General features: G+C 42.4%; 1 protein-coding gene across 2 annotated transcripts; it reads right to left on the bottom strand.

The window, feature by feature from the left end:
• Positions 1–18,082: 18,082 nt before the first annotated feature.
• Positions 18,083–53,784, bottom strand: LOC134966731 (nicotinamide N-methyltransferase-like). Of its 2 annotated transcripts, XM_063943714.1 has the most exons (3): positions 53,634–53,784; positions 50,235–50,442; positions 18,083–19,546 (listed from the first exon to the last, which is right to left on the bottom strand). In XM_063943714.1, the coding sequence occupies exons 1-3, from the start codon at positions 53,782–53,784 to the stop codon at positions 19,126–19,128; spliced, it is 780 nt and encodes a 259-aa protein (XP_063799784.1). In that variant the 3' UTR covers positions 18,083–19,125. The 2 variants fall into 2 exon arrangements, 1 of the variants encoding a protein (XP_063799784.1); XR_010188700.1 differs by lacking the exons at positions 50,235–50,442; positions 53,634–53,784 and adding an exon at positions 47,238–47,362 and having other exon boundaries at positions 19,463–19,546.
• Positions 53,785–72,089: the final 18,305 nt, after the last annotated feature.

Raw genomic sequence — 72,089 nt, forward strand, 5'->3', positions numbered from 1 at the left:
AGGGCACTGATAGCAGCATGTATTTATGCTGAAGGTCAAACAGTTAACGTTTATACAGACTCAAGGTACTGCTTTGGTATTGCCCATGACTATGCAGTTATCTGGAAGAGCAGAGATTTTATAGGCTCTTCAGGAAAACCAATAAAACATGCAGACTGTATTAGGGCATTATTTGCTGCCTTTCAATTGCCAAATAAATTAGCAGTTATAAAGGTCAAAGCGCACACTAAAGAGGATACTGCAGAGGTCAGAGGAAACGCTCTAGCTGATCAGGCTGCAAAAGCTGCAGCAGTCCAGCCTCTGCCAGACACTCAGGTGATGTTAACTGTCACACCAGAGTCATTAGACTTACAGTTATTGTGCAAAGTACAAGCACAAGCCTTAGGCAAGGAGAAAAAGATTGTAAAAAATTAGGTGGGCGAATACACGGTGACAGATGGATGGTGGAAAACCGTATCTGTATACCACGCTCACTTTACCCAGTCTTAGCACAAATATTGCATGGAAAAACGCACCAATCCAGAGATGCAATGGTGAGGATTCTGAACCAGCATTGGGTAGCACCAGGTTTCACACAAGCAGCACAGGCTTATGTTGCAGGGTGTGTAACTTGTGCTTTACATAACCCAGGAAAGGTTGTAAAGGTACCAGCAAAAAGTACCCCACAAACTTGCTACCCCTTTCAGAGATTACAAATAGACTTTATCCAGTTACCTAAATGTTCTGGGTATGAAAATGTACTTGTGTGCAAAGACCTATTCTCAAATTGGGTTGAAGCTTGGCCTTGTAGAGCAGCAAATGCCAAGACAGTTGCAAAGAAGCTAATGCAAGAAGTAATATGTAGATATGGAGTACCTTAAGTTATTGAAAGCAACAGAGGTACCCATATCACAGGAAAAGTATTAGGCAAAATTCTGTCAAATTTAGGTGTTACTCAGGCCTTTAACAGTCCCTATAGGCAGAGCAGTAAACATGTAGAAAAACTTAACTATTACCTTAAAACTAAAGCTATAAAAATAAGTTACAGAAACAGGCAAAACATGGCTAGAAGGTTTACCCATTGCTTTGTTCTCACAAATACTTCAAGTGAAAAGCATGGGTTAATACCATATGAAATCTTATTTTGGTATTGTTGCTAGGACAGTATGCTATTTTCCACAGCAACTGCAACATGAACATGGTGACTTAACTTATTATGTAATGCATATACAACAGCAACTAACCAAATTGCACGGCAAAGTTTTTGATTCTATTCCCAGATTCCAACTGTTCCCAAGACTCACATGAACTAAAGCAAGGTGATTGGGTGGCCACTAAGAAAGAGAAAGTCTCTTGAACCCAAATTCAAAGGACCGTTTTAAGTTCTGTTGACTACCGCCACTTCAGTCACGTTGAGTGAAAGAAACTCGTAAATAAACGCATCTCATTGCAAGAAAGTGACAAAGGAAGTATTATCCAATCACGATACACAATCAAAATATATAGATACAATTTAATAGGCCCCAGGCCATATAAGGGTCTGGGGGATGTATAATGTGTAACTTAGTTCTTCGTGTTAGCATGGTTATTCTTATAAAAACTGTAATGATTGAATCTTACTTATATGAGGAGTCAAGTGATAGTGCAATAATTAGTAACTATGCCAAAAATAAAAGAACAAAAGGGAATACACATAGGATGTCAACAATTACCCAGGTAAAGACAAATAGGCATAGAAGATGCTAGTCATTGAATGTAAAACAGGACCAATATAAACAGTTGTCACCAATTGTTTACTGTATCTGCAGGCTATTGTGTCACGTTACAAACTGTATATGTAGTTAAATGTTGCACTTATTTAACTAATGATACTAACCCAGAGGATATTATTGATGAAAAGATGAATGAAGTAATACAGTTGAAAAATCAGTTTGCTACTAATCATAATTATACCAGTGTATTTCCAGATTCTTTCTTTTCTTGGTTTTATAAACACTATACAACCAATTGCTTTTCAAGAATATTATCTATTGTTGCTAAGGGACTTGTTTTGCTGTTAATTGCATATTTTATGGTAAGGCTTATTATGTGGATACTGACACTAAAATGTTTTTCTACCTAAGGCATTGCTGAAACTGCTAAACCGCAACCAATTTATATGAAACTTATTGGAGGAGCTATAATATACAATTCCACATTCTTCTACCGTGATACCTGCCACACCAGATACACAGAAGCTTCCAGCTGTCCCTATTGCTATGATGATGTGATCTAAAGGAACATTGCTGTCACAATATGAAGTTATTAACATTTTCAAGGACTATGAACAATTATAATAATCTCATCTTGAGAAACCGCTTCTCTTTTGTGAACTTTATCTTGTGGTTAGGAATAAGAGGATAGGAAACATTGGTTCTACCCGAGTATAGGGATGTTGAATGGACTAGCCCATGCCTGGAGTGCCCTTATGGTACACTAGTCATGAAAGTAGGTGTCTCTATAGAATCAATGACCAGGTAAAGGAAGGGTAAAATAAAATTAGAAACAAAGAGGGGAAGTTGATAAAGATGGAAGCCATATTTGTTCATAGGACTCCATTTTATAATTGACATCTTACAAGCTGTTTCAAATTGTTTTTCAGCTTAGAACTGACACAGGAAAGAGTATAGACCTGTACTTTGTTTGAACCCATATTGTGAAGCTATGATCTTTATCTAAGATATACTTTCCTTGCATAATTATATTGTCAGCAGCTAAATGTGAAGGCTTCAAAGGCATTTGTCAGTTTGCGGTATAACAGGAACGGAAGCAGAACCAGACATATGTAGATTATGAGTTTAACAAAAGTCCCCTGTTGCCCCACATAAAACCGCAAACTGGAATTATAGCGTTGCTAAGAAGATAGCAGTTTATTAACCAATAGGATAAGAAAAGTATGTTAACCAATAGAATTAAAGAGATCATTAACCAATAGGATTATGTTTTGTGTAAGGAAGCTACACCACTGTATGCAAATATGTACCTCTTTATAATGTAATGTTTTCAGGAAATAAAGCAGCTCCGCACTATTATTCCTCACTGAACACACGTGGCTAGTTATTACAAATGTTAATTTGTTGACTGGTCACTGGCTGCAGCCGTGTATGAACCTTATGCTGACTGACTGAATGCGTGCTTGAACTTGGTTAAGCAAAGGGTGCCCTTTCCTGGGTTCACCTTTATCAGAATTTTCATTGTATCATATATATGCTTTTTATTATTAGTGTTTTATTATAAAATAAACACACCTTTTTAAAAAAAAGTATATTATTGGTGTCAGCTCTCCCCTTGCAGGGTCCACCTGTAATACCCTAAGCGCAGCCATTTCTTCTTTGTTCTTTAGCCATTGTCTTAGCCCTGTGATCACCTCTGCCTGATTGACAGGCAGAGGCGGTTGCTGGGCAGGAGGGGCAGGCTGCTGGCATTTGGTGGCCATTTAGGAGGCACAGTTTGGGCAACGTAGGCGTGCCCAGATCATGCGGGGGTGGGCCACAGCAGGTGTGTGATGTCACATACAGCCGCTGTGACCCTCACAGCAACCAATAGCTCCCTGCCAGTGAGCTTTTGTACTTGTATGACGGGGCTGAGCCTGACGTGCGGGGCGGACTAGCCCTGTGCTAGGTGCCCCCCCCACATGTCAGTGTGCCTGATCTTAGCCATGCAAAATTTTGCACGGCTATGATCACATCTGAATAAAGCCTTCAGTTCGCTCTAAATAGGTTGCAGAAGAAATTTTATTTGTCTGGTAACAGGTCGTGTAGGATGCTAGCCCGTAAACTTTGTTTTATGCAGGATAAGAACAGGATTAAACATTTAATCTCGCCCCAATATACTAAGGTGCCCAATCTGTTTGACATAGCTACTCAATTTGCTAATACAATACTAATTTATATAATTTATCCTCTGATCCCCACACTTTCCAGCCCACTTTGAAAACTGTTAATGCCTTTTGAATGGACATTAAACTCCCTGCTCTTAATGAGGAACAATTGGCATCTTTGAATGCTTCTTGGTCTCCTTCAAAGGTAGCACAGGTGATTAAGGTGCTTCCTTGTGGCAAAGCTCCAGGTCCGGATGGCTTCATTAGCGAGTTTTATATCTCCCTTAATGACCACCTTTCCTTTACCCTATCTTTAGTATTTAATGAGGTGTCTACTCTTGGGGCTTTCCCGAAAGAAATGCTGTTAGCCCAGGTTATCATGTTGCCCAAACCTGGCAAAAACCTATCGCACTGTCAGAACTATAGGCCTGTTGCACTCCTGAATGGAGATGTTAAAATATTCACCAAACTTATAGCTACCCATTTGAATGTTTTCTTGCCGTACTAGATTCATACTAATCATTTCAGTTTTGTGCCCGGCAGAGAGGCCTCAGAATACACCCGTACCTTGTACGTACTTAGCGTACAAACGCCGCGCTTGGGGTACAAAGTACACACAGCACGCACACACTCTTGATATACTTTAAACCTTATTAGTAATGCAATGCAATGATATTATTACACTCTAAACCTTATGCAGCAAAGCACTGCAATGATGTTACACCTTAAACCTTATGCAGCGCTGACGGTACAAAGTACCCGCAGCGCGTACAGAATTTATCAATACACTCTTAAACCTTATACAGTTAGGTAATGTAATACGCTTTAAACCCTAGCAGGGAAAAGAGGACACAACACAGATTTGTAGTTAAAACACTGGGCTCCGACACCTCAGCGTATATATCTGGAAGGGGATAACAATACAATTTATACACTACAATACAACAGAGTAAATGGCTACAGTCAATGTACATACGTGAGAATATTCGCTTGCGCAACCTGGTCCAGTCCTCCGCTAATCAGGTAGATAGCGTTAAGAGTCTTCTGACCGGCCAGGCAGCGACAGGCTTTTTATACACTACTTCCAAAAGCAATACAATGGATACTGTAATCCCTTTGTCCATTGGACACAGGAATGCACTCTTACAGTACAAGAGAGGTCATAGGTCAATTTGAATAGGTGGGCGATGTCTTTCTTAACTGCTCTTGTGGGTGGTCTCCTCTGGATTCCCGCGCATACATAATATACAGTAAATATAGTTTAAACCTATATTCTGCTTCTGCACCTAACTATCCTCAGGAACATGCAATCTTCCTCAAACCAACACCAGAATGTTTCCCTTAAAATACCCTACAGCTGGATACCAAACACCACCTTGTAACCTTGTTCTGTCCCCTCCTATCCTGTAAAGGTGAATCCCTTTGTACTGTAACCATTTTAAACAGCTATTTCTTTCTGATGTGGTGCAGGGGGGCTATGTGTACAATGTGCACTATTTGGATTAAATATGTAATGTTCTGATAACCCTCCATGCGTTCACAAACTCCGCCGTAAATACACATACCACGCGCAGGACCGCGGGAGCGACCATACGCAAATTGCGGATATGTGCACGCACGGCGGAACAAGTGCACTCGCAGCGGGCATGTGTGTGGTTAGTACGTGATGTGTGAACTGGAATATTTTTCGACTTTGACAGTCCACCCTTTGGCAGTCAACAATAACTGCCACTATCTTAAACACTAAACAGAAAAATATATAATACAATATCTACAAATGATTGGATGGTAGGAGGAGAGGTGTAGGTGGGAAATGTATGACCTAGTGGGATAGTAAAAGCATGATGTATGAATCCATGTCTGAGGGGCATGTATCATTGTGCCGTATATGTTCTAGATAAGCTTCGAGGTATTGCGAAGTATACATTAAATCCTTCTTATCCCATATTAAGGGTCTGTAAGTGGGCCAACAAACACTACCGAGCTCTTTTCGGCTTCTTGTTCCAACAAATGGGGTGCAAATTTAGTTGATGATACATGGAGGGGGAACATATGTGAGTGCTAACATATGTGGATATCACCTGTCGACTATGTGTGTCACTAACTGAAGGTTGTAGAGATGAAGATAAGACACATATCTAAAATACATTCACATAACATTTTCATAATCGTTCTTGGGTAGGGTCGATGTCTTTTCCGGATCGGTGCATCTGGGCAAAGGGGGAGACAAAAGAAAAACGGGTGAAAGAAACATGCCATGGAATTAATTTGCAATCCTTATCACAACACTGTCTCTATGGATGGGTCATTAATTAAATCTGCTGCGGTAACAATGCCCCCGCTCCTTAGACTCATCAATTTTGTGCCGTGCTTGCGCCGCGTTAGAATTCGAACACACCTGAATATCAAGCCAATAATTATGACGACTCCCAGGATACAAAGGAGAAACTTCCCTACACTCATAATAACATTTTGAGCCCACTCTCCTAATCCTGAGAACCAATTTTGTGGGTTCAACCATGAGACCCAGCCGGTCAGTTCATTACTCACAGCAGTCAGGGTAAGGTTGTGTTTTCTTCGGAACTCCCACTTCAACTGCAAGATATCGTCCATCTTTTGATCGATGATCTCGGTTGGGTCATCAGTGCTGTTTGTAATATACGTGCAGCACTTCACACCATATTGAGTTGCCAAAGTGACACAGTACCCACCCGTCACGGCTGTGACATAATTAAGGACCATCCTGTGCTGGATCAATTCCTTCTTGTAAGCTTGTAACTTCCTTCCTGTATACCTGAAGGTGTCGTCATACATCTCAGTGATATTATCTATCAAGTTCGCCAGCGCATGGATATACCTATAATTTATAGTTCCTCTGGCCGTACGGGTGACATCTAATGCGATAAGGAACTGAATCCCGGTGGATTTGTGGATCAAATCAGAGGCTACGTGCTCTGTCCTTTCTATGAGGTGTCTCTTGACGATGTGTTCATAGTGAGTATGAGTATAAGGAGCCTGAGCACTGCGGTGAACATCTTTCATCTTATCATGGGTTATGGTCATGACTTCTGGCAACACTCTTCCAACATAACACAATCCTTCTGAGCTCGGGGCAAGCCACTTGTACGCTTTCCTCCCACATATGAAATAGGCATCATTGGGGAGAACATATGGGACAGAATATGACATTACCATATTGCAAACTTTCCAAGTGAAAAACCCAATCGCTAGTACTCCCATCTGCTCTGTACAAGTATCTGGCTGGATGATATGAGCACAGTACCCTGGTGATACTTTTCCAACCCACATGGTCTTACTTCCTCGAGTATACCTATACCGGAAATACCTTCCACTGTTGGCTATTTGGCGTACAAGTTGCAAGTCTATGGGCATCTTATCAGCTCTGTGTGAAAAGGTCACGGTCTGGTTATTCCAGGTCACTTCCCAATTTCCTGGTTTTCGGGAATTGGAAATGTTGAAACACACTAAGGATCTATCTACATGATACTGGTTGAGCTTTAAACTAGGGGGCCTAGAAATATTGAATTTCTTGTCCATCTTACTCCCACCCCGTAATTTGAGTACCTCATCTATAGCTAAATGGTATGGTACTAATCCTGACTTGCTCTGACCTTGAGGTACTTGTGAGCACACCCAGCATTATGTCTGGTTTAAGACCTTACCCACTAGTAAGTGGTAATCACTCAATGGATGATGGTCCATGTTGATATTAAGGCTGGACTGACATCTCTGGATGCACCCATCCTCAACTATGTTCTCACAATTCCTACAAATGCAATTTTCTTCAGCCAATAACCCTTCACAGTGCCTTCGAGCTCCCTGACTACCAGATCGTTTTCTGATACTCGCCTTTGCTCGAGTGATGTGTTGGTCTTGGAATTCTACAAATCCGTCCTCGCCATCAGAACCCATTCCAGATCCTTTCTCGACCTCTCTGGGACCCTCACCGAAACAGACTGTTCTGGTCAACATCAGGGTTAACAGGAAAACCCGGAATGCAGTCTCTTGGGGTAAGTCCATCTTGTTAAGGGGAGAGAAAGGAAACAAGAAGGGGGAGGAAAAGGGAAGGAGAGAAGGAGGGTAGTGGGAGATGGAGAAACTAATAAAAAAGAAAAACTGGTACGACAACCACCTCTTGGTCTTGTTGTTCTCCGCGCTCAGGTGCCGTGACAAAAGTCCTGCCTCTCAACCTTTCCGGAACAGACACTCCAGTGATACGATGTTTTCTCCGAGTCAGCGACCTTTCTGTAGAGAACATAAATCTTGTATTTCAGTGTGTTTAACTGTTGTATGAAGTAAACCATCTTTGGAAAGTGAAAAGAGAGGGTAAATAATAAAAAGAAAATTTGTCAGATTTGCGTTCACCATCAGGCTGTCACACCATCATGTATATCAGTATCTATGCACAGTCTATCTTCACCAGTATTCCCATTCTCCACCCTTTGTGCATGACCAGGTACACTGATACTGGTGTCCTTATGCTAGTGAGATATACTGGATTTAGGCAGAGCTCTGGCAGACCGAGTAGGCATGTGGCGTTTGAACTATAATCCTGTCAGTGAACGTAAGAGGATAAAGAGGAAACTTTGAAGACAAATCACAGAGTTTAGTAACAGGTAAGTTTGTAAAGGCAAAGAAGATTTTACAAAGTTTGACATCTGGATTGGGCACTACGGGGAATGATTCCCTAATTGGTCTGTTCCCCTTAAAAAAATTTTTTATGTGTGTTATATCTCTACTGGGACTATCCCAGCCATCAATCCAGTGTCTTGTCCATTCTAAGTTCATAGGGAACCCGGCATCCTTGAGATAATTTCCTCTACCTGTGATGGACATGCATCTAAAACAGTGGAATGCAATATTAGTCTCCGTGGGTAGTTAACATATTTTGTGCTTCCTGGGTGGGAGCATTCTATATGTATACCATCTCTAACAAAACTCCTGTTAAGTTATGTCAAAGTCGAAAAATATCACGATGCATATCCCTTGTACTAACCCCTCATGCACATGCACGCTGCTCGTGCACCTGGTCCCCCGTGCGTACACATACCCGCGAGTTGCGTAGGAGACGCTCCAGCGTCTCGTGCGCATGAGATGTGTATTTACGGCGAAGTTTGTGAGCGTGTAGCGTGCGACTCGATCATATCATATTTAACCCAAATAGTGCATTTTGTAGTTAATATTCCCCTAGACCATAGAAACAAATGTGTTGAACAAATGCGCTACCTAAACAATGCTGCCTGTTTACTAAATGATGGAATCCTCATCAAATTCCAAAAAAGGCACAGTAGAATATAAATTTAGTAAGTGGGCGCAATGAACCTACATGAATAGTGTCCACAAAGTGACAAGTAATTCCAAGGATGACACAAAACCAGTTCTTAAATCCTCAGGGCCACCAAATGGTCAGTCAGGTGGTATTCCAGGAGTGTCACAGTCAATGTTCTCCAATTCCCAATGCACCCCGAAATTCTTTCTCTCAATATACAAAAGAAGAATAGATCATGGTGCAGATAGAATTTTAGGGACAAACACATTTATTAGACACAGGACACTCACAATTTACATAGAAATAAAAGCATGTAACCAATCAAATGGTACAGTGGGAAATGTAGACCGCTGTTATCATCACGTTACCCTCCCAGAATGGTAATAGGGATACCACTGGCAGTTTCCGGATCACAACCAGATGGAGCAGGCTTTAGGTCAGAAGTCAGGGCCACATCCACAGCAAAAAACGCCACCAGCTTAACGCGTTTCGGACAATATTTGTCCTTCCTCAGAAGCATGCTTCTGAGGAAGGACAAATATTGTCCGAAACGCGTTAAGCTGGTGGCGTTTTTTGCTGTGGATGTGGCCCTGACTTCTGACCTAAAGCCTGCTCCATCTGGTTGTGATCCGGAAACTGCCAGTGGTATCCCTATTACCATTCTGGGAGGGTAATGTGATGATAACAGCGGTCTACATTTCCCACTGTACCATTTGATTGGTTACATGCTTTTATTTCTATGTAAATTGTGAGTGTCCTGTGTCTAATAAATGTGTTTGTCCCTAAAATTCTATCTGCACCATGATCTATTCTTCTTTTGTATATTGAGAGAAAGAATTTCGGGGTGCATTGGGAATTGGAGAACATTGACTGTGACACTCCTGGAATACCACCTGACTGACCATTTGGTGGCCCTGAGGATTTAAGAACTGGTTTTGTGTCATCCTTGGAATTACTTGTCACTTTGTGGACACTATTCATGTAGGTTCATTGCGCCCACTTACTAAATTTATATTCTACTATTCCCCTAGACCATGTCAGCGAGTATGATTAGTTTAAACAGTTCCAGGACAGAGAGATTCCTCTTTGCATGATAGGAAGGGTCAGATAAAGGTTGAACGGTGGTGTCTAGTATCCAGCCGTAGGGTATTTTAAGGGTAACATTCCGGTGTTAGTTAGAAGAAGATTGCATGTTCCTGTGAATAGTTATGTACAGAAGTAGATTATGAAAATTAACTGTATTTGCTGTAAATTACACATGCGGCGGGAATCCTGAGGATACCTCCCACCAGAGCAGTTGGGGAAAGACACAGCCCACCTGTTCAAATCCACCTATGACCTTTGCTGTAATGTAGAGACATATCCCTGTGTCCAATGAACAAAGGGATTACAGTGACCATTGTATTGTTTTGGATGAAGTGAATAAATAGAGCTTGCAGCAGGCTTGGTCACACAAGACTCTGAAGGCTTTCTACCTGAACAGCTGAGGACTGGATTCCAGGTCACGCATGCAAAAGATTCCCCACGTATGTATATTCTCTGTAGCCATTATTCTCCATTATTCTGTTTAGATTTACTTGTTAGTTTGTAGTGTATGACTTGTATTGTTTTACCTTTTATTAGAATCAATCCACGGCGGTGTTAGAGCTGCTGTGGTTGTAACCAAAACAAACGGTGTTGTGTTTCCTCTTTCCTGCCTGGGCTTTTAAAGTAGTTTAACCTGTTTAAAGTGTATAAGCATTGTTAAGGTGTATGCACTGCGGATACTTTGTATCACCAGCGCTAATTAAGGTTTTTAAGCGTTACATCATTACAGTGTTTGACTACTAAGGTTTAGAGTATAAGTATATTCTTACTGTATTTTATTAACAAGGTTTAAACGTTATCAACTGTGTGTGCGCCCACTGTGTGTATTCCGTACACTCAGCGCAGCGTGTGTACGCCAAGTGCGTACCACGTGCGGGACTCTGTACGCAAATAGCGTACAAAGTGCGTAGCACGTGCACGTGGTCTAGCGGCCATAGCGGCTCCACGGTAATAGTATATAGCTTTATGTTTTAAGGTAATAATTGACATTATCAGTTACTTAGAGGTCACTTCTGCTAGAGAGATAAGCAGAAGTTTAGAGGCCTCCTCCTAACCCCAGTAAGTTCTGTCAAAAGGGTAAAGTTGCATTTATTCTGTTCTTCCCATTAACCGAATCTGTGTTTTATATATGTGGCTCGTGATTCCTTAATATATGTCCCTTGATCCCATCTATGTGTTTAATAACATGGCTTGTTTACTCTGTCTAGGGGTCTATATTGGCTATGTGCTGTACTACTCGTACAATTTCTAGCAAAATGTCCTTTATTTTTACAAATGTAACATATTCTCTGTCTTTTGTTACTACTAGGGTTTTGGGGATTGGGCTAAATGAGACTTTGGTGTAAGAGCCTGCATACTTTCAATACTCAGCCTCTCCTCTTGTAGTTTCCTACGCCTAGCAATATTCCTATGGTGTTCAATTGCGCACTCTCTAAGGCAAGCTACTGTGACCCCTCTCCAACCAGGCAAAGAGGTTTGTACTCTGTCCCTCACTGTTTTATCGAGTCCGTCCATCAGCACAGAGACAGCCACCTCTCTGTAATTTTCATCGTTCCCTGCATCCGATACCCCTATGTATCTATCCATTATGTGCAGGGCCCGATGGAAATATTCAGATGCCATTTCATTTTCCCTCTGCTTTATGGAGAAAATTTTTCTCCACTTAGCAGTTGTGGGGAAATACAACTCTAGTTGTCTGTTAATTTGCTCTAAGTTCTCCTGATTGAGTTTGTCAGTCATACGACTATCCGACTCTAATCTACAATCAGTGATTAATTTTTTTTTTGGGGTGTCAATATTAGGGGGTAGTCACGCTTTTAAAAATATCCGCCAGTGTTTGTTTGTTTGTTGGTTCATACGCATTACCCAGATCTGTGATAAATTTCTGACATCTGGCTAAATGCTTCCGAGGGTCGGGGAATTCTGAAATGATTGATCGCAGCTCATCTCTGGGCCACAGGCAATACATTGCATTATTCCTGGTGAGGATTACTCCCTCACTCTCGGTTCCCCCATTGGGAGTTACTATTTCCAAGACAGGGTGTAATTCTACCATTCCGTTCCTAATCTGTTTACAGTGAGGTGTTGTTGTCTCTGTGCAATGAACTGTCTCACACTTACCGGTAGCTGTGACCTCACCCGTTCTTTCATTGGGGAATATTGTTACTGCACTACCTGGTTGGACAGGCCCCACCTGAGTTTCCTGCAAGGTGACTGCTTGGAGGAGAGCTGCGATTTGGCTGAATCCTTCATCTTCCTGTGACCTAAAAACTTGGAGAGACTTCAAAACAGGATACATTTTGCAAAAGTTAGGGTTAATACATTGCTCTTTCATATTACTATCATTTACGAATGTATCATTGACTGTAGCCTTCTGTTTCCCTTCGACCTGTGTCGACAATGGTGTGTTTATGTTCTCATTCCCGCTAGGTTTGGAACCGGCTGCATATGTTAATTTCCCTTGCATATCGCCCTCTTGCTGCCGTAAATTTAAACAATCTGTATGTCTAATCCTTTGTTTTCTGGAATTTATTAGACATATCCTACTCCTTACATTGTGTAGTACCTCTGGATCAAAACTACCTATCCCAGGAAATGATGCTTTATCCCCCACAGTCATTCGTGTCCATTCATCATAAAAGGTCTCAGTGTGGGGACCATACTTCCCCCACATTACCAACCGAGCTGACCCCCTGGGTCTCAATTCTGCTGTCTGAACCTTCACTGAGGAATGTCCCTGTGTTGTGCTCTTGGCTCCCATTGTGGACCCTTTTAACACGGGAAAACTTCCTAAAATGCTCCAAACACAGTAGTCTAACGGTGGAAGTCCTTAAAGTTCTTCCACTAACTTCTTCTGCACCGAGTACCACGGATCCGCCCTTTTTAGCAGACACGTGTAGCCAATGCAGGCCCTACTTCGGCCTATATCCCCTGGGCCTTTAGGAATGACTTACCGTACCCAGTGAATATCTGCCTTAAAGACAATTTTTACACAAATCACGCTTGCATGTGCTCTACACAACGCGTATGATTATGAGATTTACGCACAAATATGCAAAACTTCGTATCACGTTGCACCACGTATTGCTCACACAACCGTGCGGTCCAATCGTGCCGCTTATAGATACTTGCTATCTATAAGTTGTAGGATCACTGGAGTCTTCACACTGTGCTCCAAAACAGCCGGAGTGTAATACCAAGAAAACAACACCTTTAAAAAGCTTTATCACACTCCGTTGCACGTATTCACCTAGACCGTGCTCACCAAGTTCACTGAGTTTCACCGAGTTCACAGAGTTCACCAAGCGGGGTTCAATACATTCACACCTTTTTCAGCCCACACTAACACTCTATAGTTTTCTGATCAGAAAAATATCCTTTCCTGTTAACTGATAGCTTTCCCCAGAGGTAATACAGTAGAAAAGGTTTTATTTAAACTAAATTTTGGAAAACGAGCAATTTGTGCTATTGTAGCGTGCTACTGTTCCACCCCTAAACTAAACAATGCTATTGTGTAATTTGTACTTAGCGGTCGTACCCTTACGCACGTTGCGTAAACACGCGACCATGCGTATGTCTTTATGTTGCGTACGCAGTCCCGTACTTTGTCCGAGACACGTGTACAAAAACCGTACGTCCGCAATAGTACAAATCCCACACTTCTATAAATGTAAGCGATATTACCTATAATCGCTCACTTAACACAACACAGTGTCTTTCTGTCTAAACCTTTTTAACTAGGCCAGACTATGTTTGTGTTTTACGTTTACTTCCTTAATATTTATTCTATATTTTTAACTAAATAGCAACAAATTTCTCCGTCTTTTACACAGGTCTAAATGAATCTAGTAATAATCAATAATTCAAATGGTATGATTCAGATTGGATAACTATCTTGCAGAACATACACTGATATAAATATACACATAATTATAATAATATTATATATAATATATAATTATATAATATATATAACTTGACTCTCATAGAACCCCCACACAGTACACACCTACTGAAATGAATGCATTTCCTTTAAAGTCTCTAATTTGCATATCAATGCTGTGTGCTTTTTGACTGCCTGTTCAAGAGGGTTGTTCACTGCTAAGAAAAAGCAGTTACACAGGTTAATTTTCATTTCAATGGCTATCTTATAGTAAGCAGAGTTAGCTAAATCTTAGAGGTAAAAGAAAAAACAAACCAAAAAAAAAACTTTTTTTTTAATCTGTGTGTACTTCTTACATCAAGTATTCATCTCACTATTAACTTTCATTAAGCCCCATCTGAAACTATTTGCAATTGACTATGGCATGGGTTAAATAAATGCATTGGTAACTCATAAATGGTGATTGATTGTGACCAGGGAGAGCTGATTACTCTTGAGCAGACTGAAAATCAGCCATTTAGAAAAATGACGTTCCGAAAATGGCCACTGCTCCTCCCCCTTCCACATCCATGAAAAATGGTGGACAGGCCATGTGGTTAGTCCAAAATGGAGGACAGACCATGCGGCTTCCTTTGTCACAAAGAAATCACACACCATGCAAGCACCTGAAGTTATTTTAGGCCTGAGTTAAAAATAAAACTATATCAAAGCTATGCAAACTTTTAAATATACTTTTAAACCTACTTAAACAGATAAACAATCCAACCTGAATCAAACACAATATGACCCATTTGAACCTTGTTTTGCAACAATAAAAATACATTTTAGCATCTTAAATATTATGAGAAACGCCTTGTCCCTTAAAATTTCATATCAGCGTCTTACTGACACCACAACAATACATTAACGTGGATGTTTTTTCATCAGCTTCTCAATGCGTCCATTGGAGCCGGTCAATTACATCCACGTTTGTAATGTACAGTGCATCATTAAGAACGTGATATCCCGGACGAGCTCTACACACCTAATTAGTTTCTATTAATGTTGTAGACTTATACAATTAATAATCAATGTGGGCACCAACTTCCGGTATAAGCACTTCCGATATATAAACAAACGTCACTTCCGATCGATAAATACGTCCTGGCTTCTAAACCACCGACCTTTTTAATCTCTTATCACCATCATAAATATGTCAAGATCCTCTCTGCACACATCTTTTAAGTGTTAGAAATTGACACTTATATTTAATATGTATACCAACTTCCGGCATAAGCACTTCCGGTATACACAAACGTCACTACCGGTCGGATACACGTCCTGGCACTAAAATCACAGACCTTATACCTTCAAAATACCACCTCAAACAGAGTACTATCTATTTTTAAGGATGTTAAATTTATTTTATTTGCTCAAAGAGTCTAAAGAGTCATTTATTGATCACGGACTTGTACTTCCGGTCTCTGCGACCCCTGAACTGGAAACAGTTCTCCACCATCTTTAAAAGCCAGTTCAAGCAAACCAGCAAGATCACCAAGCCCTGAGGAAGAGATTTTACATCTCAAAACGCGTTGGCTACTGGATACTGGCGTATTGGGTCTAGGACTATCGTTGGTAAGCTTGGGAGCCAGAGCAGGATGAAGTCCGGACCACCCTGCCACATTATACCACCTGCGGCTCCTTAGCTACCCATGCGGTACGCTCTTGTTTTATCCTACTGTTTTGATACATTGTTATTATTGTTTTTTTGCATTTGTTATTATATTAAATCTTCAGTTTGATTTTAAACATTTGCTACATTCATAACACTGTCATTCAAAAGGTGATTCATGTTCACCTGTTTTAATTTTGTGTATTTTAAATCCATTGAGTTTGTATAAACCACGGAAAGAGGGCGCCCAGGCCACACCATTTTTCTTGTATTACATTTGTTCTATTACTGTTGTTCTAATTGTAAAGTGCAAAGGAATATGCTGCACTATATAAGAAACTGGTAATAAATAAATAAATAAATCTTTTGGATGGTACTGTTATGTTCCCCTTTTCATTGCTGCAAACCTTCCAGACAGGGAACTTTTTTACTACCTTCATGTAATACATTGGTTAAACAGTTTGCCTAGATCTTTGGTTAACCCGGGACCTTCAGCTCAGGCCATTGTATCACGCTTAGCAATTCTTAACTCAAAGAAAGATATCACTTTTTGATATAAAATTATTTTAGGTTTATTCTATACCACAAAATCTATGGTGCAATTGAAATGGGAGACAGACCTGGGGATTCCATTAACTGAGGGTCACTGGGAAAGGACATTTATTTCATCCTATCGCAGGTCGAGATGTCTGAATCACACGGAGATGCACATTACACTCTAACATAGGTTGTACCTAACGCCTGATAGAATTCATACTTTTTGGCCCTCATGTTCAAAATTTTGCTGGAGGAATTGTGGGGAGGTGGGTCATATTTTTCATATTTTTTGGACTTGCCCATCTATCCAAAGCTTTTGGTCAGCAATATTTCAACTAATTCATGAGGTGTTGAATTTGTTGTTGATTCCCTCTCCGGCCTTGGCTTTATTACACATTTTCCCTGCCAAAGTATTGCCTCATCAGAGATATCTGTTGGGACATATATGTATAGCTGCTAGAGCTGCATTAGCTCAGTGTTGGAAGCAATCATCTCCTCCCTCCCTTTCTCTGGTTGTTAAAAAGATTAAATTTTATTATACTATGGAAAATTAATTTATGCCCTATTCATCTCTGGCATCCTCACCTATGGTGAAATGGATGGCTTGGCATGAATGTGTGTCAGGTGGTGCAGGAGCCTCCTCTCCATCTTAAATGTCCCTAGACCCCTTTTTTTCTCTATGTCTCACCGCTTTTATGGGGTTATTACCTACTGGTCAGTTTTATAGTATGTCTAACGCTTACTTGTATAATTATTTCTTAGTGTGTACAATATGTACATTCTGATTAACATGCTCACTGTATTTGTATGTGTTATTTGTCTGGAATGTTTGCTACCTCCCTTTTCCAATGTTTTGTTCCCCCCCCTCTTTTTCTTTTCTGTATCCTATTTTTCCGTAAAAAAAATTATCATTTTGTGCTCTTAATAAAAATTATTGATGGTTAAAAAAAAACCTTACAGGTGAATTCTATTAACTGCGGTAACTTACCATGGCTAATGGATCCTTGAGGGTTATCCAAGTAGACCCTAAAGCCAGTGCTAGCGAGGTTTTTTTTCTCCTGAATGGAGGCAGGGAATGAAAATCCCTGAGAACTGACCTGGGTAAAAACCCTGAAAACTGACATGAGAAAAACCTTGAGAACTGACCTATTTTCACAATCAACCCCATGATAATACATAGATCTGGCAACTTATCCCAGATCCAAGTGTTTTTGCAAGAAAATGGGTCAATTTTCATATGACAAAAACAGGGCTTAAATTGAGTTTCCCAATATAGGCCAACGGGAAAAATTGTGGTTAAAGCCCATTTTTCGTGTCAATAATTAAAGGGCACAATTGAATTCCCCACTTAAACTGTGCCAGTAAATTTGCTAATGGATGACATACATGTGGTAAATTACAGTCCCATGTCTCTTGGGACAGTCCTAATTCCAGTTGCCTAGCAGGGTGGGTCCTATTAGAAAGACTTGGGGTCTTGCTATAAATGTATGTTGGCTGGAAGAATTGGGGAGTTACTTAGAAGAATTAAAGCTCTACAGTAAATTATTAATATATTTCAATTGAAAATGTTATAAGGTTATTTAAAGTAAATCACAATGTATCTTGTTCTCTGTGACATAAATCCTCATCTATTCCTTATCTCTATGTCATATATCAGTGGGATAATAAAATGATATGTGGGTCATTGTAGTAACGACGAGTCTGCTGAGTGAATGACAACAATGATCCCTGGTGGGTGACAGAACCACTCACAGATCACACATGAATCTCAGGCTCTTTATTCAACAATAAACTGCAAGAAATGACAATTACTTTATCTGTTGATCAGGTTTTAACATCAGCTCAATATAAATGTACAGTAATATATGTGATTATTATTAAGATTTATCATTTGCAAATTGACAGGAAGATCCAGTGTATCTATGTCTATTTGCATCTCAGACTTACAGTAGGGGCTGATCTGAGTCATACACTGCGGCCGCTTCTGTTGCTAGGTGTGAGCATCTAAATGTCTCTATACACAGCCACTTCAGCGACATACAGATGAGTCCTCATACACCTTTCCTATATTCTTCCATGTATGGCACGGTTTGGCATGCCATAGAGTCAGAGATCAGCCATGCTTTATTATGCTACTTTATACATATTCTATTATGGGAATCAATATTTCTTTTAAATCCATCCACTCGCTGCACGTACAAAAAAGTTTAGCCATGGTATGTACAGAAAAGGTGTAAGTGGACACATCTGTACCTGCAACACTTCCAACACATTGTCATACATACCTCCCAACATTCTCCATGGTGGTATAGTTAATCCTACGCCCAAAAAGGGGACATGGACTTGGCAAAAGGAGGCATGGCTTCCCAGAAATGATGTGATTCTGATCCACGCCCCCTGTTTTCAAGCCCACACACCGCACACCCTGCACCAATATAATTATACTAATCACTCCACTGTCCCCGCACTGGGTGCAGAGCTGCAAAAATCACAGGGAAAGGGTCCACCGTGGCCATTATCCTTGTGATTTGAGCAGTAGAGATTTTCCCCTGGAACAAGGTGCAGGTGCCAAGTTCTCAGAGACCTGCGCATGCAGAGCAAACTGTGGCACAAAGCCAGAGTCTACCTAACTGCCAAAGAGGAGGTGGTCCATACGGAACCTGTATATGGGCCCCCTTTTCTCTGAAACCACACCTGGGAACACCTGATATATTTTCAATACACTTCTATGTGCATGTGTCAAAGCTACTTGAACTGTGTACAAACACAATCAAGATGAATGCACAGTGCGATTTGGACACATGCGCAGTATAAGAAAATGACTCAGAATCAGGTCCTTATTACTCTCTATGAGCTGTAATAAACATAAATGCCTCATAGTCAATGAGGTCACTCACTGCTGTTTTTTTTTGGACTGCACAGTGGTCAATAACAAACCCTTCATCAGTGAGAACTTTTCTTGCAAATTTCTCATCATATCTGAACACATGTACCTTGTCCTGCCCAACCATCACATAAGTTGTATTTAGAGCACATATCAATATCAGGTGTCCATCAGGTTTTAGTAGCTTCACAAATTTTCTGAAATTATTTATATAATCATCTTGGTCTTTGCTGATTAAATCCAAGAAAGATGCACTGATGACACAGTCTGCTGGTGGGAGCACCTCCGGGTCTGTGAGATTCTCTTTCTCAATGTCACATTTCATGATCTTTGTTATTGCTGTCTTCAATGTCATGTCTTTGTCCTGACACTGGTCACTGAAATATACAAACAAAATAAAGTTCACTGGGATCTAGGACTAGACATGCCACCACATGAGAAATAGGATATAGTTTTATATGGAGATCCAATGGGTGGGAAGGTATAATTTAGGAAGGCATTGTTTGTTTTCTAAAAGGGTTCCTCACAAGTGTTAGAGATTGGGCATTATTCTACACTTTCAATCAGACACTAGTGATGAGCACCGGAAATTTTTCGGGTTTTGTGTTTTGGTTTTGGGTTCGGTTCCGCGGCCGTGTTTTGGGTTCGATCGCGTTTTGGCAAAACCTCACCGAATTTTTTTTGTCGGATTCGGGTGTGTTTTGGATTCGGGTGTTTTTTTCAAAAAACCCTAAAAAACAGCTTAAATCATAGAATTTGGGGGTCATTTTGATCCCAAAGTATTATTAACCTCAATAACCATAATTTCCACTCATTTTCAGTCTATTCTGAACACCTCACACCTCACAATATTATTTTTAGTCCTAAAATTTGCACCGAGGTCGCTGGATGACTAAGCTCAGCGACCCAAGTGGCCGACACAAACACCGGGCCCATCTAGGAGTGGCACTGCAGTGTCACGCAGGATGGCCCTTCAAAAAACTACTCCCCAAACAGCACATGACGCAAAGAAGAAAAAAAAGAGGCGCAATGAGGTAGCTGTGTGACTAAGATAAGCGACCCTAGTGGCCGACACAAACACCTGGCCCATCTAGGAGTGGCACTGCAGTGTCACGCAGGATGGCCCTTCCAAAAAACACCCCCCAAACAGCACATGACGCAAAGAAAAAAAGAGGCGCAATGAGGTAGCTGTGTGACTAAGATAAGCGACCCAAGTGGCCGACACAAACACCTGGCCCATCTAGGAGTGGCACTGCAGTGTCACGCAGGATGGCCCTTCCAAAAAACACCCCCCAAACAGCACATGACGCAAAGAAAAAAAGAGGCGCAATGAGGTAGCTGTGTGACTAAGATAAGCGACCCAAGTGGCCGACACAAACACCTGGCCCATCTAGGAGTGGCACTGCAGTGTCACGCAGGATGGTCCTTCCAAAAAACACCCCCCAAACAGCACATGACGCAAAGAAAAAAAGAGGCGCAATGAGGTAGCTGTGTGACTAAGATAAGCGACCCAAGTGGCCGACACAAACACCTGGCCCATCTAGGAGTGGCACTGCAGTGTCACGCAGGATGGCCCTTCCAAAAACTACTCCCCAAACAGCACATGACGCAAAGAAAAATGAAAGAAAAAAGAGGTGCAAGATGGAATTGTCCTTGGGCCCTCCCACCCACCCTTATGTTGTATAAACAGGACATGCACACTTTAACCAACCCATCATTTCAGTGACAGGGTCTGCCACACGACTGTGACTGAAATGACGGGTTGGTTTGGACCCCCTCCAAAAAAGAAGCAATTAATCTCTCCTTGCACAAACTGGCTCTACAGAGGCAAGATGTCCACCTCATCATCATCCTCCGATATATCACCGTGTACATCCCCCTCCTCACAGATTATCAATTCGTCCCCACTGGAATCCACCATCTCAGCTCCCTGTGTACTTTGTGGAGGCAATTGCTGCTGGTCAATGTCTCCACGGAGGAATTGATTATAATTCATTTTAATGAACATCATCTTCTCCACATTTTCTGAATGTAACCTCGTACGCCGATTGCTGACAAGGTGAGCGGCGGCACTAAACACTCTTTCGGAGTACACACTTGTGGGAGGGCAACTTAGGTAGAATAAAGCTAGTTTGTGCAAGGGCCTCCAAATTGCCTCTTTTTCCAGCCAGTATAAGTACGGACTGTCTGACGTGCCTACTTGGATGCGGTCACTCATATAATCCTCCACCATTCTTTCAATGGGGAGAGAATCATATGCAGTGACAGTAGACGACATGTCCGTAATCGTTGTCAGGTCCTTCAGTCCGGACCAGATGTCAGCATCAGCAGTCGCTCCAGACTGCCCTGCATCACCGCCAGCGAGTGGGCTCGGAATTCTGAGCCTTTTCCTCGCACCCCCAGTTGCGGGAGAATGTGAAGGAGGAGATGTTGACAGGTCGCGTTCCGCTTGACTTGACAATTTTGTCACCAGCAGTTCTTTGAACCCCAGCAGACTTTTGTCTTCCGGAAAGAGAGATCCAAGGTTGGTTTTAAATCTAGGATCGAGCACGGTGGACAAAATGTAGTGCTCTGATTTCAACAGATTGACCACCCGTGAATCCTTGTTAAGCGAATTAAGGGCTCCATCCACAAGTCCCACATGCCAAGCGGAATCGCTCTATGTTAGCTCCTCCTTCAATGTCTCCAGCTTCTTCTGCAAAAGCCTGATGAGGGGAATGACCTGACTCAGGCTGGCAGTGTCTGAACTGACTTCACGTGTGGCAAGTTCAAAAGGTTGCAGAACCTTGCACATCGTTGAAATCATTCTCCACTGCGCTTGAGACAGGTGCATTCCACCTCCTATATCGTGCTCAGTTGTATAGGCTTGAATGGCCTTTTGCTGCTCCTCCAACCTCTGAAGCATATAGAGGGTTGAATTCCACCTCGTTACCACTTCTTGCTTCAGATGATGGCAGGGCAGGTTCAGGCGTTTTTGGTGGTGCTCCAGTCTTCTGTACGTGGTGCCTGTACGACGAAAGTGTCCCGCAATTCTTCTGGCCACCGACAGCATCTCTTGCACGCCCCTCTCGTTTTTTAAATAATTCTGCACCACCAAATTCAAGGTATGTGCAAAACATGGGACGTGCTGGAATTTGCCCATATTTAATGCACACACAATATTGCTGGCGTTGTCCGATGCCACAAATCCACAGGAGAGTCCAATTGGGGTAAGCCATTCTGCGATGTTCTTCCTCAGTTGCCGTAAGAGGTTTTTAGCTGTGTGCGTATTCTGGAAAGCGGTGATACAAAGCGTAGCTTGCCTAGGAAAGAGTTGGCGTTTGCGAGATGCTGCTACTGGTGCCGCCGCTGCTGTTCTTGCGGCGGGAGTCCATACATCTACCCAGTGGGCTGTCACAGTCATATAGTCGTGAGCCTGCCCTGCTCCACTTGTCCACATGTCCGTGGTTAAGTGGACATTGGGTACAACTGCATTTTTTAGGACACTGGTGAGTCTTTTTCTGAGGTCTGTGTACATTTTCGGTATCGCCTGCCTAGAGAAATGGAACCTAGATGGTATTTGGTACCGGGGACACAGTACCTCCAACAAGTCTCTAGTTGGCTCTGCAGTAATGATGGATACCGGAACCACGTTTCTCACCGCCCAGGATGCCAAGGCCTCAGTTATCCGCTTTGCAGCAGGATGACTGATGTGATATTTCATCTTCCTCGCAAAGGACTGTTGGACAGTCAATTGCTTGGTGGAAGTAGTAAAAGTGGTCTTACGAGTACGACTTCCCCTCTGGGATGACCATCGACTCCCAGCAGCAACAACAGCAGCGCCAGCAGCAGTAGGCGTTACACGCAAGGATGCATCGGAGGAATCCCAGGCAGGAGAGGACTCGTCAGAATTGCCAGTGACATGGCCTGCAGGACTATTGGCATTCCTGGGGAAGGAGGAAATTGACACTGAGGGAGTTTGTGGGGTGGTTTGCGTGAGCTTGGTTACAAGAGGAAGGGATTTACTGGTCAGTGGACTGCTTCCGCTGTCGCCCAAAGTTTTTGAACTTGTCACTGACTTATGATGAATGCGCTGCAGGTGACGTATAAGGGAGGATGTTCCGAGGTGGTTAACGTCCTTACCCCTACTTATTACAGCTTGACAAAGGCAACACACGGCTTGACAAATGTTGTCCGCATTTCTGTTGAAATACTTCCACACCGAAGAGCTGATTTTTTTGGTATTTTCACCAGGCATGTCAATGGCCCTATTCCTCCCATGGACAACAGGTGTCTCCCCGGGTGCCTGACTTAAACAAACCACCTCACCATCAGAATCCTCCGGGTCAATTTCCTCCCCAGCGCCAGCAACACCCATATCCTCCTCATCCTGGTGTACTTCAACACTGACATCTTCAATCTGACTATCAGGAACTGGACTGCGGGTGCTCCTTCCAGCACTTGCAGGGGGCGTGCAAATGGTGGAAGGCACATGCTCTTCACGACCAGTGTTGGAAAGGTCAGGCATCGCAAACTACACAATTGGACTCTCCTTGTGGATTTGTGATTTCGAAAAACGCACAGTTCTTTGCTGTGCTTTTGCCAGCTTGAGTCTTTTCATTTTTCTAGCGAGAGGCTGAGTGCTTCCATCCTCATGTGAAGCTGAACCACTAGCCATGAACATAGGCCAGGGCCTCAGCCATTCCTTGCCACTCCGTGTGGTTAATGGCATATTGGCAAGTTTACGCTTCTCCGACGACAATTTTATTTTAGATTTTTGAGTCCTTTTTTTACTGATATTTGGTGTTTTGGATTTTACATGCTCTGTACTATGACATTGGGCATCGGCCTTTGCAGACGACTTTGATGGCATTTCATCGTCTCGGCCATGACTAGTGGCAGCAGCTTCAGTACGAGGTGGAAGTCGATCTTGATCTTTCCCTATTTTTGGAACCTCAACATTTTTGTTCTCCATATTTTAATAGGCACAACTAAAAGGCACCTCAGGTAAACAATGGAGATGGATGGATACTAGTATACTAATGGATGGACGAGTGACTGCCGACACAGAGGTAGCTACAGCCGTGGACTACCGTACTGCATCTGCTGCTAATATAGACTGGATGATAATGATATAAAAAATATATATATATCACTACTGCAGCCGGACAGGTATATATTATATAATGACGGACCTGCTGGACACTGTCAGCACTGCAGACTCCTAAAGTAAGCTACTAGTATCAAGAAGATAGAAAAAAAAAACCACCACAGGTAGGTGGTATACAATTATGGATGGACGAGCGACTGCCGACACAGAGGTAGCTACAGCCGTGGACTACCGTACTGCGTCTGCTGCTAATATAGACTGGATGATAATGATATAAAAAATATATATATATCACTACTACAGCCGGACAGGTATATATTATATAATGACGGACCTGCTGGACACTGTCAGCACTGCAGACTCCTAAAGTAAGCTACTAGTATCAAGAAGATAGAGAAAAAAAAAAACACAACAGGTAGGTGGTATACAATTATGGATGGACGAGCGACTGCCGACACAGAGGTAGCTACAGCCGTGGACTACCGTACTGCGTCTGCTGCTAATATAGACTGGATGATAATGATATAAAATATATATATATATCAATACTGCAGCCGGACAGGTATATATTATATAATGACGGACCTGCTGGACACTGTCAGCACTGCAGACTCCTAAAGTAAGCTACTAGTATCAAGAAGATAGAAAAAAAAAAACACCACAGGTAGGTGGTATACAATTATGGATGGACTAGCGACTGCCGACACAGAGGTAGCTACAGCCGTGGACTACCGTACTGCGTCTGCTGCTAATATAGACTGGATGATAATGATATAAAAAATATATATATATCACTACTGCAGCCGGACAGGTATATATTATATAATGACAGACCTGCTGGACACTGTCAGCACTGCAGACTCCTAAAGTAAGCTACTAGTATCAAGAAGATAGAAAGAAAAAAAAAACACAACAGGTAGGTGGTATACAATTATGGATGGACGAGCGACTGCCGACACAGAGGTAGCTACAGCCGTGGACTACCGTACTGCGTCTGCTGCTAATATAGACTGGATGATAATGATATAAAAAATATATATATATCACTACTGCAGCCGGACAGGTATATATTATATAATGACGGACCTGCTGGACACTGTCAGCACTGCAGACTCCTAAAGTAAGCTACTAGTATCAAGAAGATAGAAAGAAAAAAAAACACAACAGGTAGGTGGTATACAATTATGGATGGACGAGCGACTGCCGACACAGAGGTAGCTACAGCCGTGGACTACCGTACTGCGTCTGCTGCTAATATAGACTGGATGATAATGATATAAAAAATATATATATATCACTACTGCAGCCGGACAGGTATATATTATATAATGACGGACCTGCTGGACACTGTCAGCACTGCAGACTCCTAAAGTTAACTACTAGTATGAAGAAGATAAAAAAAAAACCCACCACAGGTAGGTATACAATTATGGACGAGCGACTGCCGACACAGAGGTAGCTACAGCCGTGGACTACCGTACTGCGTCTGCTGCTTGTATAGACTGGATGATAATGATATAAAAAATATATATATATCACTACTGCAGGACAGGTATATATTATATAATGACGGACCTTCTGGACACTGTCAGCAGAATGCGTTTATAGAATAAAAACACCACACGACGAGTGTTTAACTTTTTCAGGCAGACAATCACAATATACTGGTGGTCACTGGTCACTGGTCAGTCACACTGGCAGTGGCACTCTGGCAGCAAAAGTGTGCACTGTTAAATATATGTACTCCTGCTATAACTGCTCCCCAGTCTCCCCCACAATTAAGCTGTGTGAGCAGTGAGCACTCAGCACAGTCAGATATACATAGATGATGCAGCACACTGAGGCTGAGCACAGATATGGTATACTGTGTCACTGTGTATCATTTTTTTTCAGGCAGAGAACGGATTATATTAAATAATAATAAAACTGCACTGGTGGTCACTGGTCAGTCACTAGTAAACTCTGCACTCTCTGAGTACTCCTAAGCTCCAGTAAATCAAGTGTCTCACTCTCACTATCTATTTCTATTCTAAACGGAGAGGATGCCAGCCACGTCCTCTCCCTATCAATCTCAATGCACGTGTGAAAATGGCGGCGACGCGCGGCTCCTTATATAGAATCCGAGTCTCGCGATAGAATACGAGCCTCGCGAGAATCCGACAGCGGGATGATGACGTTCGGGCGCGCTCGGGTTAGCCGAGCAAGGCGGGAAGATCCGAGTCTGCCTCGGACCCCTGTAAAAAGCGTGAAGTTAAGGGGGGGTTCGGTTTCCGAGAAACCGAACCCGCTCATCACTATCAGACACCTATTTAATCTTTCAGGAGCATTTAATATGGCAGTGGTGGGAAACAGGTGGCCATTGGATACCTCTATCCGGAACACTCAGCTCCTATCTGCTTATGCTCTGCTTAAAACACAGCTACAATCAATTATAAAGCAGAGAATAAGACTGAAGATGATCAGAGCATCTGATTGCTTTATTGCTTATCCTCATACAATACAAAGAGTATATGTGGATTTTAGAGCATTTGTATCACTTTTGGGATAGTGGAAGCATTTAGTAACATGTACAATTATGATTGGCATGTGGGATGGTGTGAGGGTTCTAGGCACCCTAGGCAAAGATTTACATTACTGCCCTAATTCTCCAATACACTCCTTCAAACAATTTCCATAAAACCACACCTGGTCTATGACAATGGGGGCACAGTCATTTTGCACATCCATCTATCAATTCATCCTCAAAGCACCCATTAACACATTTGTCCACACTGTCAGCACTCCCTATCCTCCTGCAACCCAGCACCTACTAATCCAATCTCCCTGAGAAATCATTAAGCACCCTCACAGCACAAATTACCTCCTACCCCACACAATCCCAGCACATAGTAATCATGTCACTGCATTAACCCCCCTCACTGCAAAAATTACCCCTCCCAGCACCTATTTATTCTTTCATGCTCAACACCCATTAACCCTGTCATCTAGCACTTATTAATCCATTCTCCCCTGCACTCATTAACTCCCCTTCTCACAGCACCCATTAACCTCAATCACACACCAATAACCCATTTAAGGTACTCTTCCTTGCCTGGTTCTTGCAGCTCAATCAGCTCCTCATTCTGTGGGGCAGCGTTTGCATAATTGGCTGTGCCAGAGAGAAGAGGAGAAAAGGGGGAAAGAAAGCTTTTTGCGCTGGTATTCTGGAGGCAGCATTTCGCCGCCTGTTGGGATTCCGGTGTCGGCATTGTGATTGCTAGGATCCTGACAGGTAGTCTTCCAACTGCCTCCCTTTCTGAGGTGACCATAACAGCTTCAGGTGGCATTTCCCACATATTGGGGGATTACTAATTCTGCCTAATTTCTACTTGGGAAATGCATAGAACCTATTTATTTCATTCTCTGTGTTATAGATTTGATTCTGGAAGAATATAATTTTTGGATACTGATATAATAACAAGTTTAATTTACCTTACCTGCTGAAATTACATAACTACAGTATCTGTATTATGTTAAAGAAATATAGAAACATAGAATGTGACAGAAGATAAGAAGCACTTGGACAATCTTATCTTCCTATGTACACACACACATAGACTCGCACATACACACACACACACACACACACACACACACACTAGGGTTAATTTTAGTTGTGAGCCAATTAACCAACCAATATATTTTTTGGGATGTGGGAGAAAACTGGAGCACCCAGAGGAAACTCATGCAAGTACGGGGAGAACATACAAACCCCACAAAGGCCCATGGTGGCAATCACACCCACAACCCACTGCCCAAATTAATTGATTGCCAATATCTCATTAGACAGCTGAGGTATGTTATGAACCACAAGATTAGTAGCATCTTCCATTCAGACAAATTAATTTAAAGTAAAGCACTGCGCTTCTTGTAAACTACAATAAACATATAATACAGTGGCTGCATGCTCAGTAGTAAACATTGGGAGAGCTTAACCTTATAAAATATACCTGTACATTTATTTGAAACATACATATTAAAATACAAAAAAAAGTCACACAATAAAATACAAATATAAAATTGCATGAGACTTGTTCATTAAGTGTCCCTGGTGACTTTCAGGACATATATAGTTCATCAGTGGTCCTTAATGCTCCGTAGAGTTGTTATTCTAAAGTAGCAATATACTATGAAACTGCTGCTTTTGCAACTAAGTAGCATTTTTGTTGCACTAGAATATCCAAATAAATGCTACGTACCAGCGCTAGGGCAAACAGATATAGATTATCCTAATATAAAATTAAGACTGATAAAAATTTTTTTCAAAGGACCAATCCAGTTTTACATGCAATATATTCAAGTTGATGGTGTTCTCATCTTTCCCTTATGGATAGACACTTACATTCCACTTCTGTCTCGAGTACAGGTAAGGGTATCTTTATAATGGAAATGATGATTCAGGCGATTCACACACACCCAATCTTACATATATATTCTACCTCGCGTGCACTTAAGGTTTCTTTTCTGGTCCTTCCTTCAGTTCATACAGGTCCACCAAGTTGATAAAAATTGTACATAATGTGCTTCCACAACATGTGGTTCTGCACAACAGATACAAAAGACTTTCTATTTAAAAGGTTTGAGCAAAAGACCGGATACCGGATAAGAGTCTTTATATAAAGAACCTGCATGAGTCCCCGCTGCAGTCGTAGGAATCCTCAAAGCTGATGGTAAAAACTGTCCTTTATCCTCACGGTTTTACGGCTTTAGCAAAAGACGGCTTGAACGCGTTTCTGGGAAACTTTCACCTTTGTGAAGAAGCGCCGTCTGAGCAAATGTAATTTTAAACGCTGTTAAATATTCACTGCAACCTGCTATAAAAAACACCTCTTATTGCACTCCTTCACAGTAATGTCAAGGCATGGCGTGACTAGAAGGACTGTTTAACAAGCAGGGAGGCTAGTGTGAGTGGACACTTCTTTATATCCTGCACTTGTGTACAAGTCCCAGTTACAGTAAGCTCACACTAGAGGACTTTATTAGCTCAGTACTGTGTTCATATTTCTCTGTCTCTGATTATTCCGGTATTTCTCTGCAAATTAATACAAGCTATTCCAGTCCTGTCCGTTACTCAGTTCCCAGTTCAGTTCAACCTCTACTAAATTATACACCTGGCGCCGTCACCAATCAACGTAAGAGCTGCCAGTCTCGAGGATTTGATCCCAAATACCTCCAAAATACAAAACTAAGCAAAGAATGAAACAGCGCTTCTTACTTTGATATCTTAATAAATAAAAATATATACACATATAGAATAAAAATAAAATAGATACCGGCCAGCATCAAAATTTAACAAAACATTATCATCACAATATTTATAATGTTTATGATGAAACGGGATCCATGTTTACAAATGCGTAAACATGGATTCCCTTTCAGTGCGGGGTTCGGGTTAGCGGTTTGTTGTTTTGCCAAGTCCCTGAATTATACATTTTAAGAAGAGACCGATCTACACCGGATTCTTTGTAAGTATTTTTTTTAACAGGTACCCCGCTGGATTCTACTGAACAAGGGGACCGAGTGCTTTGGGTCCACATAGGTAAGTATGTATGTATGTATGTAAGTGTATATGTATGTGAATTAAAGTTTTACTGTCAAGGTGTGTGTATTTTTTTTATTTGGGTATTTTTTTGTAGTAGAACTACAGGTACCAGCGGGCCCATTTCCCCCCCGCATGCTGGTACTTGTGATTCTCCAAGTACCAGCTTGCAGGGTAGGCTTGCTGGGACTTGTAGTTCTACTACAAAAAACAATATATTTTTTTACACAAAAGGATATCAGCCTCCCATTCACCACCCATGGATGGAAGGGGACAGCCTCGGGCTTCACCCCTGGTCCTTGGGTGGCTGGAGGGGGGGACCCCTTCATTTAAGGGGCCCCCACTCCTCCATGGTACCCCGGCCAGGGGTGACTTGTTGGGGATGTAATGCCAGGGCCGTCGGGACCAGTATAAAAATGTCCCCCAGCTGTGGCATTATCTCTCTGACTAGTGGAGCCCGGTGCTGGTGTAAAAAATACGGGGGACCCCTATGTTTTTTGTTCCCCATATTATTTGCACCAGGACCAGGTGCAGAGCCCGATGCTGGTTGTTGAAATATGGGGGAACCCTAGTCATTTCCCCCCCAATATTTTTACAACCTGCATCGGCTCAAAGAGCCCGAGGCTGGTTATACATAGGAAGGGGAACCCACGCAATTTTTTTTTTCATTTTTAGGGAAAACTGACATTTTCCCACAGATAAGCATGCACAGATCTCACTGATCTGTGCATGACTATATCAACACGCTTTGAAAAAGCAGGTCTATTTTTTTCCTGGATTTTTTTAAAATTTTTATTTTTTCACGGCTGGGTTTGGCTAATCACAGCATATAAATTCTTAGTAAATTACCATGTTGTATCAAATAACAGCCGTGTTTGACCGATGGTGTATTCAATCGTAATTGTTTTCTCTGTCGTGAAATACATTACAAATCCCCTTATCACTGCCAAGATTGGTGTTTAATAAATTCCCGATTTTGACACTTAGAAAAAAAAAACACAAATCAGTCAAAATCGGGAGTTTAGTAAATATGCCCCACGGGCTCATCTCTTTCCAGAATCGAAGAATTATATTAGATCTTAATCCCTTAGGGGATGTATACAATAAATTAAGGTTTTAAGATATAACCCTGCGCACTCTCACCGCAGCCAACTCAAGGTACTACCCTGGTGTGTCACCTAACACACCTAGTAACAATTATAAGCAAAAAAGATTTGGACAGATCCTTAGGTGGCGCAGATAATCAACAATATTTTGATGTATCACCCGTAGGGGTCAGAGTCAATCAATTTCATATAGGAAGGTCCATATATGAGTCCGTTTCCAAGGAGTAATATGTGGAGAAAGCACAATTCATACACAACTGTTCAGTACAGCTACTTAAGGAAACTTAAGGGTGGAGTTCAGCCCAGACTCCTTCCACTATGTAGTATTTGGGATGTGCAGTTTTATTCGTAAGGTTCACCTCAGTGGTATATGTGAAATATGGCTCACATGTATGCTTACTTAAAAAAACCTGAGATAACACCTATAAAGGTTTCTTTTGCCCTTCTATGAGTGATGTTAGTATATAAAAAAATTGTGTGCGGTCATACACCCATATTCAGATTCCTTGGCATGAAATGCTCACATTTGTGCTTACATCAAAGTGCGAAGTACTCTCATATCAAGTTTTCTTTCAATATCTCCAGATGTCATCCTCTCTCATTCCTTCGATTTGTCTTATGCTCGGTAATAAGCACACAAAAAAAACGAGGGAATGTATGAGGGTACATACAATATTTATTGAAAAAAATAAAAATAGAAATCTTTGCTTAAAAATCACAAAACCGATTCCACATACCACAATAGATCAGTGATGCAAATACCAAGTGTAGCAGTTGACAAACGTGAGAATAAGATAGTAACCCAGGGTATCTCACCGTTTTTTTGCTGAATACACTGGTAAGGTTTTTCCTCAGTTTTCACATGCTCCACCAACGCGTTTCAACTCAGGTAAGTCTTTGTCAAGGCCCATATTTTTTGCACCAGGACCAGGCGCAGAGCCCGATGCTGGTTGTTGAAATATGGGGGAACCCTAGTCATTTTCCCCCCGATATTTTTACAACCAGCATCGGCTCAAATAGCCCGAGGCAGGTTATACATAGGACGGGGACACCACGCACTTTTTTTTTTCATTTTTAGGGAAAACGGACATTTTCCCACAGATAAGCATGCACAGATCTCACTGATCTGTGCATGACTATCTCAATATGCTTTAAAAAAGCAGGTTTATTTTTTTCCTGGGGTTTTTTATGATTTGTATTTTTTTTTCACGGCTGGGTTTGGCTAATCACCACATATAAATTCTTAGTAAATTACCATGTTGTATCAAAAGCCGTGTTTGACTGATGGTGTATTCATTCGTAATTGTTTTCTCTGTCGTGAAATACATTACGAATCCCTTTATCACTGCTGAGATTTGTTTTTAATAAATTCCCGATTTTGACACTTAGAAAAAAAAAACACAAATCGGTCAAAATCGGGAGTTTAGTAAATATACCCCACGGGCTCATCTCTTTCAAGAATCGAAGAATTATATTAGATCTTAATCCCTTATGGGATGTGTCCATGGAAATAACCTCAAATCCTGTTTTGCTGTAAGCAGGTTAGTTCACCATACAAATCCTTCCTGATTAGAAGCGCTTTCTTTTAGTATTCAATAAATATGAGTTTAAAAGCACACAAGCCAAGCAAATTAGCCTAGAAGTCCAGCACAAGCTTGGATCATTATTGTGGGTTAGTATGGATTAAATCAGCATGTTTATCTTTAATATGCAGTTCATTCCAAAGAAATGTTAGCCTTGTAAGCAAATAAGCATTCACTTGTATGCACATATACAATGCAGCACATTCAAACTCCAGCAAGCAATTAGGGTACAGTCAGCACTGCACCCATATAGTAGTACCTGTCCCCATTGCTGAGATAATTTATGGCTGTTTCCGGGATCATGCTGGTGGAAAATTTCCAATTCCTTGTCCCTTAGCACTGGGGTAGCTGCATGTACCAATAGACCAGCCGGCTCCACAATGTTGAAAAATGAGCAGGTGAATGCTGCAGATAGGAAGTAACAGCCTGTCCTATACAAATGCGTTTCTCCACCTCTTGGACAAGTTTCAGCGGCTTCTTCAGTGTCAGAATGCCGCTAAGGCTAACATTTCTTTGGAATGAACTGCATATTAAAGCTAAGCATGCTGATTTAATCCATACTAACCTGCTTACAGCAAAATAGGATTTGAGGCTATTTCCAGGGACACATCCCATAAGGGCTTAAGATCTAATATAATCCTTTGATTCTGGAAAGAGATGAGCCATTGTGTGTAGTTTTAGGTGTTGATAGAACATCATAAACATTATAAATATTGTGATGGTAATGTTTTGTTAAATTTTGATACTGGCCGGTATCTATTTTATTATTATTCTATATGTGTATATATTTTTTTTCATAAAGATATCAAAGTAAGAAGCACTTTCTCATTCTTTGCTCAGCTCAACCTCGCAGCACTTTGACATCCTCAGCAATTTTGATCCTAGTTTAGATTTACTTGAACCATTACACCACTATACCCAGCAATACCCAGCATCAAGCTAATCTGGATCCAGACTGGGTTTTGCCCATTCCAGTCCCAGTGCGGTATCCTGAGAGGCCAGTTTCAGTCTGGTCAAAGTGTTCTCTTCATTTTCCAATGTATAACTGCTCCTGTACTAGGAACCCAGGCAGAGGACTGCAACCTGTGTGCTGGGCACAGTGTAGTCAACACTTCCTTGCCAGGATCCCTGGCAAACACCACCAGCACATTAGACACTGCACCTCTGCACTGAGTTTAGCCAACTCCTAGTACAGGAAAGTCCATATCTCCATCCAAGAACTGTGACATAGAGGATGGTATATTGTACTGTCTATTTTTCTCTTTAATCAAGAAACAGGGAAAAGTAAAAAAGTATCAGCAATAAGACTTGAATTTGTTATTATCCTGTAGTGTTCAAGTTATTTCTGATACCCCTTGGTGTGCTGGGAGAAGCTTTTTCTTTTTCTTGTTTAGAATAACCCCTCCCTTTCATGCACCTGAAAAGTATTACTAAATTACTTGAGCAGCTTCCATTTTATATTCCTAGTTTACTCTCTACTGTTCATCATGTACAGTATATGGTTGTGCAAGAACTATTGGTTGCAAAGGAGCTTTCAAATATATAGAGCTATCAAGTCACCAAGTAAAGTGACTCTTATCATGGAGAAAGAAGGAGGATCTGACAAGAGAACTGATGCTATATTAGTCCTCAACGGGCAGTGAGTTATTACTTTTATTTACAGGAGAACTGTTTGAGAATATCCCTTATAGGATAGGGTGTGAAATGTTTGGCTGAGATATTGTATTATTGACCATCTAATTGGCTCACAAATTATTTACACTAGATGTTGCTGCTTTACAATCAATGGTGGGATTCTGCCAATGATAACAATACCATTTGGCACAAAAAGGATACAGTATCTTTCTTAATAATTTAAAGAAAAGATATTTTTCTATAGTTGAAAGCATAACTCAGAACCAAGGTAAATACATTAGAGATGTTAAATAAGAAGACATTAGTTTACCAGGGTGCACTCTGACTCAAACAATTTCTATTATAAGTGTATCACTTGAGGGCCCTGCAGAATCAGCTCAGATGTCTAATCACTCAACACTCTCAGATGGCCCTCATAGCAGTGGCGTCATGAGGCGGGTGCGGGGGGTGCGGCCCGCACCCGGGTGTCACCCTTCAGTGGGGTGACAGCAAACAAGAGCCTCACACCTGTCGCATTCCTACCATTACACTGACAATGTGTCAGAAAGCACGGACCCAGCCGCGGCGCACATGCACCTGCTCGGAGGGGGAGGGGGGGGGGGGGGTTGCACGATCATAACTGTGCCGCGGCGTCCTCTTGTTATGATCGCATCCCCCTGCTGACTCAAATCGCTGCCTGAATACCGCCGCCGGGTCCGTACTGGCGGTTCCTGACAGTCTCCTCAGCCAGGATGCCGGTCGCTGTACGTCACTCCTCATGACGTCATCTTGCGCGCCGGCACCGCTTGCAGCTTGCCATTCTCCTCACTGCCGCCGGCCACGTTCTGCACACCGCAGCCCACTTCCTCCGCTGCCTAGGGCCGCCTACTACACCCCCCTCCGCTGCTCAGGTACTTACCCTGCTTCCCTATGTCCCTGTCACTGCTGTCACTCACTTTCCCTGCTGTCACTGTACCTCTGTCACTATACTTCAGTCACTGTCCCTGCTGTCACTGTCCCTGCTGTCACTATACCTCTCACTGTCCCTGCTGTCACGGTCCCTGCTGTCACTATACCTCTGTCACTGTCCCTGCTGTCACTGTCCCTCTGTCACTGCACCTCTGTCACTGTCCCTGCTGTCAGTATACCTCTGTCACTGTCCCTGCTGTCACTATACCTCTCACTGTCCCTGCTGTCACTATACCTCTGTCACTGTCCCTGCTGTCACTATACCTCTGTCACTGTCCCTGCTGTCACGGTCCCTGCTGTCACTATACCTCTGTCACTGGCCCTGCTGTCACTATACCTCTGTCACTGTCCCTGCTGTCACGGTCCCTGCTGTCACTATACCTCTGTCACTGTCCCTGCTGTCACCGCTGTCACTGTCCCTCTGTCACTGCACCTCTGTCACTGTCCCTGCTGTCAGTATACCTCTGTCACTGTCCCTGCTGTCACTATACCTCTGTCACTGCTGTCACCGCTGTCACTGTCCCTCTGTCACTGTCCCTGCTGTCACTATACCTCTGTCACTGTCCCTGCTGTCACCGCTGTCACTGTCCCTCTGTCACTGCACCTCTGTCACTGTCCCTGCTGTCAGTATACCTCTGTCACTGTCCCTGCTGTCACTATACCTCTGTCACTGCTGTCACCGCTGTCACTGTCCCTCTGTCACTGCACCTCTGTCACTGTCCCTGCTGTCACTGTCCCTCTGTCACTGTCCCTCTGTCACTGTCCCTGCTGTCACTCTCCCTGTCCCTGAATTTTGGATAATACTGTGTGCTTTAATGTGAATTTTGGCTCAGTCAGTGTGCTACAATGTTAGTTTCGGCTCATTCAGTGTGCTACAATGTGAATTTCGGATCATTCAGTGTGTTACAATGTGAATTTCGGCTCATTCAGAGTGCTACAATGTGAATTTCGGATCATTCAGTGTGTTACAATGTGAATGTCAGCTCATTCAGTGTGCTACAATGTGAGTTTCGGCTCATTCAGTGTGCTACAATGTGAATGTCGGCTCATTCAGTGTGCTATAATGTGAATTTCGGCTCATTCAGTGTGCTACAATGTGAATTTCGGCTCATTCAGTGTGCTACAATGTGAGTTTCGGCTCATTCAGTGTGCAACAATGTGAGTTTCGGCTCATTCAGTGTGCTATAATGTGAGTTTCGGCTCATTCAGTGTGCTATAATGTGAATTTCGGATCATTCAGTGTGTTACAATGTGAATTTCGGCTCATTCAGAGTGCTACAATGTGAATTTCGGATCATTCAGTGTGCTATAATGTGAATTTTGGATCATTCTGTGTTCTATGATGTGAATTTCGGCTCATTCAGTGTGCTACAATATGAATTTCGGATCATTCAGTGTGTTACAATGTGAATTTCGGCTCATTCAGAGTGCTACAATGTGAATTTCGGATCATTCAGTGTGCTATAATGTGAATTTTGGATCATTCTGTGTTCTATGATGTGAATTTCGGCTCATTCAGTGTGCTACAATATGAATTTCGGATCATTCAGTGTGCTATAATGTGAATTTCGGCTCATTCAGTGTGCTATTATGTGAATTTCGGATCAATCTGTGTTCTATGATGTGAATTTCGGCTCATTCTGTGTTGTATAATGTGAATTTCGGCTCATACTCAATTATGGACATTATTCTGGTTGCATTTAATTTTAGCAATAAAATTGCTAAAATGCGCCACGCTGACAGTGAGCATGCAATCAAAGTGCGGTCGCATCCCTGAGGGACTGCACTTTCATTGGGGGCCGGCGTAGCAGGGTGTGGTTGGGAAAGGGGATCAGAGCTTTTTTGGGGCGGCTATGTGACATCACACGCACCCACTGCAACCCGAAAAATGGCGGTGCATTGCCTGCATACGCAGCCTAGCTACGTCTGCAGGGGGTCATCCTTCGTATCTGCTTCAGCGATGTGATCGCAAAATAATTGAAATCGCATCGCTGGATGCCAATTAGCATCCTGGACGGACCCCAGCATGCTACAGAAACGATTGCAGATTCTGCTTTTAAGCAGAATATGCAAACCAACCTAAATAGGGTCCTATGTCACTACTATTGCCATCGCATTCAGTGATATACAGGAATTATGACTTACAAGTAAAACTGGTACAAAAACATTTCTAAGGATTGCGTGTGGTGTGATATGGGAGAAGGTCCATGGGGGGGGTGACACCATGAGTTACCACACCGGGTGACACCAACCCTAGTGACGCCTCTGCCTCATAGTATAGGGAAGTGGTCCAGGCAATGGGTTCATATATTGGTAATCGTTATATCTTACCCTGATCATGTTTATGATCTGCTGGCTCATCATTAATGTCATGATTTACAGCCTATCAGGCCTTAATATCATCTCATTCATTGTTTGCCCTTTATAATAGTGCATATATTTTATGTTCTATGTCTTTTTATGAAACTCTGCATCTTTGCCATTTTATATTTTGTGACAACTGTTATCTGTATCTCCTGATTGCCTTGCTTAATAAAAATAATAATAAAAAAGGGTTATCACTTTATTGGTATGCATTAAAATATCTCATTATTTCATTGTTAAAACAGTGAAATCTAAAATAAAGGCTAGTGAGAAAGAGAAAAAGTCTGTATAATATATAATTATCCAATATTAACTGTTATCTACAGTATTCGTCATTTTTTAAATCATTTCTATGCGAGCACAGCAGCTATTATCTCTCACATATTATCTTGTTGCTCTTATATTCCACTAGGGCCATATGCCTATTAGTGTTCTCCAGTTTGCACAAGGGGTAACAATTTTTTCAATTGGTTCTGGTGTGACAGATTCATACACAAACTCTTATAGTTGGGCTATTAAAAATGTGATAAGTTTCTAAAAAATGTTGTCACTTATTGTGACTTTTTCAATCAAAATTCTGAACTATGTATCATTATTTCTCTAACGTCCTAGTGGATACTTGGGAATGTACTTTAGTACTGTGGGGTATAGATCGGGTCCATTGGAGCCTGACAACTTAAGAATTAATTAGTGTGTGCTGGCTCCTCCCCTCTATGCCCCTCCTAGCAGACTCAAGGAGCCGGGTGCATATCTCTGGAGCTCCAGATAGTTTTCTTCAGAATTTGATTTAGTTATTTTTTTTTTTTCAGGCAGTACTGGTTGGCAACCAGTCTGCCTGCGTCATGGTACTTAGGTGGGGACCAAACTAACTTAATATAGAGTTAGTGTTTCGTATCCCCATTAACAGGACAATAAGCTCCCAAGGTGCTGTTTCTCACACTCCCTGAGCATGAGCCCACACCAGCAGCATGCCGCTACCCATAACAGGTGCCGAAGACAGATTCAGTGATGTGAGTGTTACACCGTAGTCCTGGTTAGCAGGTCCCCGTGACAATAGTGTCACAAGGGTGCGGCAGTCACAGGCCATGAGCTGCTGTGCCTGCCATGGACCCACACAGGCTGAAAAAACAGTGGTTTGTTCTCTCTGTTGTTTACCTCAAATCTGCTTTTTACACACAGTACAAGCCAGTATAATAGATAGGGACCACACACCATGAAAGGGGCGGGGCTTCCGGGAGAGCGGGACCAGTGACCAGAAGGCCCCATTTCCTGCTGTGACAGGCTGCATGCTAACTCTGCTCTTCCACAAAGGCCACTGAACCACCACTGTACTGGTACCTGGGGGTCTAATAGGAAGGGGAGTGTGCATATATATACAGCGGTTACACCGCTGTCCACTTAGCAAACAAATCTATATATTATATACCCAGCGGTATATTATATATACTGTAGATTTGATTGCTACGTGTGGTATCAGGTGCTGGTCTCAATCTTCTCTGTGTCATCCCATACAGGGCTGTTTGGGGTTACTGTGTCTGTGTATTAACTGTTTTGTTTACATTGTATTCTTATTAACTATGTGTTATCTGCTGTAAGAATGTCTGGGGGAAAATCTGTGTCCCCCTCAGGTAACACTAAGTTTACACCTCCCTCACATGTATCTTTACTGTGTACCCAGTGTTCTCTGCCTTCACAGGCCAGTGCTATGCAGGAACCTGAGTGGTTAGAATCATTTAAAACAATGATTGCTAATATTAATACTGAGTTAGCTATGGCTAAGCATGAAAGACAGACCTTAAAACAGTCTAAGGATGATTTCCTAGTTAAGGCTGCAGACCGCAGACAGTCTACTCAGCCCCCTCTGGTGGTCTCTCATAAATGTATGCTTCCACAGAAACTCTAGTCTGACTCTGAGAATGACTTACTGAAGTTGCATAAGGCAAAGCTGGAGGTGGACAAGGATAATTCTCTGTCCCCTGGAGTTGAGTCCATAATTTATGCCAATAAGGAGGTCTTCAACTTACAAGATAAGGAGGCAGAACCTGAAAAGGAATTGTATTTTAATGTAACCCAAAAATGGATATTGAATTATTTTCACTTTTCTGCAGAGGACAGAAAGGTTTGGGAAACCCCCCTGTCAGTGGATACTTCAGTGTCCAGGCTGTCACATAAAATTGTACTGACTGTACCTGGGGCTGTCTCTCTCAAAGATCCAGCCGACCATAAAATTGAGACTACACTAAAATCAATTTATACTGCAGTGGGTGTAGCTCAGAGGCCCACTATTGCTTGTGGCTGGTTTTCTAGGGCCATGGTAAAATGGTCTGCAAATATGGGTGGTCTTCATTTTGCTGGCTGTTGGGATCCTGGCGCACAGTATACTTGTGCCGGAATCCCGACAGCCGGCATACCGATACCTTTTCTCCCTCTTGGGGGTCCACGACTCCCATGGAGGGAGAATAGACAGCGTGGGGCACATAGCGCGCCACCGTTCCCGCAGCATGGTGAGAGCAGCGAGCCCACAAGGGGCTCATTTGCGCTCACCCAGCTGTCAGTATGCCGGAGGTCAGGATTCCGGCGCTGGTATGATGGCCGCCTGGAGCCCGGCCGCCGGTATACCCTACTACACCCTGCAAATATAAGAATGGGTTGGACTCCCTGCCACAGGAGGAGATAATTACCCTACTGAATCATATACAGGATGAGGCTAACTTTATGAGTGAAGCCATTAAGGAATTATGCCTCATCAATGGCCGTACTACAGCTATGGCGGTTTCGGCCCACATGGCTCTGTGGCTTTGACAATGGTCAGCGGATGCTGATTCCAAAAAAAGTGTAGAAAAGCTTCCTTTTGCGAGGGATGCCCTGTTTGGAGAGGAGCTGAACAAGTGGATCTCCCAGGCAACAGCGGGTAAGTCTACCTATCTGCTGTCTGCTGCACATCCTATTAGATATCCCTACCCAGGGCCCTATTTGCACTCGTTTCATGCAGCAAGATTCAGAGGCAGAGCCAGAGCTGCCTCTAATGCTACTAGAGGATCTCATGATAAGTCCCATTAGCTAGCGCCCACTGGTTCTCTGTATAAGTCCTCTAGATCCTCATCCACTAAGCTCTCCATGTGACGGTTGGCCCCAACAGCAAGGCAACTTCCAGGTAGGTACTTGACTTCAGCACTTTGCCCAGTCTGGGCACTGTCCTGCCAGAATCCTTTGGTGAGGGATCTCATATCCCAAGTATTCCAGGTTGGAGTTTCAAGCACTACCTCCAATCAGATTCTTCAAGTCAAGCTTGCCAGCTTCACCCGTAGCAAGGGTTAGCTTGCAAGACGCCATTCAAAAACTACTACAAACAGAGGATTTTGTCCCAGTACCTGCTACATCACACAAACAAGGGTTTTGCTCCAGTCTCTTTGTTGTTCCGAAACCTGATGGTTCGGTTTGACTTATCTTGAACCTCAAATCTCTGAACACATACCTACATGTGTTCAAATTCAAGATGGAATCACTGCGTGCGGTGGTTCACAGTTTGGAGAAGGGAGAATTCCTCGTATCTCTGGATGTCAAGGACACTTACCTGCATATTCCCATATGTCCTCCCCATGAGGCTTATCTTTGGTTCACTCTCCTGGACAACCACTTCCAATTCCAGGCATTACCTTTTGGTCTTTTCACAGCTCCGAGGGTATTCATGAAAGTCATGGTAGGTTGAAGCTCCAATTGCTCAGAATGGGAGTCAACATTGTCACATAATTGGATGATCTCCTGATAAAGGCAATGTCCAGGGACTGTCTACTGCACAGCATCGACCTGATGACTTGCCTGCTTACGGATCATGGCTGGATCCTAAATTTCCGGAAATCTCACCTGAACTATCACAAAGACTTCAGTTTCTGGGAATGATACTGGACAAAGTGTCTCAGAAGGTGTTTCTTTCATTAGACAAGGTCATGACTATCCAGACTATGGTACGCTTGGTGCTCAGGCCCCGAAAGATCTCGATTCATCTTTGCATTCACTTACTGGGCAAGATGTTGGTCTCGTACAAGGCCATCCAGTATGGCAGGTTTCATTCCCCTCCGTTCCAGCTGGATCTGCTGGACAAATGGTCTGAGTCTCACCTACATACAGTATGCACCAGATGGTAACTCTGTAACCAAAAGCACAAATTTCCCTGTTATGGTGGCTGCATGTCCCTCAACTTGTGGAGGGATGGAGTTTAAGTTTCTAGCCATGGATACTACTGACAACGGATGCCAGCCTCCGAGGATGGGGGGCTGTGACCCAAGGGGCCCAATTCCAAGGGAAGTGGTTGAGTCAAGAATCTACACTCCCAATAAATGTATTGGAACTCAGGGCAGTTTACAATGCTCTCTTGCAGGCCTCCTCTCTTCTCCGAAATCAAGCCATCCAGGTGCAGTTGGACAATGTCACCGCGGTGGTGTACATAATTCGACAAGGAGGAACAAAAAGCAGGACTGCAATGAGAGAGGTGTCAAGGATACTCCTCTGGGCAGAGTCCAATGCAAGGGCCATCTCAGCCATCTTCATTCCATGCGTGGACAATTTGGAAGTGGACTTCCTCAGCAGGCATGATCTTCATCCAGGAGAATGGGGCCTTCACCCTCAGGTGCTTATACAACTGATTCACCAGTGGGGCTGTCCACAGATAGACATGATGACTTACCATCTCAACAAGAAGCTCTGTTTTTACTGTTCCAGGACTTGGGATCTGCAGTCTGCAGCAGTCGATGCTCTGACAGCACCGTGGATTTACCAGTTTGTATACCTGTTTCCACCAATCCCTCTAATTCCCAGAGGTCTAAAAAGACTCAAAAGGGAAAGAGTTCAGGCAATTCTGATTGCCCCGGATTGTCCCCGACGGGTCTAGTATGCAGACCTCCTGACGATGTCTCTGGAGGAACCCTGGCCTCTGCCGCTTCTCAAGGACCTCCTTCAGCGAGGACTGCTCGTCTATCCAGACTTAAAGCAGCTACATTTTATGGCTAGAAGGTTGAGAGGGAAATTCTGTCCAGAAAAGGCCTCCCCTCCAAGGTTATTTTTTACTATGGTCCAGGCCAGGTAGGTGGTTATGTCAAAACATTACCACTGTATTTGGAAAAGATATGTTTCTTGTTGTGAGGGTAGGAAATGTTCTCATGTGTAGTTTCTACTGGGTCATTTCACACTGTGTAACTCTCATTGGTGGGTATTCAATTGCTGTCGGAATTTCTGACAGATCGAAAAAAACTGCACTATTCATAATTTATAGGGCACATTTTCATTCACCCTTTTCAATGTAAGTGCCATTTTTTTGACTTGTCAGAAATTCCGACACGGTCGAAAAAAAGGTGGTTTGGTGAATTTGCTGCCAATCCACCTGTTTGCGGTTGTTTTTGCCCAGTTTTTGTCCCATTTTTGCACATGCCAATTCAAAGTCAAATTGGCATGGGCAAAAACAGGACAAAAGTCAGCAAAAACACCAGCAATTTAAATAAGGAACTGTCGGATTCTCTCCGTCGGAGAGGATCCGACAGTAATTGAATATACCCCAGTGTTTGATATCATTATAGGCTATTAGGGTGGCTTTTAGTAGGAGTATCTATAGTCTCAGTCAGTTAATGTAGCTGCTATTGATGATACATAGTATCCTATAAGCTCACTTTATTTCAGCCATACACCTATAAAGTGGGAATAGAACCTTAGGCGAGCCTGCTGCGTGGTAAGCGCAGCAAGCCCACAAGGGGCTCTATTGCTATTTCCCCATACTATGTGGAGCCTGGGATCCCAGCATTGGTATGGTGACCGGCAGGATCCCAAACGCCAGTTACCTGAACCCATCCCCTGCTATTGATGATATATAATGTGCTGTAAACATACTGTGTTTCCGTAACAACTTCAGTGAGTGAGTATATATTAATCAGCTGTTTATTGCAGTATACACGTTAATTATGCAGCTGTTGGGATTATACCATAGAGAAGTTGATCTAACTTCTGAGTCATAGTGTCTCCTACCCCCACGTTCCGGCTCAGTGTGATGCACCTCTGTGTCTATGACAAAATACAAATGCACAATCTGGAACCTGATCCCTACAGGAAGATGTGGGACATGAGGCAGTGGGGCTCACCGGGGATTTCCCTGTACCCCTGGGGGCCAGTCTGACTCTGGCCAGGTCAGAAAAATGGAAATACAAATTGCGTCAGTTAAATATGAAGCATTAGCATTGGGCAGGCATTACACTTGTTTATATTATCAGAAACATAAGAACTAGACTAAAGTCAGGTACATTTAATTCTTTGAGATGTTTTTTTCAATTATGACAGTGGTTCTTAAACTGTGGCTCTCGGGTGTATCTCAGGGCACTTGCAGGGGAGCCTTGGATTTATGGTCCAGGACTAATTCAAATGATTTATGGTCAATGTAATAGGCAAAACCAGTGCTGATGGCTGCTAATCATAATATATGTGGACAAACAGAAGCAGATCTTGCCCCTCACCACACAATTGAACCTAATGATAACATAAAAAGGCAATTTAACTAATTTAATATTTTTTTCTTAATGACTCAGTAAAGAAACTTTTAGCCTATGGGTGCCGTGAAAAGATTTCTGGTACAGTAGGGCGCCGTGATCCAAAAAAGTTTGGAAACCACTGGATTAGGAGATATACAGATATTGTAAGCTTGCAAGAGCAGGGCTTCTTTCCTCATGTGCCTTTCCTTTTCTTACTTACACAATCTTATACTCCTTACTGTCTTTGATGGCACCTAACCCCGGGTTTTCTATTCCTGTCCTATATTATATTGAACTGTAAGTGCTGATTTCTTGTTTGCTCATTTGATTATGTACTGTGTAATGGGCGCTGCTGATAAAGGATAATAATAATAATAATAATAATAATTATAGCCAGGCTCATCATTGCTGCAATGCTTACATACATGCATACGTATCACAGCAATGACTAGCCATGTCTGGCTACGCTTATTCACACCCATCAATAAATCCATGCCATACATATGCATCGCATGCGTGAATATACACACACCCAAGCAGACGTGTGCGCGCATCACAGCAACTTAGTCGCAACCATGACTAGGCGCAGCCACAATGAGTGTGGCTACATCTGTAACTGCTCATAGTAGAATACACGAAATTATAGGAGGTGTCAGCATTTACAGTAGATCACAACAAGCAGTGTGCCTCAATAAATTGTATATCTGATAACAGTACTTGAGAGATTTCTATATAGTCTACAGTACTGACAAGACTGAGCGTTGGCATGCTTCAGGATGAAGAAGGTCCCTATGGTGAGGTAAGAAGATATTGGTCTAGGCTGGAAGTGGAATGCCTTTCCAATACTTTGAAGCCACAAGTTATGCCTGAGACCCATCTACGTGATGCACTACTGGCTCAGGCCGTGGGAGGACTCATTATGCAGGCACAGTGGAATCTGTGGTGGCTCTTAAGGCTTAGTGGCTGTAACAGAGATTTGCTGCACATGAAGAGGCACTTCTGGGATCATCTTATGCCTCGGAGCCAGAGGACCCTTGAGAATACTTTCTTTGTCGCCACATGCTTTAGACACATTATTTGGGGCACCACCCGGAAAGTATTTATGATGTTACTAAATACAAAATAGGGAAACAGACATTTATTGTAAGTTCTGTGCAGATTATATCATTCCCTCATATACTGGTTCCAACTAATGCAGAATGCTGCATCCAGGAGCTGGCTGGCAACTCTCAGACTTCATCAAGTCCTTTGCATTGGGACGAAATGCGTCGGGAGTTACCCTGGACCCTCTTTTGATGGACAGATAAGCTTTTATATCAATTGTTTCTTGTACGTGTGATACCTGCTCTTTTTAAACCGTGGTTTAATTTATGTACTAAAGTAAATGTGAAGGGAGATATCCTGGACCCTATATTTATGGACAGATAAGCTTCTATATCATTTGTTTCTTGTACGTGCGATACCTGCTCGTTTTAAACCGTGGATATATTTTATGTACTTAATTAAATGTGAAAAATTATCTTTCTACTACACTATTGTGGAGTGTGATATTCTGGGAGCGTTTCCAATTAACACTCACTAAGTCGAAAAATGCTATAAGTACATATAGGTTTAAACGGTACACTCTATTGGTTGTTTCTTTTTCTCTTTTGCATATCACTGTGATGATATTGGTCTGAGGACCGAAGATTCCTATCTGAGATAAGTGCTTGTCCCATTTGTTTCACTAAATTTCACTCTATGTACCCACCGTCATTTTCTGGGCATTATTAGGCGCTGATTACTTCTATTTTTTACACAATTAAATGATCTGTTAGTTTATGAGCAGTTACGGGGTGATCCTACTAAACAATACACTGCAGAATTAAAAGTTATCCTACAAAAAGGCATTAAATGATGATATCATTAAGGAAGATTTATTCAAAGTTCTATTGCCCGAACATCCATTGGTACCCTTGTTATACTCGCTGCCTAAAATACACAAGGGTATTTTTCCACCTCCTGGTTGACCCATTATTGCAGCAAGAGGGTCTTTATCACAACCAGTATCCATATTTTTAGATTCCATACTGCAGCCTATTGTTAAACAGCAGGATCACTTTTTATTGGATACTACTATGTTTATCAATTTACTTTCGAATGTTGGTCAGTTACCTGTGGGGTCAACATTGATTTGTGCGGATGTAGTCAGCCTGTACACCATCATCCCACATTTTGATGGTGTGCGGGCTGTCAGAAAACTGCTATTGATAAGTGGTACATATGATGCACCTTTTGTGGATTTTTGTGTTCAGCTTTTAGAATTTGTTTTGACCCACAATTTCTTTTTGTTTGATGGCATGTTCTTTCGACAGCAGTCTGGCTGTGCCATGGGTGCTGCCATGGCACCTGTGTATGCGAATGCCTACATGTTCATGATGGAGGAGGAGATCTTTTTTGTTGATCCGATTGTGTCATCTAAAATCTTGTTTTATACAAGATATATAGATGATGTGTTTATAATATGGAATGACACTGAGTTGAGCTTTCATGAGGTAATTGCTGCCCATAATGCCTCTTTGAAGTCAGTAAAATTTATGGTACGTTCAGATCAGACCCATATTGATTTTTTGGATGTGTTGGTTTCAGTGAATGATGGGTGGATTAACACCACGGTGCATCATAAAGACACAGAATGTAATTCTTTTTTACTGGCTAGCAGCTGTCACCCTATGAGTTTAAAAAAGGGATTACTATACTCCCAGATGATTAGAACCAAGCGCATTAACAGTGATATTGTTACTGCTGCTGCCCAAATGGATCAGATGATCATTAACTTTCAGGAGCGTGGATATCCACGCACCTTACTTGAGGAAATTAAATCTAGAGTATTATCAATCAATAGAAATGATTTATTGAAGAAAAAAAGCATCAATGCTGGGAACCAGGTGTTCCCTTGGATCAACAAATTGAATGTATTATCATCTGACATTAATAGAGTTTCCAAGGCCGCATGGCCTATATTTGCATCGGATGATTCATTGTCATTAACTAATACCAGGCTGATGCCTTGTTATTCCAGGGGCAGAAACTTACGTGACTATCTGGTAAAGTCTGATATTACTATGAGAGTTAATGATGTTCCTGACCACTTTTTATCTCGTAAAAAATGTGGTTGTTTTAAATGTTCCTGTGTCACATGTGGCTACATGCTTGCTGGAGATGTGTTCACCCACCCCCGATCTGGTAAAAAATACAAGATTCTGCATCACCTCACCTGTAATAGCATGTATGTTGTCTATCAGATTGTGTGTCCATGCGGTCTGTCCTATGTGGGCAAGACGCAATGCAAATTCAAGGAGAGAATGTCCGGCCACCGTTCTGCTATTCGTGCTGCTTTGCAGTCTGGAAGCAGTGAGCAGCTGGTGGCCAGACATTTCCTTGAAGCTAAACATAGTCTCTCTAGTATCAGATACCGCATGATTGACCACATACCTGCTTCGATTCGTGGTGGGGATCGCAATCTGCAACTACTGAAATGTAAAGCAAGGTGGATCCATAGATTGGGAGTTTTGTCCCCTTATGGCCTGAATGAGAGCTTAATACTTTTGTATTTTTAAAGATTGATTATATTGTATTTCTTTCTTTCTTTCTTTCTTTCTTTCTTTCTTTCTTTCTTTCTTTCTTTCTTTCTTTCTTTCTTTCTTTCTTTCTATCTTGGCAACATCGATCCAGCTTTTGATGCTTTATATTCTATGTTACTTTGTTTCCCCTTTCTATCAATGTTCCGTTTATGTTTTGTTTTGTTGAAGCTGTAACTATGGTGATGGTGAGCACCGCGTCATTCCCTGTGTGCTTATCAGCGGGGAGTGACGTCATTGATTTTCGATGCCGGACGGGTGTGCAGTCCCGGTGCAGACATGGGCGTTACACGTGGTGGTCTTGGATATATAAGGTATGTGTTGTTTGTTGTATTATTAGCCTGATGATAGTGTTTATTACACTGAAACGTTGCTGAAAGTGTGGTTTGGTTGTTCATTTATTTAAGCCGAGTGCTGCACCTTCTCTGGGTATATATATATATATATATATAAAACACAGCGTGGTCCTAGACCGGAGGTATATATCAGAATACTCGTACAATAAATTCTGTAATTGGTACACATTTTCTTAACTAACGCTGTATATACAGAAACATGTAGAATACTCAAGTGTTTGTAAAGTCACAGCGATGTACACAGGTGGCTTTACAAGGGAGACCTTGCCCTACAGTCCCATAGACCAGCCGCAGCTATACCTAAGATGGCGCCCAGCATCTCAGTCCGGAAGTGATGGAGAGTGTAAGAAAGCTCAAGGGTGGGAAAATCTGCAGTAGATGTCACCCTGGTCGGGAGGGGGGGGGGGGGGGCTACAGGTCAAGCGCCGACTAACCCTATGCTTGGCCTCACCGCTGGTACTACGGAGCCTTATTAACATGGGCATTAGAACACCCGACCTGTACTCCTATGCCCTGGTGGATATAGTGGGATCCCTGCTCAGTGACAGTGATAGCAACAGGGACATGATTTAGTGGTGGGTCCCGCCTGGGGGACCCTCTTACCTCCTCCCCATAGCCATGTGAACCAGGAGAGCGTCTGCGACCGTGTGACTAGAGCCAGAGTGTCTCCACCGCAAGTACGTGGGTACAGGCCACGGGAGTATGCGACCTGCTTGGAAGGTGATGAAGCTGCAGCGCTGAAGTGTCACCATGACATACAGCACTGACAGCCCAGTTTTGAAGAAATTTTCTGTCAAAAAAAGCTTTTTTAGGGCTGCCAAGCGCAGCCCTCCTGTTAGTGACTGCTTTGACAGGCACCAACTCAAAACTGAACTCACAGTGCCTGGAGGTGGGGTTATAGAGGAGGCCTCAGCACAAACAAACTTTCCTGCTCTACTTTTGCCTAGTCTCCTTTGGCTGCTCAGCTCTTCTTGTCCTATGATGGCAAGCTCCCCAGCAGCGGCACACAGCAGCCCGATGCACATGTGTAGTCACACCTGACTGTCAGTGACAGAGGAGCTCAGGGAGGCAGAGCTGCCCGGCCAGCTTTTCTTATTCTGTTATAGTGCAGATCAGTCAGGCAGGGAACATCCTCCCTGCCTGCCTCCTTCCTGCCTCCTGCCTCCCACAGCTGGCCATGTGCAAGCAGAGCATGGCTGCAGGTGGCCCAGGAGCTAAGATGGCAGATAGCACCATGCCCCCCATCCCAGCCCGCCACTGGCTGTATCACACCTATAAAAGTAGATGCCAGTACTTTAATTGATCTGACTTAATAATATATTCATTCATTGACCACAAGAGGTCAATAATGATCAGCCAACAGAATGGTTTCCCATACTGCAGCCAGACTCACGATGGGTATGTGCTATAAGGCTCCTTTTGATTAATTCATGTCTATATTCTGCAAAGAGCAACTTCATGTCCCTCAGTAAAGGGGTTTTATTTTTATTGCTCTCTTTCAGGAGAGAAGAGAAGAAGAATCCATATGGATTTAGGCGATGAATGAAGTTGAAACCCAGGGATTTGGACAAGTTGTTTATTTCAAATGAAAGAGTAAACAGTAATGGGTTTAGTAATATTAGCTAAGTCTGCTGAACTACATATAACAGGAGACCATGGAGGTCATTCAGATCTGATCGCTGGGCTGCGTTTTTTGCTGTCCTGCATTCAGATAGTCGCCACCTACAGGGGGAGTGTATTTTTGCTGTGCAAGTGTGTGATGCTATGTGTACGCCGAGCTGCTATAATTCTGTGTGTGCAGTTTCTGCGCAGCCCAGGACTTACTCTTCCAGTGCAATTGAATCAGGCTGATCGGGGCCGGAGCTGATGTCGGACACTTTCCCTGAAAATGCTTGGTAACGCCTGCGTTTTCCAGAACACTCCAAGAAAATGGTAAGTTACCACCGAAAAATGGCTTCCTCCTGTCAATCACCTTGCGAGCACCCATGCAAATGGATTTTTCGCACAATCCTGTTGCTGACCGATGATCCCCGTTGTTGTCTGACACGCATGTGCATTGAGGTGCATACGAATGCACATTTAGGATCAGATGGCCCGCTGTGCAAAAACGCACAGCAGCTATCAGATCTGAATTACCCCCAATGGCATGAGCTGTGCAACTGATATTTCTTTCATCCCAGGATAAATGAGGCCCAGTGTAAAGCATTTGGAATAGGTTACTGAGTACTGACACTGGGGTTACACTTGATAGATGTTTTGGAAAATATGTTTTCTTACCTGTTTCCTTCTGTGCATTTAATATATTCCATTATGTGAGACCAATCAAACGCTCCGGTACGTGTGTTAATCCATTTGTTCACCTCCATAATACATTGCTCAGAGCACTTCAGCACAAGGATCTGTTTGAAATATCCACTGGGTGTATATAGATGATGAATGAAGGATCCAATACTGATGTCAATCAAAAGGTCTTCCTTAATGTGACCTGCAGGGAAAGATCCCAGTGATTACAGAGTGTAATATACTGTAACATGTAGCATCTACAGTACTCTACTATACATCATTCTGTAATGTCCTGTTACAGGTAGAGATGTGCGGGTTCAAATTTACTTTTTTTTTTGCAAAATTTATTTCAAGTTTGGATTTATCCAGATTTATCTTATTGGTCATCCAAAACAAGTGAGAACCCGCACATCCCTAGATACAGGTAAGCCGCTTCCTCCCAACACACCTGTTGCTGCTTCACTGTAATGTATGAGGTATGTAAGTACTTTTTGATCAGCATTTCCAGTAACTGGAGCCACCTTTCCTGCATATACACACAGACATTTACATACCTCAGAAGTGTCCATAATGTGCCATAATGTAAACTCTTAGGAAACATGCACACTTAGATATCACTGATGCCTGGTGTGTGTGAGTTACCAGTTCCCTCTGCTAGTGTCTATTACAATGCAATGCACCAAGCACATATAAGGAGACTGTGCTGATTAATATGATATGTAACACTTGTATATCTGTGTGCAAATGAGTCTGTATGTGAAGCACAACAGAACTTGGCATGGAAGCAAAGTGTTGCCGCTGCATTGTAGCACTTCAAAAACAGATTTAGAAACTCATTACCTGGGCACAGGCTTGTCCGAGGGTACTGGTAGAGGTCTATGCCAGCTGGTGAGGGGGATGAATGCTCCTGTCCATAGTGTATACATAGTGTTCATCATTCTTTTTTTTTAGAGGTGCATGGGCAAACCTCCAATATTTGGCAACACCACCTGTATCTTCCGGGCCCCACATATGTTTTGCCAGCTCTTCCCATCTCATCTCCCATACTCTAGGTAGGAAGCTTTTTGAGCATTGTTTTTCATTCTGTTATGGGGACCATGCAGCTTAAGGGGGGGCTAAAACTGTACACCCTGCACCTGTTTCTTTTCTTCTTTACCTAACCCAGCAAACTCTCCTCCTAGGCCTTCTTTCTCACACTCACTGTTTACCCCATCTGTGTCACCCTTGTCTATCTGCCCCTCCCATTTAGAATGTAAGCTCTCATGAGCAGGGCCCTCTACCCTCATGTGATTTTCCTTCTCTTACTTAAACTATCTTCTACTCCGTACTCCCTAGCGATGGTACAGTCCCACATCCTGCTCTGGTAGCATCATGGCGGCACCTGTTCCTGCCACTGCCCTGACTACGAGCTCTGAGGGGGGACCCAGATGGTGTAACCAGAAATTACATCCGACAAGGGAACAAGCTGGTGAGTTACAGTAACTTGCACATGGGCTGGTGGCTACACATAGGTGAGGAGATCCTGCATCATGTCTTGGGGTCTGGTGCTGTGCAGCCGGGGATCCTTTGCTCCTGGAGTAAGACCTGGGATTGTCATGGCTGCCATGGATCCTCCCACCCTACGGTAAGACCCCTCTTTTTGCAGTGCACTCTGTCCTTTATAAAGTGTGGTAGGGAGGGGGGTGGATAATAATATTATGTCAGAAAGGAGGGGTTCCATATTGCTGCCTTGACCTGGGTGACAAAAAATCCTAGTTTTGTCCCCGGTTAACCCCACCTACTTTTTAGTTGGTCTTGTCTGAGGCCATTTAAAGTGCTCAATTTGCCCTTCCAGTCCTTGTCATCTGACAGTGTTATTACACAGGGTTCTTCAATCCTCACTCAATACACTGTAACTACAGTATGTAAGTAGGCAGATCTAATGATATAATGCATACAGATGGAGCCTCGCTCATCTATCCGTATCTGGCATTTGGCGTATGGAATTACTGGTGAGTGTAATACTAGTGATCATCCACCAGATTTTGCTTTTAAAAATCACTGTTGCGCATGCATGAGGTGTCAAATAAAATACTATAGTGCAAGAATCAGCATTGCACATGCGAGAGGTCACCACTGAAATACACTATAGCGCAAGAACTACTTTACTGTACAGTACTGTATGTTAAATACAGTAGACATATCAGTGGACAGATGTAATGATGCAATTCTTATTCCTAACACTCAATACCAATCAGTATGTACTGTACACAGTCATGTTCCGTCAAAGAAAGAGTCATAGGGGGTAATTCAGACCTGATCATTGATGTAAATTTGCTAGCAGTTTGGCAAAAGCATAGAATTAATTCAGAGTTGATCACAGCAGCAAATTTGATAACAGTTGGACAAAACCATGTGCAGTGCATGTGTTTTAGACACAACATTTGCAGAGAGAATTAGATTTGTGTAGGTTATTTTGTTTCTGTGTAGGGTAAATACTGGCTGCTTTATTTTTTCACTGCAATTAAGATTGCAGATTGAACACACCCCACCCAAATCTAACTCTCTCTGCACATGTTATATCTACCTCCCCTGCAGTGCACATGGGGGGGTCATTCCGACCTGATTGCATGCTTTAGTTTTTCACAGCGGTGCAATAGGGTCTGAACTGTGCATGCGACACGACCACAATGCGCAGGAGCGTCGCTGCCCGGTGACAGGAAATGCTGGGCAGCATGAAACCTTATGAAGAATGTGATCACAGCGGCGATCGCAAGGTGACTGACAGCAAGAAGGCATTTCTGGGTTGCATCTGACAGTTTTCTGGAGTGTTGTGGAAAACGCAGTTGTGTCCAGGTGTTTGCAGGTCAGGTGTCTGATGTCAATTGCTGGACCTGACAGGCCGAAGTGATCGCAGTGGCTGAGTAAGTACAGAGCTAATCAGAAACTGCACAAAAACTTTTTCCCCAGCTCCCCTGCACAAGCGATCGCCCACTCTACCATAGGCGGTGACCATCTGATCGCACAACTGCAAAAAACTGCTACTGTGCGATCAACTCGGAATGACCCCCATGGATTTACCCAACTGCTAATAAATTTGCAGCAGCGATCAGGTCTGAATTAGGTCCATAGACGCTGAATTTAGCAAATTAAAAAAATTATTATTGACTTTAACTACTGCATAGAAATATATAATCTTAGACCCATCATAAAGTATCATTATTACAATGTATTTATATAGTCCGAGCATTTTATACAGCGGTGTAAAGATAATATATTTGTCATGCACATCAGTCCCTGCTCCATTAGAGAATACAGTCTAAATTCCCTTACACACAATCATGTACATGCAATCACTCACACTAAGGTAAGTTGGTCAGTACAGTATACATACTGTCAGTATAATACACATACCTTCACTGAATGCACGGTGTAAACATTCCATTGGAAATTTCATTGTATCATCTCCAAAGACCATGTCTGGTTTGTTAGAAAAATATGTTTCCAGATGGTCTCTAGAATCAAAGCCGTGTACAGGATAGAATTTATGGGCGCTGGAATCCATCTTGTATTACTGTATCACAGGCTGTCTGACGCTCACGTCAATTAATTTACTGGCTCAGGAAATCTGTTTATATTCACTAGGATCCAGTTATTTATATTCATCAGTAACCAGGATATCAGTGTTATCATATGATTGTTTATCAGCCTCAGGAGTTGTCATGGGAATGCAGGTGACATGTGATCATCTCCTAAAGCAAAATAAATCATCATACTAATTATTTTTAAATTTATATTTAAATCTTGTAAAATATTTAAGCAATTTAATTTAAATATTTATAGTGCAAACACACACTGTATACAGATATTGGGCCTATCATAGTGGAATTAAAATTCTAAGCCATAGTCATTTGTTTGAAAAAAATAAAATAAAGTTTATACAGTGAAAGTAGAATACTAATAATAATAGATAAATGCCAACCAGGATATAATTGTGAGAGAGAGTGGAAGCAGGTGGGGAATACGAAAAGAAGAAAAAGGGAAAAAGGGAAGTTAGATGAAAAAAGAAAATAGAAATAGAAAAAAAAGAGTAAGTGCATATTCAAATAATATAATAGAAATAATACCTAAGAGATCACAGTGATGACAATAATAGTCCTTCAAATCTTTCCACTTGTTAGAGTAGTTATCAATAAACCTTAATTTTGTTTCTCAGCAGTCTTTGTTATGAGTGAAGAGAAGCGAGTCCCTTGCTGTTTTGGCAACCATGTATTTTGCTTTTTTGATCAGTATATTACAGTACCCCCTCTTGCATAAAACCTAGGCCAAGTCCTTGCTTTGCATTTTAAAGGTAAGCTCATTGGAGCAATTTCTCTATAATCTTATAAACTCACCCTTCAGGATATTTTATATTTGTGGTGGAAAGTGATGTCTTTTGTAGTGTAGAAGGCTGTTGTTGCAGTTGGCTTCCTATATAGGTGAGAAAAGAAATTTCCCTCTTCATATATATGTCGAAGTTGAAAATATTATACCCACATGCATCATGTGCCAACACCACACAGAGTGGCCTCCGTGCGTGTGCTTGTTCTGCCGTGTGTGCGCATGCTCGCACGTTGCGTATATTCAGGGCCGGTTCTGGCGCTCTGTGCGCCCCGGGCGGCAATAGGGGGCGTGGCTTCGTACAGGGGGCGTGGTCATTTACGCCCCCTGTATAGACTGAAATGATGTGCGGTGCGCGATGACGTCATCGCTCACCGGACAGCAAAGGTCCTCTCCACGAAGGGAAACTAGACGTGTGGTGCGCGATGACGTCATCACGCACCGCACAGTAAAGGACCTCTCCACGAAGGGAAACTAGATGCGTACGCGTCTAGTTTCCCTTCACAGCGGCAGCGGGGGGGCAGCGGCCAGCGGCAGCAGGGGGGCAGCGGGGGGCACACAGCAGCAGCGGATCTTGCCCTGGTGCGGCGCCCTGCGACCTCCGGAAGGCGGCGCCGTGGGCAAAAGTCCTGCTTGCCCGTGGCAAGATCCGCTACTGCGTATATTAGCTCACGAAGTCCTGTGTATTAGCGCGTGGTATGAGTAAATATGGTAGCATACGCATTCGCATGGAAAAGCCACAAAGACATATCAGATATTTAATCCACATAGTGCATAATTTACACATAGTCTACACGCACCACACCAGCAAGATACATTTGCTTCAGAGGTATAACAACAGAGGGATTCAACTTTGCAGGATATGAGTAAACAGAATTTGGTTAGGAGGTGGTGTTTGGCATCCAGTTGTAAAGTATTTCAAGGGCAATATTCCGATGGCAGTTTGCAAAAAGAAGCACGCTCCTGCGCATAGATATGTGCAGGAATATATTATTAATATCACACTGTATTTACTGTACTCTTGATATTCAGCAGGAACCCAGTGGAGGACATCTGCTATTGCACCTGGACCAGGCATCGCCCACCTATTCAAACCGACCTATGACCCCGCATGTACTGATAATGACCAGCCCTTTGACCTATGAAAGAAGAGATTACAGTTTCCTTTGTTTCATGCTTTGGACCATTGTATAAAAGCCAAGCCTCCTGGCCAGTCTCAGTCTATTTTCTGAAGGTCATCTTTCCAGGATCCGGATCCAGGTGGCGCAGGCGAACAAACGTATGTATCATTGGTTGTAGCTTCTTTTCTCTTGTATTGTTGTATTTCTCTGTGAACCCCCTTTTAAGTAAATATTTGTTGCTGCATTGGACCACAACATAACATATACAATTTGTGTTGCATTCCTTTCCTGTTAGGGGTTTTAAAGTGTATTTCGCCGCACGTGTAGCTACTTTGTGCTTACAACATGACGGCGTGCTTACGAAATGTGTACGCATTTCATAGAGGTTTCACACATACGCTTAGCGGTTGCAGCGGTCTGAACATTTGTGTATTTAAGGTATTGCTTTTTCTTCCTGTAAGTTAAACTAACTTAACAATTGGGGGCTCTGTCCAGTTCATCACATACTTACAGACTTGCAGGCCATAGCACACTTTGGTCTACCAACAAAGGGTGGAGACGTATCATAAGTAACCTTGCATTGTGTTTGAAACCATTTTGTGTTGTTAGGCCATGTCTGTTCTGTATAGTCTTAGAGGTGCAGGTGTAACCCGAGTGACAATCAGGAAAAATACTTTTTTTTATCTGTGTGTAATTTTTGGCGCAAAAGCATACACAAAGCGTACCGATACTTTGCATACATTCTCACATATTGTTGCCATAAGTTATAACAGTCATTATAGATCTGTGTGAAATTGGATACATTTATTTGCTATATATATATTTGAAATAGTGTGTTAAGGGAGTAATTATAAAAACACCTAAACGTTTAGGTATACACTCAAAAGAGGATTGCCTGTGTGGGTGACTTCTGGCGAGTGTAAGGAACAATTGTGTGTTGTGTTAGTGAGCAGTAGTATTTTGTTGCTCACATTTATCGTGATATAGTATGGTTTATTGAGTTGCGAACGCATGTTTGTATACATGGTACGGTATGTGAGGACAGCGTACAGGAGCGCTCATGTGGCGCAGGGATGCGCACGTGGCGCAGGGACACGCATGGTCATGTGTTTACGCAAGGTTGCGTGAAGTTGCGAGCGCTAGTTATAACCGCACAATAGCAGTTTAATTTAAGGTGGGATAAAAGACATTTATACTATAGCACATAACTATCCAATTTTAAAAGCAGATTTTTATATCTTGATTAAACTGTACTACCTCTGGAACAGGCTATCAGTCAAAGGGAGTGATATTTTTCTGTACAGAAAAAAAAATATTGTGTATTTGTGTGAGCTGAAAGTAGGAGTGGACGTATTGAACCCCGGAAACCGGGATCCCGTGGACAAAACGCCTGAGCTAGAAGGGGCTCAGCTGTGAGAAGGGTCGCAACCTAGCACATTTATCAAAGTTTGGCATGCACTAAAACATGTTGGAGGAGCGTAATAGATTGTGATTTGTGAAGTGTCTTAGTGTTTTATGCTCCAGCTGAGGATCGCGGCTTAAATTTGACCGCATGTCCGTGTGTTATACGCAGCGCAATGTGATACTATTTGCATTATTTTGCGCAGGTGTGTCATATATGCTTTGTAAAGCATACGCAGACGTGATTGTGTAAACAAGGGGTTTTCGCTGATTTCTTCAGAAAATCTCCCTGGTGGACATTCACTGGAAAGGGTGATCGATAGCATGTTTCTCATCCTATAAAAATTCCAGTGGAAAGATACCAAAAAGGAATTTTTCGCTGGCCCTCTCAGGAAAATATTCCAACAGTACCTCCACCGAAAGAAATTACGGTGCTGAAAGGTCTGATAGTAGTCCAAGGTTTGGTACACTGGGTTTTCCACTGTTGGAGTGGGTCGGAGTACAGGCCAGCGTGGGCAGGAGTGAGTGAAAGTGCTAGGTTGACTTTCACCATCTGCTCGAATTGTGCATTTGGGGATTGTGTTTAAAAGGTCCGCAATGGGAGCCAAGTGCACAAGCGGGAGGCGTTTGGCAGCCAGGGTTTAGGCTGGAGAGCTGATGCCCAGGGGGTCAGCTCGGTTGATAATGTGTGGGAAGTATAGTCCACACGCGGAGGCTTTTTGTGATGAGTGGGTATGTATGACTTCTGATGATAGGGCATCATTCGCTAGGATGGGTAGTTTTGAACCAGAGGTACTACAGAGCGTAAGGATTAGAATATGTCTGATCAAATCTAGGAAACAAAGGATCAGACATAGCAACTGTTTAAATCTGTGACAACAAGAGGGAAATCTGCAAAGGAAGCTAGCTCGCACAGCAACTTCCAAACCCGACAGGAATGTGATTGCAAGCACACCATCACCGACACATGTCAATGGGGAGAAAACAGCTACAACCAATGGTACATCGACAAATTATAGGAACATTCATGTAACTTGTATTAACCCTAATCCATGCATATTGCACCCTGTCTTAAGTTCTCTACAAGGTTATAGGTCAGAGGAAGATGATGGATCCAGCCTAATCTCAGCCCTCATCTAAGCAGCCACCTTGCAGGAAACTCAGGTGGGCATGGCCCAACCGGTAAGAGCAGTGACGGTGTCTCCCACTGAAGCGACAGGTGAGATCATAGCCACCGGTAAGTGTGAGACTGTTCATTATGCAGAGACGGTAAAACCTCACAGTGAGCCAACCAGAAACGGAATGGTTGGGTTACATCCTGTCTGGGTAATAGCAACTCCCAATGGGAGAACCAATAGCCAGGGAGTAACCCTCATCAGGAATACTGCAATGTATTTCCCGTGGACCAGATCAGAATTGCGGTCAATCATTTCAGAATTCCCTGATCCCCAGAGACATTTAGCAAGATGTCAGAAGTTTATTAAGGATCTGTGTAATGCCCATGAACCTACAAACAAAGATTGGCGGACACTTTTGAAAGCGTTCCTACCCCTTAATATTGACACCCAAAAATGTATCACGGATTGTAAGATAGAGTCAGACGATCCTCTTACTGATGAATACAATCAGGAGAACATGAAAAGAATCAATGAACAACTAGGATTGTATTTCCCCACATTTGAAAAATGGAGCAAAGTTTTCTCAATCAAACAGAGAGAAAATGAAACTACATTTGAGTATTTCCATAGAGCATTGCAAACTATGGCTAAGTACACTGGGGTATCGGATATAAGGAACAATGCGAATTACAGGGAGGTGGCTGTCTCTGTGCTAATGGACGGGCTCAATAAGGCATTGAAAGTTAGGGTACAGACTTCTTTGCCTAATTGGAGAGGGGTCACAGTAGATACTCTCAGGGAGTCTGCTATTGAGCATGATAGGAATAGCTCCAGACGCAGAAAAAAAACAGAAGAGGTTGAGGACGGTAAGCATACAGGCGCTTGAAGGGATGCCCAATCAACCCCTAAAGACTGGAAATGGGCAAGAATATGTAATATTTGTAAAAAGGAGGGACAGTATGCCAGGGATTGTAGGAGTAATGGGACACATAGTAAATATAGACCCCCTAGACAAAGAACACGAGCCACATTATTAAACACATAGACGGGACCAAGGGACATATAGTAAGGATTTAAAGCCACATAGAAAACACTAATTCGGCAAATGGGAAGAACGATATAAGTGCAACATTACCATTTGACAAAACCTGCTGAAGTTAAGATGGGGCCTCTATGATGCTAAACCTTTTCTTTTCTTTTTTTTCCCCAGCAATGGTGGCCCCTGACTAACTTAACAGAAACTTTGTTAAATATGATATACATATAGTGTGCTCCCACTCAGAAAGTACAACGTATATTAGACACCCACAAAGACTAATGATGCATTCCACTGTTCTAGATTCATGTCCATCACAGGTAGAGGAACTTATCTCGCAAAATACCGGATTCCCTATGAAGTTAGGATGGACAGAACACTGGATTGATGGCTGGGATAGTCCCAGTAGTGATACAACAAGCACAAACTTTAAAGGGAGCAGACCAAGTAGAGAATCAATTCCCCATAGAGCCCAATCCAGTTGTCATTTTAATAAAATCCTCTTCACCTCTACAAACTTATCTGTTACCAACCTCTATGCGGTTGTTCTTCACAGTTTCCTCTTCATCTCCTATGTTCACCGACAGGAGGGTACAATACATGGACCCGATTACAGTTCATACACCACATGCCTTATCGGTCTTTCAGAGTTCTGCCCGAACCCGGTATATCTCACCAGCACGATGGCACCAGTATTACTGCAGTGTGCCTTGTCATGCACAAAGGGTGGAGAATGGGAATACTTGTAAAGGGAAATTATGTAAGGACACTGAGATGCATGACGGTGTGCAGCCTATTGGTGAATGCAAACCTGAAATTTTTTTTCTCTTCTCTTCTCTCTCCTCTAGAGATGTTTTTACCCCACACAATAAATACACAACAGTTAAGTCGAAATGCAAAATTTGTGTTCCCTACAGGAGAAGACAGTCTGGAAGGTGAAGGGATATGGTCAGGAGTTCTCAGGACTTTGAAAAGATGGACACGGTAAGTCAGTGGCCCCCAGGGCATATCTCCCAAGCCTAGCTGAGGCGGCACATGGTCTGACTCATCTGGGCAAGGAAGGTATGTGCAAATTGGTAAGAGCCTACTGGAGTGCACCATGGTTCTCTTCTCATGCAGGTAATAAAGCAATGACATGTCTTACTTGCTTGAGGAAGAATATTGGTAAGACAATACCAACGGAGCCATCCACTATCCCTCCTACAGACGGACATTTCCAGGTAATACAAATTGACTCCATACATTAACCACCCTGTAGGAATTTAAAGTATGTATTAGTATGTACTGATGTATTTTCAAACTGGGTAGAGGCATTCCCTGCTGCCACAAATACTGCCGTGTTCACTGCAAAGAAAATCATGCAGAAGTTTGTGTGTAGATATGGTATCCTTAGAATGATTGAAAGTGATAGGGGTACCCAGTTTACAGGTGAAGTCTTTCAAGTCATGTGCAAACTGATGGGTATTAATAGTAAGCTGCATACTCCATACCGGCCACAGGCCAGTGCGAAGGTGGAGAGAATGAACAGCACTATTAAGAACAAGCTGAGCAAAGTGATGGCTGAAACTGGACTGTTGTGGCCAGAAGCACTGCCACTAGTGTTGTACAGCATCAGAACCACTCCCAGGTCACCGCTTAACTTATCACCATTTAAAGTTCTTTTTGGACGACAACCCCATGTAATGATAGACCCCCAGGATGATTTGAAGTGCAATAATGAAATAACTGTGCAATATTTGGTTAGGATGAGCCAGCAACTGAGAAACCAGCAAAGGAATCTAAAACTGGCGATTCCTGACCTAACAAACAGTAATTGGCATGACATTGAACCTGGGGATTATGTGATGATTCGAAATTTTCTACGCTCAGGTTGCCTCATTGAAAGGTGGGAAGGACTGTATCAAGTTTTGTTGACCAGCACGACAGCACTAAAGGTTGTCGAGATAGAAACTTGGGTCCACTCGTCCCACTGCAAAAAGGTCGCTGACCCGGAGAAAACTCGTGACAAAGAGAAAGGTGAAGAGAACCTTGTATCACTAGAGAATCTATTCCGGGAAAGCTGAGAGGCAGGACTGTTGGACGGCACTTGAGCGTGGAGAACAACAAAGTCAAGGACAGTTGTCGTAACATTTTTCTTTTTTTCACCCCCTCACTGCATTTTTCTTTTTTTTTTCCCTATTCTATTTTTCTCCTTAAAATGGATTCACACCAGGAGACTGTGTTCCGGCTTTTCTGGTAACTCTGTTTTTGATCAGGACAATCTGTTTTTGTGAGGGCCCCTGAGACATCGAGCAAGTATCTGGAATGGGTTCTTATGGAGTGTACGGATTCGTAGGACCCCTGGATCAGCGCATCACTTTGGTCAAAGCTGGTATCAGTAAGAGATCTGGTAGTCACGGAGCTTGGAGGCAATGTGAAGGGTTATTGTCTGATGAATACTGCATATGTAGGTATTGCAAAAACATAGTCGAAGATGGGTGCATCCAGAGATGTCAGTCAAACAATAATTTCGACATGGGCGGACATCCTTTGAGTGATTACCACCCATTAGTGGGTACGGTTGTAAACCAAACGGAATGCTGGGTGTGCTCACAAGTACCTCAAGGACAGAGTAAATCGGGATTAGTGCCATAGCCTTTAACAGTAAATGAGGTATTCGAATTACAGGGGGGGGGGGGGAGACCGGTAGACAAGACATTCAACATATCTAGGCGGGTGCTATTCATGTGACCGACGGTCGGGAGACCGACGGTCACATGGCCTCCTCCAGCATCCCAACCCCCACTATCCCGATGGTCGGAATGCCGACCAACAGGAACTATTTCCACTCGTGGGTGTCCAAGACACCCATAGAGTGGGAATAGAACCCGTGGCGACCGTAGGCCGCCACCGAGCCCGCAAGGGGCTTGCTGCACTCGCCCCTCCCCGCCGGGATCCCGGCGTCGGTATGCTGCCGGGATCCCGGCGTCGGTAAGCTGACCGGCAGTCAGGAGACCACCGGTCAGCCATACTACACCCATCTAGGCCCCCTAGCTTGAAGCTCCACCAGTACCACGTAGATAGGTCATTGTAGTGCTTTAATGTGTCCAATTTCTGGAAAACAGGAATTTGGGAAGTGACATGGAATAACCAGACAATGACCTTCTCACATAGAGCTGATAAAGTACCTATCAACTCCGAACTTGTACGTAAGATAGCCACAAGTGGGAAGTACTTTTGATGTAGGTATACACATGGGATCAAAACCGTGTGGGCTGGAAAAGTGTCGCAGGGGTATTGTGCCCACAACATCCAGCCCAATATTTGTAATGAGCAAATGGGAGAACTGGGGACTGGTTTCTTTATAAGAAAAATCTGTGGTATGGTTTTGTTTCATTTTGTCCCTTATGTTCTCCCAGATGATGCCTACTTCATATGTGGAAGGAAAGCGTACAAGTGGCTTACTCCGAGCTCTGAAGGGTTGTGTTATATTGGCAGAGTACTACCAGAGGTTATGACCATTGCACACAACAAAATGAAAGATACTCACCGCAACGCTCAGACTCCTTATACTCATACACATTATGAACACATTGTCAAGAGACATCTCATAGATAGGACAGAGCCTGCAGCCTCTGATTTGATCCATGAATCCACCGGGATTCCAATTCTTCTCACATTAGATGTCACCCATGCGGCCAGAGGAATTATAAATTATAGGTACAGCCATGCGCTGGCAAACTTGATAGATAATGTCACTAAAATGTATGATGACACCTTCAGATATATGGGTACGGAGCTACAGGCCTACAAGAAGGAGCTGGTCCTGCACAGGATGGTCTTGAATTATGTCACGGCTGTGACAGGTGGGTACTGTGTTAGAGAAAAAAACTTTTTTGCGCACTCACAGACGCCGCAAGGGCCCCACAAGTAGATACTCCCAAGTGCGTCTGTGCACAAACAAAAATCTGGGCGCAACGATTATTCCATATACAATTATAAATTAATTCCTAGGCTTCCCAATCTTTGGATGCCTAAGCAGCTATACTGATCACCAACCAATTGAAAAAAAGCTGCTCCCACTTAATAGCCCAAGATTAAACTATACTGATGTCACAAATATATACTTTAAGAGAGCGCTAAAATTCAAAAACATTTATTTCAAATAGAAATCTTATAAAAAAGAAATATTAATAAAACACATTTATAGGCATAAAATATTCATTCAAGTGCATAGATAGCACTCTATGGGCTATAAAACCACTGCAGTAATTACTACCAGCTGAAATGCTCCAGAGTGTTAACAAAGTTCCTATATATAGGTGCAATCCATGTCCATATAGATATAACTTCTTGAATAATTCTATTGGCCAATAGTAACAATGTCCAGCTTTATATTAAATATCCTGGAGATTTTCCATATAGGTGGGCATATACCATTCACTCTAAACCAGATATTTTTATTCTGGGTCCAGATGGTTATTATGTACTAAAGGCAGTCCTTGGATCCAGATAATCCTGATGTGTGCACTCACCAGGAATCAGCTGTAACCGCTTACCGCTCTACTTCACTTCTCAACTGCCAAGATGATCTGTGGTCTAAACAGGTAGGTGACCAACTCGGTCAATAGGATGTTTAACGTCTCACCTCACCACAGGCAGGATAGTGATGCTTCTTGTAGAATGGAGCAGCTGGCGGTTGTAGCAGTATGCCGCAAGCTGTTTCTTTACCAGGATCAGGGCTGGATGAGTAGTCTCGTTTTACTTCGGCCAAGGCAGTCGGCAGCTGTATTGATCTGCTGTATGGCCGTTACTCGCCAATTGGAGTCCGGATATGAGACAGGTATGCGCAGCACTCTGGGTCAAGCAGATGGATCAAAGCACCAGTGCCAGTTTCCTTAACGCGTTTCTCCGTTATATAATTTGAACGGTTTCATCAGAAGGTGTATACCTGTAGTCCACCCCCTGTTATTTAAACAGTGTTTCCTCCAATCATATGCTCATACTCATTATAAAATACAGGTGTGCTTCAGGTGTCCTATGCATAAGTGATCTTATGCCTTAATCCATGATCAGTATAACAATACATTATGGGAACTATGTCCCCCCTATTTTTTTACCAATATAACACAATATATAAATTATAAATTACTATAAGTTTAGTACATAGTCATCAATAAAAATCAATTATAAAAAGAAACTCTTAATAAAAATGGCTACACGTGAGAAGAGAGTAATAATTCCACCTGCACCTACTCTGAGAGATGAATGGATGTAAAACAACACTTGCTATTAGTAGCAGGCATGGCCAAATGGTTAGAACAGCTGACTAGCAGTCCACTACCCCGGGTTCTAGACCCTCACTCAATTATTTTCAAATTTATATTCTTTTATTTTAGTAATTATTATTTTATTCGCTGTTATCACATTTATAATCTATTTCCCCGACAATTATTATCCAGGAGAATTTACAGCTACTGTCACATCCATTATTCTCTCAGTTACAAACACAATCAATATATCGAGACGCACCATCCGTCTTAAGACCTTATATACTTTTTATTTATAGCAAAGAGTCATTTATCACCTCAAAAGCGATACAACATGTTTATTACAGAGCATTATTATAGTATATATTGCAGGTGTGGCTAGCTATATGGAAACACCGACTAACAGTCTACTACCATAAGCCCAAAGTCCACATCTTTCTCCTAATAGATACTGATTAACCACTTAATACCCAATACTGTCAAAAGTTAGAAAAAGGAAAAAAAATTAATAAAAAGGAAAGAAGCAATACAATGAATAGTCCAATGGATACCTCCACAAGCTGTTACTGACTAAATAGCCCACCCAATTAAAGGTGTATCTTTCAATTAAGGATATCAATAAAATACACAAAGTGCAGAGAAAACTGTTATACAGGAGAAATTACTATATAAGATACAACTAACTACACACAATAACCCCATGCATAGATATAATAGCATGAATGCACAAGAGACTGAATATTCATGATATTCAGTTTAAGGTCTCATATATTGTTAATTTCTATATTGTCATTCAAACCTAATGGGGATAGAGACCCCAGAGAGAAAAACCAAAAAGCCTCTCTTTTGCTTAATCTATTATATCTATCTCCTCCCCTGGCTGTGATAGGTATATGTTCAATACCCTGTATCATCACGCCGTCCAAATTACCCTGATGTTTATTTTGAATATGTGCTGACAAACTGTGTGTTCTTATACCTTTCATTATGTTCCGTCGATGTTCCAGAAACCTAATATTCATTTTCCTGGTGGTTCGTCCCACATACTGAACACCACATCTGCAAGTGATTAAATAAATCACATATGTGGTGTTACAGTCTATATGACTCTTAATCTCGAATTTAGTATTATAGGTAGAAGAACAAAAATATGTACTATTATGTGCTATATATTTGCATGTTATACATTTTGGACGGCAACACCTAAAACAACCATTTTTCAGAGGAGTAGAATTAAGCCATGTTTTATCTAGTTTTATAGCTGAAGATGCACCTACATAATGACTAGGAGTAAGATAGCTCTGTAAATTTCTCGCTTTTTTGAAAACAGTCTGTGGTTCCACCTCCAGAAAAGGTGCTAATAGTTTATCTGCCTTCAAAACGGTCATATTTTTTCTTAACAGATGTTTAATTTCTCTTGAACTAGAGTTACATTTTGTAATAAATCTAAGTTCAATATTCTCTTCGGAAAGAGTGGAACTTTTTTTATTTTTTTTGGTAGTCAACAATAATTTTCGATCTGCTTCTCTGGCTTGTTCCCTTGTTTCTTGTAAAATATTCACAGGATAATCTTGATCCAAAAGTGCAAGTGTAAGATCACCAGCATGTCGATCATATTCTATAATGTCTGTACAGTTTCGTCTGTGTCTCATATATTGGCTTCTTGGTATGTTTCTAAGCCATGGCAAATAGTGGCAGCTTGAATAATTTAAAAATTTATTACAATCCACCTCTTTCTTAAACGTGGATGTAACTATATTCCCTTTTTTTATTTCAAGGGCGATATCCAGAAAGGAAACCTTACTTTCGTGAATAGTGCTAGTAAGTTTTAACCCAAACTGATTTTGATTCAGATATTCTACAAATTAATTTGCTGAACTTAAATCTCCTTCCCAAACGAAAAACATGTAATCTATGTACCTGCCATAGAGCACCAAGCCCGCGTCTCGATATATTGATTGTGATTGTAACTGAGAAAATAATGGATGTGACAGTAGCTGTAAATTCTCCTGGATAATAATTGTCGGGGAAATAGATTATAAATGTGATAAGAGCGAATAAAATAATAATTACTAAAATAAAAGAATATAAATTTGAAAATAATTGAGTGAGAGTCTAGATCCCGGGGTGGTGGACTGCTAGTCAGCTGTTCTAACCATTTGGCCATACCTGCTACTAATAGCAAGTGTTGTTTTACATCCATTCATCTCTCAGAGTAGGTGCAGGTGGAATTATTACTCTCTTCTCACGTGTAGCCATTTTTATTAAGAGTTTCTTTTTATAATTGATTTTTATTGATGACTATGTACTAAACTTATAGTAATTTATAATTTATATATTGTGTTATATTGGTAAAAAATAGGGGGGACATAGTTCCCATAATGTATTGTTATACTGATCATGGATTTAGGCATAAGATCACTTATGCATAGGACACCTGTAGCACACCTGTATTTTATAATGAGTGTGAGCATATGATTGGAGGAAACACTGTTTAAATAACAGGGGGTGGACTACAGGTATACACCTTCTGATGAAACCGTTCAAATGATATAATGAAGAAACGCGTTAAGGAAACTGGCACTGGTGCTTTGATCCATCTGCTTGACCCAGAGTGCTGCGCATACCTGTCTCATATCCGGACTCCAATTGGTGAGTAACAGCCATACAGCAGATCAATACAGTTGCCGACTGCCTTGGCCGGAGTAAAATGAGACTACTCATCCAGCCCTGATCCTGGTAAAGAAACAGCTTGCGGCATACTGCTACAACCGCCAGCTGCTCCATTCTACAAGAAGCATCACTATCCTGCCTGTGGTGAGGTGAGACGTTAAACATCCTATTGACCGAGTTGGTCACCTACCTGTTTAGACCACAGATCATCTTGGCAGTTGAGAAGTGAAGTAGAACGGTAAGCGGTTACAGCCGATTCCTGGTGAGTGCACACATCAGGATAATCTGGATCCAAGGACTGCCTTTAGTACATAATAACCATCTGGACCCAGAATAAAAATATCTGGTTTAGAGTGAATGGTATATGCCCACCTATATGGAAAATCTCCAGGATATTTAATATAAAGCTGGACATTGTTACTATTGGCCAATAGAATTATTCAAACGTTATATATATATATATATATATATATATATATATATGGACATGGATTGCACCTATATATAGGAACTTTGGTAACACTCTGGAGCATTTCAGCTGGTAGTGATTACTGCAGTGGTTTTATAGCCCATAGAGTGCTATCTATGCACTTGAATGAATATTTTATGCCTATAAATGTGTTTTATTAATATTTCTTTTTTATAAGATTTCTATTTGAAATAAATGTTTTTGAATTTTAGCGCTCTCTTAAAGTATATATTTGGGTACTGTGTTACTCTGGCAACTCAATATGGTGTTAAGTGCTGTACATATATTACGAACAGTACCGAAAACCCAACGGAGATCATCGATCAAAAGATGGACGAAATCTTGCAGTTGAAGTGGGAGTTCAGACGGAAGCACAACCTCACCTTGACGGCTGTGGGTAATGAATTGACCGGCTGGGCCTCATGGTTGAAGCCACTCAAATGGTTCTCTGGGTTAGGAGAGTGGGCCCAAAATGTAATTGCGAGTGTGGGAAAGTTTCTCCTCTGTATCCTGGGTGTCGTCATAATTGTTGGTCTGATATTCAGATGTGTTCAAATTTTGACGTGGAGCAAACACAGGACAAATTTGATGAGTCTAAGGAACGAGGGCGTTGTAACAACGGCAGATTTGATTTATGACCCATCCGTAGAAACAGTGTTGTGATAAGGATTGTAAATGAATTTTATGGCCTGTTTCTTTCACCATTTTTCAGTTTTCCCCTCTACCCAGAGACATCCAACCGGAAAAGACTTCAGTGTACCCAATTTTATGTAAATGTATTTTTATATATCTTACCCTCATCTCTGCAATCTGAAGGTTATCTTTCCAGGATCCATCCCCGGGTGGCGCAGGCGAACAAACGTATGTATCATTGGTTGTAGCTTCTTTTCTCTTGTATTGTTGTATTTCTCTGTGAACCCCCTTTTAAGTAAATATTTGTTGCTGCGTTGGACCACAACATAAGATATACAATTTGTGTCGCATTCCTTTCCTGTTAGGGGTTTTAAAGTGTAGTCCACTGCACGTGTAGCTACTTTGTGCATACAACATGACGGCGTGCTTACGCAATGTGTACGCATTTCATAGAGGTTTCACACACAAGCTTAGCGGTCGCAGCGGCCTGAACATTTGTGTATTTAAGGTATTGCTTTTTCTTCCTGTAAGTTAAACGAACTTAACATTTATTAAGTAAAAGGTCTAGAAAATTATTGGCATAGGTGAATTTCCTGTTAAGCTTCATCATGAAGTCATGGAATTTCTGTTCTGTTCTATTCAATATCAGTAAAATGTCATTGATGTACTGAATACACATTGGTATAAGTGTGGTAAATTCATCATTGAAATCATTGAAGACATAAACATGTTCCTACCACAATAGACGGATCCTGGGGGGGCACTCGAGCCTGTATCCCCCCTGTCTTTTCTGACTTCTTTTTTTCAAGAGAACAGCAGCAACACTACTGCTATTTCCGTCAATCAGATTTGATAAAAGAGCTGGCAGGCACTAGGACCCACTGCTGCTCTAACAGCAAGTTAATGTGGTAACCAATGGGGATGCTGGAGCTGCAGCTCCAGTCTCCCCCTGCTCACACTGCAAACCACCTCCCCCACTGCCAGCCAGCCAGAGTCCAGCCCAGGTGCGGGGTTCAAATGCCAGCATCGAGTAAGCCTATTACTTATGACAGTGCAGAAGGCTTCATTAGCCCTCACTGCACCGCACAGTTTCCCAGCACTTCCTCCTCCATTTCCTTTACCACCATGCTAGGTGCAGTCAAACTCAGCTCAGCTTTGTGAAGGCGGCCCGTGTGATTGTGATAGGGCTGTCCTCCAGAAGTCTTATGCTGCTTGTTGGAGATCCAGCTGGATGCTTCTGCTAATCAAAGATGGTCAGTTTGTGTCCTGCAGTCTGAGTCTCACTGCAGTGCCCAAAACAAGGTATGCTGCACCTGTCACCACTAACTAAAAACTATAATAATTATATTGTGCTGGGGTGCATTCCAGGCTCCCATAGCTAATGGAACAGGTGACCAACATTTCAAGGCCCAATCAGCCTTATCATCAGGGAGGAACATTGGCAATAAACCAGGATGCGTTCCTATAGTCAATCATTACCTGATGGCGTATTCTGTGAGGCCACGTCCCCTGTGATACCACTCCTCTTATCTGGGAGCACGCATGCCTTAGGTGCATGTAAATATAACTATTACCGTTCCCCTATCATGGTGCCCCCCCTTTCATTTTCTTCTGGATCCACCCCTGCCTACCACCATATGAACAGATTTGCATAAGTGGGTGAGCATGCAATGCCCTAGTTTGGAGGAAAAATTGTATTAAATACAAAATAATTTCTGTTTAGTAAGCATTCCAGTAGATCCAGAATGAACTTATGGATGTCCGATGTCTTTATTCTATCCTCAAAAAAATTGATGGCTTCAATTCCCTGTAGATGAATGCTGATGGTGTAGAGGGATTTGATGTCTATACTGGCTAGCATGTGTTCTTTGTTCAGTACGAGGTTGTTTATACTTTTGATGTTAGGCTCCTTGAGATATAGTTCTGTGGGCCATAGTACAACAATGCACCCTTTATCCGAAGATTTTATCACAACATCAAGCCATTCTCTGATTTTAATTAAGGGCTTTCTTTTCTCATTAAGATTGTAATCCTATATGCTCAAGATCTCCTAGTCCTATTTATTAGAACAGGGGTTCTCAAACTCGGTCCTCAGGACCCCACACAGTGCATGTTTTGCAGGTAACCCAGCAAGTGCACAGGTGTATTAATTACTCACAGACACATTTTAAAAGGTCCACAGGTGGAGTTAATTATGTCACTTGTGATTCTGTGAGGAGACCTGCAAAACATGCACTGTGTGGGGTCCTGAGGACCGAGTTTGAGAACCTGTGTATTAGAATATTATTTATGTAAAAAATAAGATTTTAAACCTACCGGTAAATCTTTTTCTCGTAGTCCGTAGAGGATGCTGTGGACTCCGTAAGGACCATGGGGATAGACGGGCTCCGCAGGAGACATGAGCACTTTAAGAAAGACTTTAGATCCTGGGTGTGCACTGGCTCCTCCCTCTATGCCCCTCCTCCAGACCTCAGTTAGAGAAACTGTGCCCAGAGGAGACTGACAGTACGAGGAAAGGATTTTTGTTAATCCAAGGGCAAGATTCATACCAGCCACACCAATCACACCGTATAACTTGTGATAAACTACCCAGTTAACAGTATGAAAACAACATAGCATTAGTTCAAGACCGATGCAACTATAACATAACCCTTATTCCAGCAATAACTATATACAAGTAGTGCAGAAGTAGTCCGCATTTGGGACGGGCGCCCAGCATCCTCTACGGGCTAGGAGAAAAAGATTTACCGGTAGGTTTAAAATCTTATTTTCTCTTACGTCCTAGAGGATGCTGGGGACTCCGTAAGGACCATGGGGATTATACCAAAGCTCCCAAACGGGCAGGAGAGTGCGGCTGACTCTACAGCACCGATTGAGCAAACAGGAGGTCCTCTTCAGCCAGGGTATCAAACTTATAGAACTTTGCAAAGGTGTTTGAACCTGACCAAGTAGCAGCTCGGCACAGCTGTAGTGCCGAGACCCCTCGGGCAGCCGCCCAAGACGAGCCCACTTTCCTAGTGGAATGGGCCTTGACTGATTTAGGCAACGGCAACCCAGCCGTAGAATGCGCTTGCTGAATCGTGTTACAGATCCAGCGAGCAATAGTCTGCTTTGAAGCAGGGGCACCAATCTTGATGGTTGCATACAGGATAAATAGTGCATCTGTTTTTCTGACTCTAGCCGTTCTGGCTACGTAAATTTTCAAAGCCCTGACCACATCAAGTGACTCGGAATCCTCCAAGTCACGCGTAGCCACAGGCACCACAATATGAAAGGATGAAACCACTTTTGGCAGGAATTGAGGACGGGTCCGCAATTCCGCTCTATCCATATGGAAAATCAGATAGGGGCTTTTATGTGACAAGGCCTCTAATTCCAACACTCGCCTAGCCGAAGCCAAGGCTAATAACATGACCACCTTCCAAGTGAGATATTTCAACTCCACAGTTTTAATGGTACAAACCAGTGTGACTTAAGGAACTTAACACCACGTTAAGGTCCCATGGCTCCACCAGAGGTGCAAAAGGAGGCTGAATATGCAGCACTCCCTTCACAAAAGTCTGAACTTCTGGGAGAGAAGCCAATTCTTTTTGAAAGAAAATGGATAGGGACGAAATCTGAACCTTAATGGAGCCTAATTTTAGGCCCAAATTCACTCCAGTTTGTAGGAAGTGAAGGAAACGGCCCAGATGGAATTCTTCCGTAGGAGCATTCCTGGCCTCATACCAAGAAACATATTTTCACCATATACGGTGATAATGTTTAGATGTCACGTCCTTCCTAGCCTTTA

Source organism: Pseudophryne corroboree, chromosome 10 (genome assembly GCF_028390025.1).
Source record: "Pseudophryne corroboree isolate aPseCor3 chromosome 10, aPseCor3.hap2, whole genome shotgun sequence".
In the NCBI taxonomy this organism is placed as follows: domain Eukaryota; kingdom Metazoa; phylum Chordata; class Amphibia; order Anura; family Myobatrachidae; genus Pseudophryne; species Pseudophryne corroboree.

Excerpts from the sequence above, each read along its gene's own strand:
- LOC134966731 (XM_063943714.1), bottom strand. The coding sequence starts at position 53,784 with ATGGATTCCAGCGCCCATAAATTCTATCCTGTACACGGCTTTGATTCT. Across the intron at positions 50,443-53,633 it reads ACACCGTGCATTCAGTGAAG|GTCACATTAAGGAAGACCTT; the intron begins GTATGTGTATTA and ends CTTTCCCTGCAG. Across the intron at positions 19,547-50,234 it reads AAATGCACAGAAGGAAACAG|TGACCAGTGTCAGGACAAAG; the intron begins GTAAGAAAACAT and ends TGTATATTTCAG.